The sequence below is a fragment of the Vitis vinifera genome, chromosome 13 (assembly GCF_030704535.1).
Source record: "Vitis vinifera cultivar Pinot Noir 40024 chromosome 13, ASM3070453v1".
Taxonomy (NCBI): Eukaryota; Viridiplantae; Streptophyta; class Magnoliopsida; order Vitales; family Vitaceae; genus Vitis; species Vitis vinifera.
This window is the reverse complement of record NC_081817.1, coordinates 18,001,758-18,061,542: the sequence shown is the minus strand read 5'-3', so window position 1 is coordinate 18,061,542 and position 59,785 is coordinate 18,001,758. Positions and strand designations below refer to the sequence as shown.

The 59,785-nt window shown below is 30.3% G+C and overlaps 2 protein-coding genes and 1 long non-coding RNA gene across 3 annotated transcripts; all 3 read left to right on the top strand.

The window, feature by feature from the left end:
• Positions 1 to 3,733: 3,733 nt before the first annotated feature.
• On the top strand, positions 3,734 to 5,751 carry LOC132254900 (putative disease resistance RPP13-like protein 1). The gene is made up of 2 exons (XM_059741919.1): positions 3,734 to 5,589; positions 5,748 to 5,751. The coding sequence occupies exons 1-2, from the start codon at positions 3,734 to 3,736 to the stop codon at positions 5,749 to 5,751; spliced, it is 1,860 nt and encodes a 619-aa protein (XP_059597902.1).
• A 112-nt stretch (positions 5,752 to 5,863) lies between these two features.
• On the top strand, positions 5,864 to 10,868 carry LOC109123756 (putative disease resistance protein At3g14460). The gene is made up of 6 exons (XM_059741918.1): positions 5,864 to 6,244; positions 6,346 to 7,879; positions 9,459 to 10,169; positions 10,256 to 10,345; positions 10,438 to 10,562; positions 10,758 to 10,868. Exons 1-3 carry the CDS (start codon positions 5,864 to 5,866, stop codon positions 9,542 to 9,544), a joined length of 2,001 nt encoding a protein of 666 aa, XP_059597901.1. The 3' UTR covers positions 9,545 to 10,169; positions 10,256 to 10,345; positions 10,438 to 10,562; positions 10,758 to 10,868.
• Positions 10,869 to 10,965: 97 nt separating this feature from the next.
• LOC132254990 (uncharacterized) lies at positions 10,966 to 15,221 on the top strand. Its single transcript, XR_009467477.1, has 4 exons — positions 10,966 to 11,521; positions 11,953 to 12,918; positions 13,062 to 13,152; positions 14,956 to 15,221. It is a non-coding gene; the product is annotated as an uncharacterized LOC132254990 (long non-coding RNA).
• The last annotated feature ends 44,564 nt before the right edge of the window (positions 15,222 to 59,785 follow it).

The window sequence follows — 59,785 nt, the reverse complement described above, 5'->3', positions numbered from 1 at the left end:
TTTTTATTTTAGCTAGCAAGATTTTTATTTAAAATTTTTTGAATTATTGTTTTATTTTTTAATTTTTTTTAGGATTGTAAATATTAACCAATTAATTAACATTTTTTTCTCTTTTCAATTGTGGCAAAATTCTAATTGAATCCAAGATTAATATAAATGATGTAGAAAGTTTTGAGCTTATTTGACAACATTTGTGAAAATAATTCTTCAAAACAATTCTTGAAAATAGCTATTACTCGTTTCGATTTATTCTTTACAAAGGAATTGTATACTTAAATACGATACAAAATTTCCCAAAATATATATTATCTATATCTTCAATTTTTATTTAAATTGTTGTGAAAAAATTAAAAACATTTCAAATTTGTTCTAAAAAATAACTTATTTTAAAAAGTTTTATATTAGAAGTTTGTCAAATGTATATTTCTAAGTGAAAAAACCCCATTTTCATGTTGTTTTCAATAATAGTTTTCGAACAAGACTTTTATTTTATGTCTTTGTATCTTCAAATAAAAATTAACTGATTATTTAATCTAAAATTATATAAAGTTTACTTCATATAAATCTTCATAGTTGCATTAAATTACTTCATATAAGCAAAACCATCTAAGTACAAATATGATGCGAAAACACATTAATTGTCATATTTATCTTTCTATTTGACGGCTAATATTATCTATATTCTATTTTTTATTAACTAACAAAATTATAATAAAAAAATTATAGAAAAATAATTATTTTCATTTGTCAAATCGTAGAACACAAGTTTCTAATGAAATTGGAGACGGGCATAATTAATTACATGACAGAACCCATCTTAGGACCAAAAGGAATACAAAAACCTCAATTTAAACATATTAAAGGAAGAACACATGAATAAAGCAAACCACATACAAAGGTTAGACGACTACCAAAACCCAAACATCCCACTTTTCCTGCTCTTTATATCTCTATCATAAACCATGAATCATTTTGCTCCACTATGTGTTTCTCATTCTTCTTCACATCTACACTCTTCCCTAGTGAACCCTCTTGTTCTATCAACATCTCTCACTCTTGATCGCATCTCTTTTTCATATCTTCCATAAATTTTTCTCTTCATGTCTTAAAATATTTATAAATATATCTGTACTAACTTGAATTTAATTACAATCACATATAAACTTTGGAAATATTCTATATAATATTCTTTTCACGAAAAAAAAGTATATTCTAATTTGGGATTTAAGACACCTCCTACCAAATTTTTATATCTTATAGTTAATAAAATTAACTAATTAAATATCAAATCGACTTATGTTTTAGCTCTTCTTATGATTATGGCTGTATGATTCTTATTGATCTCAAGATTAATTTAAAAAGGATAGGTAAGAGATCAACCTACTTTAAATTTATTAAACCTAAGTTGATAAAATTAGCCAATTAAATTAGCTTGTTGTCTTTCTCTTTTTATAATTACTGTTGGCAAAGTTATCAAGATTAATCTAAAGGTTAGGTAAGAGAAATTTTGATTTATTAAATTTTAGTTAATAAAAGTAATCATAGCTTGTCGTCTTCTTGTTTTTATAATTATGGCTGATTTGGTTCTTATCAATATGAAGATTAAATTAAAAGATTAGGTAAAGGGCACCCACTTGCAATTTATTAATCTCTATTGAGTAAAATCAATTTGACTTATATGTCTTTTTATAATTATGGTTGGCAAAGTGCTTGTGAACATCAAGATTAATTTAAAAGATTAGGTAAGGGCACCCGCTTGCAATTTAGTAAAATCAACTTGACTTATTTGTCTTTTTATAATTATGGTTGGTAAAGTGCTTGTCAACATCAAGATTAATTTAAAAGATTAGTAAGGGAACCATTTGCAACTTGTTAAATTCTACTAATTTATAAGGTTAGTCAAACAAGTCTACTTGTAAAATTTAAAATTGAAATCCACTTCAAAATAATAACCATAAGCTATTTTTTTCTTGTTGCATTGAACTTATTGTTAATTAGATTTAAACATAAATAAATCTAATTATTTAACTATTAATTAAATTCTTAAAAACTAATTAAAATTTAAATATCACTAATTAAATAATATAACATAAAATGTAATTAATTATTTTATGTGTAAAATGTAAAAGAAAATGTAATTATCTAATCAAAATTATTAAATACTTAAGTATTGCCATACCTAAGATTTAAAATAATTTTTTTACTTTTTAAAGGTAGAAACAAATAACAAAGGACATTTCAATTTAAATAAATAAATAAATAATTTCATGGGAAATATAGAAGTGAAAATAATATTTATACATTGTAATATTATATTGTAACCTTTTATAATTTATCAATCCAATTTAGATTGATTTTTGAGAAATCAAAAACTTAAAAGTTGAAGAAAAAAGTTCTGTGCTTATTTGAGTAGATATGGAAGCCAAAAATTTTTTGCATCTTATTAAAATTTATTTTTACTTGTACAAGTTCTTTCATTATTCACAAAACTTTGTTTTTTATTACATCTAGTTATACCCAATTTCCATATAATAAGGTGATTAAGGTTTGCTAGTGGTAAAAATGGGATGCATATAATTAACTTGAGATAGATATGAGATTCCTTCTCCATGAAAATTGAATATTTGAAGTTTATAAAATAACAAGTTCATCGTCCAACACACATTAGGACTATATTTGGTTTCTAGAAGATTTGAGGGAGTTAGAGAAAAAGAAAATTAGAAAGAAAAAAAAAATAAAGAAAAATAAAAAATAGATTTTGAGTTAATAAATTATTTTGTGTCACTCCTTGTATCCATACCTTAAACCACGAGCCCTCTCATTTTACTGAGTATCTTTGTTCTTCATCACATCTCTATCAACTTCGTATAGTCACTAAAAGCTCATGTTCACTTTTACCTATAATATTTATAGAGATATTTCTAATAATATTCCTTATTCTAGAAGGAAATTTAATATTATAATAATGTATCAACTAAGTAAATATTCTATATAACATTTTTTTACAAAAAAAGAAACCTTGATTAATTAGGAATTTGGTATGCATTCCAACATTTTGAAACTAAGTTGTAGAGGTGAATATAATTGAGTATCATAAGCTAGGATGCTTCTAAGTTCAAGCCATTATAAATAACAATCATTGTCATTGACAACTTTGCCTAATAGTGTAATATGCATATAAGATTGGAATAAATAAGAAAAAAAAAATGTTACAAATCAGAAATTAGAAAATATCACATTTTACTGGGCTTTCTTACAATGAAATGAAACATATTGATGCAACAAAAACAAGATATTTTATGAATTTTAAGAAAAATCTCTTTATAGTTTTGATTGGTATGAAAGAAATATCATGCAAATAAAAAAATAATAAAAGAGTTATATATATATATATATATATATATATATATATATATAGTTACATTAAAAAAAATAATAAAATTTTATAATAAAATTGAGACATATTTAAAGTACACAAACAAACCAACAGTGGCATGCAGGTGGGCAGTCGGGCCATCTCAAACTCCAATATGATCCAGCTGTTGCTACAAGGAGCTTCAAATAAATTAAAATGAAAATGGGTGCATATAATAAATTCATAAAACAAATGTTTTATGAGTTTCTAATATTTAAAGCCTTCACAGAGCAGACCCCCTTCTTTCTGCTTCACTTTTTTACCCACTGCTTGATTTGCTCTCTCTCTCTCTCTCTGCAAACAAAGTACAAACCAACCATGGAAGCTGTGGGAGACGCTCTTCTTTCTGCTGCCATCGGCCTCTTGTTTGACAAGTTGGCCTCCGCTGACTTGCTCGACTTTGCACGTCAACAATGGGTGTACTCTGATCTCAAGAAATGGGAGATAGAATTGTCGGATATTCGTGAAGAGCTTAATGACGCGGAGGACAAGCAGATCACGGATCGCTCTGTGAAAGAGTGGCTGGGCAATCTGAAAGATATGGCTTATGATATGGAGGACATCTTGGATGAGTTCGCCTACGAAGCTTTGCAACGGGAGCTCACGGCCAAAGAAGCTGATCATCAAGGCAGGCCGAGCAAGGTACGCAAGCTCATCTCAACTTGTCTTGGCATTTTCAATCCTACTGAGGTTATGCGTTATATTAAAATGAGCTCCAAGGTGTATGAAATCACTCGCCGCTTACGAGATATTTCGGCTCAAAAATCTGAGCTTCGTCTAGAAAAGGTGGCTGCGATAACCAACTCTGCTTGGGGAAGGCCAGTCACTGCATCTCTAGTCTATGAACCTCAGGTCTATGGCAGGGGGACAGAAAAAGATATTATAATTGGTATGCTGCTTACGAATGAACCCACTAAAACCAATTTTTCTGTAGTTTCCATCGTGGCCATGGGTGGGATGGGCAAGACCACACTGGCAAGACTGGTGTACGATGACGATGAGACCATAACCAAGCATTTTGATAAAAAAGACTGGGTTTGTGTCTCAGATCAGTTCGATGCATTGAGAATAACAAAGACAATTCTCAACTCGGCGACTAATTCTCAAAGCAGTGATTCACAAGACTTGCATCAAATCCAAGAAAATTTGAGGAAGGAATTGAAGGGAAAAAAATTTCTGATAGTTTTGGATGACTTGTGGAATGATGATTACTTTGAGTTGGACAGGCTATGCTCCCCTTTCTGGGTGGGAGCACAGGGAAGCAAAATTCTAGTCACAACTCGCAATAATGATGTTGCAAACAAGATGAGAGGGCACAAGAACTTACATGAGCTCAAACAGTTACCTTATGATGATTGTTTGAAGATATTTCAAACACATGCTTTTGAACATATGAATATCGATGAGCACCCAAATTTGGAATCAATTGGCAGGAGAATTGTAGAGAAGTGTGGAGGTTCGCCCTTAGCAGCAAGAGCCCTTGGTGGCCTTTTGCGCTCTGAATTACGTGAATGTGAATGGGAAAGAGTATTGTACAGCAAAGTATGGGATTTCACAGACAAGGAATGTGACATCATCCCTGCCTTGAGATTGAGCTACTATCATCTGTCATCACATTTAAAGAGGTGTTTTACTTATTGCACAATTTTTCCCCAGGATTATGAGTTTACAAAGCAAGGGTTAATCCTCATGTGGATGGCGGAGGGGTTAATTCAACAATCAAAAGATAATAGGAAAATGGAAGATCTTGGTGATAAGTATTTTGATGAGCTACTGTCAAGGTCATCTTTTCAATCGTCAAGTAGCAATAGATCACGATTCGTGATGCATGACCTTGTGCATGCTCTAGCTAAATATGTTGCTGGAGATACATGCTTGCATTTGGATGATGAGTTCAAAAATAATTTGCAACATCTCATTCCTAAAACTACTCGCCATTCATCGTTTGTTCGTGAGGATTATGATACATTTAAAAAGTTTGAAAGGTTTCATGAGAAGGAGCATTTGCGCACGTTCATAGCTATATCAACACCAAGATTTATCGATACTCAATTCATCAGTAATAAGGTGCTTCGAGAATTGATACCAAGATTAGGACACCTAAGGGTGCTCTCCTTGAGTGGTTACCGGATAAATGAGATACCAAATGAATTTGGTAATTTGAAACTTCTAAGGTATCTTAATTTGTCTAAAAGCAACATTAAATGTTTACTTGATTCAATAGGCAGTCTTTGCAATTTACAAACATTGATATTATCATGGTGTAATCAGCTTACCAAGTTGCCTATTAGCATTGGGAATCTAATTAACCTTCGACATCTTGATGTTGAAGGTAACAGTCAATTAAAAGAAATGCCTTCACAAATTGTCAAATTAAAAAAATTGCAAATATTATCTAATTTCATGGTGGACAAAAACAATGGTTTGAATATCAAGAAGTTGAGGGAAATGTCAAATCTTGGAGGTGAACTTCGTATTTCAAATTTGGAAAATGTGGTGAATGTTCAAGATGTAAAGGATGCAGGTCTAAAATTAAAGGATAAACTTGAAAGATTGACACTAATGTGGAGTTTTGGCTTGGATGGTCCAGGGAATGAAATGGATCAAATGAATGTCCTTGACTATCTAAAACCTCCATCGAATTTGAATGAACTCAGAATTTTTAGATATGGTGGTCTAGAATTCCCATATTGGATAAAGAATGGCTCATTCTCTAAAATGGTGAATCTACGTCTCTTAGATTGCAAAAAGTGCACATCTTTACCATGCTTGGGGCAGTTATCATCGCTCAAACAGTTGTTGATTTCTGGAAATGATGGAGTAACAAATGTGGGTACGGAGTTTTATGGAGAGACATGTTTTTCTGTAGATAAGTTTTTCCCATCACTAGAGTCTCTATCTTTTGATTTCTAAGGCTACCATCTCTCAAGAAATTAACAATCGATGAATGTAATGAGACGGTCTTGAGAAGTGGAATTGAACTCACCTCACTCACTGAGTTAAGAGTTTCTGGGATTTTAGAGCTAATCAAATTGCAACAAGGATTTGTGCGGTCATTGGGAGGGCTTCAGGCTTTGAAATTCTCAGAATGTGAAGAACTCAAGTGTTTGTGGGAGGATGGGTTTGAATCGGAAAGCCTTCATTGCCATCAACTTGTACCATCGGAATACAATCTTCGTTCTTTGAAAATAAGTAGCTGTGATAAACTGGAGAGGCTTCCAAATGGATGGCAGAGTCTAACATGCCTGGAAGAATTGAAAATCAAGTATTGTCCAAAACTGGTGTCATTTCCAGAGGTAGGTTTCCCACCAAAGCTGAGAAGTCTTATTCTTCGAAATTGTGAAAGTCTCAAGTGTCTACCTGATGGGATGATGCGAAATAGTAACGGCAGCAGCAACTCATGCGTCCTTGAATCCTTGGAAATAAAGCAGTGTTCATGTGTCATTTGCTTTCCAAAAGGGCAATTACCTACCACCCTTAAGAAATTAATCATAGGGGAGTGTGAAAATCTAAAGTCTCTTCCAGAAGGAATGATGCACTGCAATTCCAGCGCCACCCCCAGCACCATGGACATGTGTGCCCTTGAATACTTAAGTCTAAATATGTGTCCGTCTTTGATTGGTTTTCCGAGAGGTAGGTTACCCATCACTCTCAAGGAACTCTACATAAGTGATTGCGAAAAGCTGGAGTCTCTACCAGAGGGAATAATGCACTACGATTCCACAAATGCTGCTGCTCTTCAAAGCCTGGCTATCTCTCATTGTTCATCTCTCACATCCTTCCCAAGAGGCAAGTTTCCCTCCACCCTTGAGGGACTTGACATTTGGGATTGTGAACACCTCGAGTCAATTTCAGAGGAGATGTTTCACTCTAATAATAATTCATTTCAATCTTTAAGCATCGCGAGGTATCCTAATCTCAGAGCCCTACCAAATTGCCTTTACAACCTCACAGATCTATATATTGCAAATAATAAAAATTTGGAATTATTGCCTCCGATAAAAAACCTCACTTGTCTTACATCGTTTTTTATCTCCCACTGTGAGAATATCAAGACCCCCCTATCCCAATGGGGCCTTTCTAGACTCACTTCTCTTGAAAACCTCTCAATTGAAGGCATGTTTCCAGATGCAACTTCCTTTTCAGATGACCCCCACTTGATTCTTCTTCCTACAACTCTTACCTCCCTTCACATTTCTCGTTTCCAGAATCTGGAATCCTTAGCCTCCCTATCTCTCCAAATCCTCACCTCGCTTAGAAGCCTAGTGATCTTCAACTGCCCTAAACTCCAGTGGATTTTTCCAAGGGAAGGACTGGTGCCTGATTCCCTGTCAGAACTACGGATTTGGGGGTGTCCACATCTAAACAAATGTACTCAGAGGAGAAAGGACATGATTGGCCCAAGATTGCCGATATCCCCCGTGTGGAGATACATGACTAATCCATCTCTGAGCAATAAAACAGGTATTACATCTCATTCCCAACATCTTTCTTTCTCTTCTCTCCTCAACATCACTTTCAATTTCTTTTACCTACTATTGCAATTTTTTAATTGGACTTAATTTTTTGCTAAAATTTTCAACTAGAAAGCAGATCTTGACATGGCTTCTGGCTTGGTATTTTCCCAGTGTCTAATTTTCTCTATAATCTGTCATAATTCGAAATTAGCATTATTACTTCTATCTTGCCATGTGCAATAAATAAGATTTTAATCCAACAATTTCAATATCTAATGTATCAAGACCTTTCATGTTTGGTTCCCGGAAAATTTGAGGGAAAATGCGAGGGAAAGAAAATACAAAGGAAAAGTAGAAGGAAAGAAAAAGTGAAGGAAAATAAAAAAATAGATTAAAAGTTGATAAATTATTTTTTTTGTTACTTCAAACTCATTTTATTTATTTTAACTCATCAATATAAAGATTAAATAATTTAAAAATACATAAGTTTTTAATTAGTTTTAATTATATTTGATTTTCTTTGATATTTTTTATAGAACAACCAAACATGAGAAAATCATTTTCCTTAGCATTTTTTTTCTTTCCTTTGTACTTTCCGGGAACCAAACATAGCCTTAAATTTCTTTTACATAGAGGCTATACTAGAGGAAGTTCTAGTTTATTAACTTGGTTTGGTTTACTAATTAGATAACATTATCACTCCACTTATTCTAATTCTAATGAGGTCATCATAATGAAGCTGAATATGCTAGTATTGCAAAGTTTTATCAATTCATTCTCAATGATGGAAGTTAGTTACATCCTACATCTTATAATCTAAGACATAAAATGGTTTCTAAAGGAGTTATTAGGATTTTTTTTATTTTTTTTTGGTTGATAGAATGGAATTTGGGTTTTATGTTGAAGACTCAAAACATGCAGTGAATGGTGTTAGTGCTTGTTGATTGCAATCCAGATGAATTATAATAGGAAACAAGAAGAAGTTGTATTTGTCTTGATTCCCAAAAATCTTGAGATGTCCAAGTCTCATTTGTTTTTCCACTAGATGGACTACATACCATATTTAAGCATCTACGTGTTCATGATTGTACAATTATGTAGTCTATAGCAAGTTGAATTATGCACAATGACAACAATAGCCATAGGAATTATCTTCTTGAATTATTGGAAATCGAGGGATTTCCACCTTTCACATCCTTTCAAAGATATAAGTCATCCACTTCCTTTAAGGCAAGTTAATAATATTTTGGTACAAGCAAATGGGGTCAATTAAGAACAGAAATTACAAAGAAAATGTCATTTGAAGTCTTTCATAGTTGGTCAATTCCTTAATGATTGATGCTTATTTGGATTTAATCTTTCTTAGCTCAGTCGATTTTAACTCATTTATTAGAATTACTTTATTGTCTAACTATCTAATCCTTGTGAAGTTTTTAATGATGTAAATTAGCTACTTGTGGTAATGATATTCTTAAATTTTAGGGTCATTCTAAATCAAGCATGCTCATTCACTTTATATAAATCTTATCTTCTTAGACATTAACTTTAGATTTTTGTTTTAATGAAATTTTTTGTTGTACATGTAGTATGCTCAAATAGGTTGCACATCCTGTTGGAGCAGCAATGTCACAGAAGATGTACATTATGCGAGTATTTGAAGAGAAGCATCTGAATTTGGAAACTACTAGTGTGCCTCTACAACCTCAGAATTCTTCACATAAGAAAATGTGGATCTCAAGTCCCTACCTCATCAAATTGTCCCTACCTCATCAGATTCAAAGTCTCACATCTCTTCAACAACTTTGTGTTGCACATTGTTTATGTTCTGGAGTTCTTTGAGAAAGCAGTTTCATGAATACACTTGCAAGAGTATTAAGACCCCTTATCTTTGTGGACCCTCCAAAGATTCACCTCTCCAAAAACTTAGTTCATTCATTTTATATTGCACATTGTTTAATGCAATTTCCTTTTGACAGTATTTCTTGCTATAACTCTCATTGATATTTCAATGAAACTATTGTCAAATCTGGAATCCCTAGTTCCCTTCCTTAGTCTTCAAGACTTCATCTCTTTAACTTATAAAGACTGAGGGGTGCCCTGTTCTAGCCCTCTTTACCAAGTGAAAGGTTGTCTTTTGAGTTTTATTGAATCTCTAAATCAAAGATGTTTCAAGGAGATTGCCCGCTTCCCCTAAAGTGAGGATAGATCATAAACTCATTTTTGAACCGTAATAAATTCAAATTGCAAAAATAGGTGCAAAGCCAATTCAACCATATCCTATCCTTACATTCATTAAGGTAACTCTTATTCTCAACACACATTTATACTCTTTTATCTACACAGTACCTTGTCAATTTCTCATATTGATGTTGTTTTCTACTAGTGGCTTAACTATTTGTGAAAGTCTCCATGGAGTTGTGTTGAAAGTTTGACTAGGAAGCTGGTTTTGAGTACAACAATTACAAACTTATGGGTGAGTATTTTGTTTTTTGTTTGTCTCTCCCATGGTTCAATGTTAGCATCTTGAGTTCTGCATGTGATGAAATCTTGGTAATTTTCTTTTAGGTGCTCTTTGAGCAGTCTCAGTTGGAGATTTGACACGCAGGCATGGGATGTAAAATGTCAAGGCAGATTTGACAACAGTTACAAATTGGCATGGATGTCGTCATTTCAATTATTCATCTTTTGTGGTACCTTTCTAATTGGATTTAAATACAAATTTCTAATTTCAATGTATAATGCACAAAGTTTACCTTAATAAGTGCACTTTATGTCAAAATATCTATCTTCCGTAATCAAGGAAATAATAGATTTTTCTTTTAGAAAGAATAATGAAAGTTTTCTTTATTGTATAATTATTTATGATCCTGATTCATTTCTTTCAGGTTTTCACATTGTCAAAAGGAAGGATTCAATTTGTTGTATGTTTAATGCTCTTATTGTGTTGACAAAATGAGGTTTGGATTTCACATTGGAGACCACAAGTTTGGATTGAATGCAAGTAACACCTCTTTATTTATTTCATAGATGATTAAAAAAAATAGGTTGCAAACAATTGCATGTTGAGAACCTTGTTTGAAATATGGTATGCCTTCCATGTTGAGAAGTCTCGTACTCCGTGACTGTGGTGGCTCGAATAGCAACATGCATCTATTATGATACATGGAGAACTCAAGACAACATCTGGTTTTTAATGTCTTTCAAATTAGTGGATTTCATATTAATTTCTCAATCAATGTACAATGTGTTTTTCATGGAACATTGCCAAATAATTATGTAATTTCATTTTTTTTTTTGTTTATAAATCATTACTAAATTTTGATTGCAAACAATTGTCATGATTCATTAGCATGAATTTTATCCAACATACAAGTTTTTAAGTGAGTGATAAACATTGAAAATTTTTCTATTTTGTTTGGTTTGAAATGCTCTTCAATTTTAAACTAACATATTGTTATTTGTTTGCAACATGTTATATTTGTAGAAAATTTTCTTATCAGGATTTATATTGCAGATTTGAATAATGTTTAAGGTGAAGGAGACTTTTTAGCATGTCCTGCTATCTTGAGTTGTGCAAGTCAGAGGCTCAAAGAGCACAAACTCTTATGACTAGAAGAAAGACAATTGAGTTCTCATTCTATGATAAGTTGTGAGGATTGTATGGTATTCTTTGAATTGCACATAGCCTTATTTATCTTTCAAATACTTAATGCAATTGTGCACGAACATAAACTGAACTCATACTTGACACAATTGTGAGTTATATGGTATGCGTTCTTATTTTCTTTTTATTTTATGCATGGGTCAAAAAATGCACTCTTGGTAACTTTGAACTTTAACTTTAATACCTAAGGAACATTTGTTTATTGCAATACCTAATGCTTTTTGGAAGTTGGTTACGATATTCATGGGTGAAAAAATCTTTTATTTTTATTTTTATTATAAGTAGATTCATGGCCTTCATCAATTCCTTGCATATTCCTAATATTATAAATCTTACTTGTTTTCCCAAATTGCATATCCTATGATACAAGTGAAAGCATTAAAGATTGTTAATTGAAACAAATAATTTATTTGCAGTTGGAGATTGGAGATAAGAATACAACATGATCTCATGTCCTTAGTAATTTGTAGATTGAGGATTTTCACAAGGCTTTGCCCCCAATACCAGTAAAAGAAGAAGAGCTACCAGGTAATTTGTACTAACATTAGTACCTTGTATCTCCAGTTTCATAGAGAGTTGATAATTGAATTGGTGCTCAACATGTGGTCTTTGTCCCAAGATAGGTGTGTTATCCATGCCAAGTAGATGCCCTATTCAAATTATAAGGCTTTGATTCCTTAATGATTGGAATGATCTCTAGAATTCTTACCTATTTCTAAATGTCATGTCACATCTTTCCAACAGTCCAGCTTCCTTGTGCTCTAAATTGTGGAGATCACAAGTTACTAAAATTTGTGGTTTGCATTAGAGAAGGATTGTTTGATGCTCTCACTACTGGCTATATCTTTTGCCCTTGAAACTACATATCTTTCAATCTCCTCTGGTGAGAAAAGAATAAAGAACATAAACAAGTTGTCCCATGATGACTCACATTCCTAAAGTTCTAGTTGATGATGTACCTTCCTGAGATTGAAGAGTGAGAAATGTCAAAGACATCCCTTATCTGAGTGAGGCCTTCAAAGACTCCTCACTCTCAAACAACTCATGATTGATGGTATACTTTAAGATGTGTTTCTTCTCAGATGGCCTTCCTTTCTTCCAATGTATCTCCTGTATATTTTCATGTAAAGATTCTAGAATCCATGACTTCTCTACATCACCAAGACCTCACCTAAGCTCCAATGGTATTTGGCAACTGAAGGAGAACTCTGCCATGGTTTCAGAGCTATACATCAGTTCTAAATCCAATGATGAGACATCAATTCAAGATTGCCCATAGGTCCTATTTGTACATAGATGGAGAGATTCATCTTTGATCCATAATAGTTTGGATTCCAAAAATGGAAGTTGGTGGAGTTCACCCTATTCTATCCATATATTCAGTAAGTTTCATCTATTCCCAACACATAATTATTACATTGTAGCTTCTTTTTATGAGTATAAATTGTCATATTGTTGAAATTTTCTACAAGTTGAGCTACTAGAGAATCCCTACACTGAACATTTTTGTTGAAAACTTGACTAGGGGGCAGCTTCTGACAACAATTACAAGCTTTAAGGCTTCACATTTTCTATTCAAAGTTTGTTTCCCGTGTTGGTCCCTCCCACAATCCCATGTAAGCATCAATGTTTTTCTCTCTCCCAATTTAGATTTTCACACAATTATTTAACTGAATTAGCAAGATGTTCTATTTGGTGTATTATTGTAGGATTCTTTTTGTGACAGGTTGTCTAACTTCCTATTCACTATGTTTCCTACTATGTTCAATTATAGTGACATGCTAATTGGATATCTGGAATTTATGTTGTAATGAATGAGAAGCTACCAAGAGGATGCACAACTTCAAGCCTCTTAGAGAGCTAATAATTGATGGTTGCATGGCCCGAGTCACGTCTCTTTTCTAAGGATAGATTTTTCATCCAATGTAAGAAGGTTGATAATTCAAAATTGTGTATAGAGGCTTTGCAGTTGTTATTAATTGGAATGATTCAAAATTCAAGCAATAACAAGTCTCTAGAATTTTTTTAGATTTCTAAATGTCCTCTCATGTATTTCCAAGAGGCCAGCTTCCTACAATATTCCTAATGAAGGTGGAGATCCTAAGTTACCAAAATTGGGGTGTAAAGTGGATGAATGTTGTCAAATGCAAAAGAAGAATACTACTTCTCTTGAATAACAGTATGCTACTTGTCTCTATCTCTCATATTATTGTCAAGAGATGCCTTAACTGATGCTTAAACACCTTGGTATTTATGAATATGGAAAACATGTTTTGTTTTTGTGTCATGTTCCACTCCCAATGCTTCCATTTGTTTGTGAACTAGTTGCGGTGGCTGCCCACTTGGTCTTTCTCAATTCCTTGTTTATTGGCAATATTCCAAAGCTTAATTCTCCTCCCAAATCACATGCTAGAGTACAAGTGATAGAATTAGCCATTGTTTGTTACAAGGAAATCATCAGTTTGTGTCAAGGAGATTGGAGATCGAATGCTAACATAATCTAATTTCCCTTTGTGATTTGAAGATTAAGGGTTTTCAAAAGCATTTTCTCCAATATCGGTGGATGAAGACAAGCTGCCATAGAAACAACTAACAGATTTGATTGAGTTGTGTCCAAGTCTCCCAAAGAACTCGCAATTGAATTAGTGCTCAAGACAATTTACTTCCCCAAGATAGGTCTATTATTGCATAGTTTAAAATTATAGCACTTTAATTCCTTACTGATTGGAATGCATGATAGCACAACATGTATATGGAATTCTTGCATTTTTCTAATTGTGTTATGTTTGTTGAATAGGCTAGCTTCCTCCGGTGCTCTAAAATGTGGAGATTACAAGTTCCTAAAATTTGTTTGTCTATATATATTAGATGAAGATTGGGTGATTTGCAAGAACAACTGCACATCCCTTGAATCATGTATGTTGCTCGGTCTCCACATCATGGAGACATCTGCTAAGCTCCATTTGTAGTTGGCAAGTGAAACTATATATAAGAGACATAACTCCTAAATCCAATGATGAGAGATGACCCAAAGATAGGCCACATCTCCTATGTGAAAACAGATGGCGAGATTCATCTTTGATCTATAATGGCTCACAACAATAGCATAAGCAAGGAGAGTTCACCATATTCTAGTTTCATACCATTGAAATTTCCTTCAAGTGAAGTTATTTGGTGAATTTTGAAATTACCTTTATTGTTAAAAAAACTTCACTACAAAGTAGCATTTGACAGCTATTACAAGCTTTATGACTTTACATTTACTATTCAGTGTTTGTTCTTCTTGTTGATCCTTTCCACAGTCCCACGTAAGCATCAGTATTTGTATCTCTCCCAATTCAATTTTTCATGCAACTTTATCCTTAACTAGATGAGTTCATTTATGTTAATAAGATTTTCTTTTTGGTGTATTCCTACAGGATTCTTTCTACGATGGGTTGTTTAACTTCACTTTCAGCATAGCTTCTAGTTCATCAAGTGTAGTGAAATTGGCAATTGGATATCTACAAATCATATGGTGCAATATATAAGAAACCACCAGGAGGGTGTGGAACCCTGAGTCTGTTAAGAGAGATGGTTGCATGCCCAATAAACATCGATCTCCTTCCTAGGGACAAATTTGTATATATATCTTTGGAGTTGTTACTGATTGGAATGCTTCAAAAGTAGCAACAGGACACTGTGATTCTTTCAAATTTCTAAATGCCCTATTCCACATTTTTCCAAGAAGCCAACTTTCTACAATCCTAATGAAGGTGGTGATTTTGAGTTGCCCAAATTTGGAGTTCAGACTAAACGCATGTTGTCAAATGCAAATGTAGAACATCACTTCTGATTCGTGCCCAGTTGGTGTACCTTGATTTTGGTCCTCAGATGGGAGTAATCAACAAAATTTATAACCTATTACACCATGTACTAGGATAGCCTCAGCTAGCATAGCATAGTAGCTCTAGGATCGTTCACTGGGAAGGGTTTTCAATTTACAACTGATACCAATTCAAAGTTGAATTGGTGTCTTTTCATTTCAAGGATAGCTTCAAAAGAAAACATAAAATTTGATTGAAAAAGGTTTGGTTTCAAGCTAACTAAAAAGAAAGTAATGAGAATTACTTATAAAGAAAAAGCGTCTCTTGGAGTTTTAGGATCACTGGGGTCAGGCTCCTTATGCAAAAACAGAGTTCCGGTCACTTTGGTTCTTTTTCTCGCATTGGAGAATTAACATATAGTTCATTCTCCAACCGGTGTTGTACAAATGTTTTCCTTTTATGAATTTTAGCACTAATTCCCTCTCACTGATGCATCTTGCAATGGATCGTGCCTCTCACCTAGCATTTGCCATTCAAGGTGATCATTAACCTTGGACTTCTCTTCTCAAGCTCGCAAGAGATAACTAATGGATGTCTCCTTAGAGTCCAAAAGCTTACCAAGTGTTGTCAATTCCTGAAAATCCTACCTTCAAGTCACCTCTCAAAGGCTCGCAAGAGGTAAACTAGTGCATCTCAGTGGACGGAGATCATTTGCATTACCAAGTGTTGGCCCAGGTGAATTGAAGGCGTTTGAAGTTAACTAAAAACATAGAAACCATAAACAGGTTACACTTTATCTTCATTAATAGCTGAAACAACAAAACTCTCAATTCTTGCATTCGGCACCTTACCCGGCTACCTTAGCTCCAAGAAACAAAAAACCTAGCCACCCATTCTCTGAGGAAACATCCTCATAGCTTGTTTGGCTAGTAATGAAAAATACAATCAAATTGAGTAGGTAAGGCAGAGCAAAGCTCTGTATTTTACTTCCTTTCAAACTATACAAAAAGTTGATTCTCTGAGAACAAGCTCCCGAGATGTGTCTGTAATGAAAATTACAAAACAATATATATGAGGTTATTCACCCTTTTGTTCTTGCTTAACAACTAAGGAATCCTATAATTGGTGGATTACAAGGAGAAAATTGGGATTTAGACATCAAATATCTTAAGCAAAATATAAAAAAATGTCGGTCACAAATATCTGGAAGCACTCAGGAGAATTTCGCAGGCGCATAAAATGGCTGCAAAATTTCGCAGACGTACAAGATGGCTGCAAAATTATTTCGCAGCCTGCGAAATTGGCCTTCAGCTTGGTGTGATCTGCTTCCAATGGCTCTAACTTCTTCATTTCAACTCCGATTTGTGAACCGTTTGAAGCGTTCGATTGATGACTTCCCAAGCTTCGAAACGACATATGGTATGCATGAAATGGACTTTAGGAAGTGCTCCAAAAGTGTCAAACAGTTGATGTCCTCTTGGATTCTTCATGTTAGATTTCTCTCTTTGCTTTCATCCTTACATTCATGATTTGCTTATGGCAAAGGACTATAAAGCTCCAAAGCTTAGGTTCTTCATGTAAATGAGCTTCCAATTGCTTTGCCATGGATTCCATAGAGCTCTCCTTAATCTTGGATTGCTTTGGTGATCAAATTACTATCAAAAGCACCAAAACTTACACAATTTGATTAGAAATGATTGCAAAGGTACTTAATATGCTAATTGAGTTAAAAGGTAATAACTACTACTCAAAAGTGTTTAAAAGAGTTAATTACAAGCTATCAAATAACCCTTTTTGAGTAGTAATCAACTTCTCTTGAATACCAATATGTTGCTTGTCTCTTATTTCTCTCATAATTGTCAAGAGATGCCTTACTCGATGCTTAAACATCTTGGTATTAATGATCATGGAAAATAGATTTCGGGTGGTAGAGAAGGGGATAATGCACCACAACATACTTCTTGTACATCTTGCAATGATGCTCTACCATAATGATCAAAAGAAACAAAGTAGCCAAAACTAAGTAATGAGACGTGGAGGAAGGAGAGGGGAAGGAGAGGAAGCAACCCAATGCAAAGATGCATCAAATTGTTGTGTCATGACAAGGGGATGAAGAGATGGAGAACACAAGATGTTGTTTTTTGGTAATAGGAGGAAGTCATGAAGATAAATTGTTTGGCTTGACCAAGAGAGGAAGAAACAGAGAAAAAAGAATCCAAGGTTCATTAGAGGATACTGGTGTGACATTACACCCATGTAAATATAAATTAACTGTCAATGCCACATTGAATAAGGTTCACATGATATGCCCATGAGTGCTACACTTCTGTAATTTCATCAAATTGTCATGCCACAAACCGTGTGCATCAATATACCATGCTATTACAGTAACCCATAACTGCTTCCCAAACTTTACATGATCAAAGAGGAAAATAATCATATTGTGATCTGCAAACCTAATGAATACAATTAAATCCAAATAATACAATCATTACAACTCAATAAAGAAAATTATTTTAGAAGAGCTTAGTGCACAAACCACTCTCGATCCTTCATAACATCAGAACTTAGTGCACAACTTTAAGTTACACATGGTAGACTATCAACTATAGGCAAAAGCTAAGTGTCTATCAAGTCCATCATGTTGTGGAAGAATCATGTCAATCTTCATTTCATACATCTCTTCCTCCTTTAGCCATCAACCCATCCATAAACTGAGTACTCTGTCCCTACCACCGGTGGCTACCTTCTCACCATCTAGACTCCAATCAACAATAAAAACCTTTCCAGAATACAAAAAGAAGGAAAACATTAATTAAACCAAGTACAATGTCAAAAGAAGAATATTAACTAGTACTTAAGAGGAGGAAAATACCTCATCTTCATAGCCTGGAAGATCTTGTTTTAACTTTTGTGTTCGGATATCTCAAGCCTATATGATAAACAATATTAAATCAAGTTCATTGCTATGTTGTTGATGTTAGCATGAATAAGGAAAGCCACCTTGGCAAAACAGAAGCACTCATATTCCCTACTGCAACCATAATTTCCCACCTACTCTAAAAATTCTAGCCCGAAATTAGTAGACATGACCGTCCTTAATATTAGTAATTGGTTTCTAACATATTTGCAACAATTTAGGACAGCTACAAGGCTTGGTGTGATGGGAGTGTCTGTGGTGGTGGTCAGGAGTGCAGGGGAAGATTCATAAGAAATATCCAAAGTAGAATGCAATCATAGGATTTTTTATTTCAGTATATTTTCATAATACACTCTCCCGAATTACTGTTTAAACTTGGAAGAAAAAAATGTTGCCATGTGATTATATCTAACTGTAATTTACCAAAATAAGACTTCATAAGGAAAAAGTATACCTGAAATCAGGACGAAATATTTTTCCTAGTTCTACCTTTGTTTTTTTCTTTTTTAGTGCCTTGAAAAGCTATGAGGAAGCAATAGAATCATTCAACTATATGATAACCCCATCTATACCACAAAAGACATAGTTCCCACAATTTACCTTCAATATAGAGTCATTGCTTCCACTCAAAAGAAGCCTACCATCAGCAGACCAACTATAGGGCAAACATGAAACAAGATGATTGACTATGTAAAGAAAAAAAAATGGAAAAAAAAAGAAGGGATTGTCTTAAACAAGAATAATAGAAGCGATTCAAACCTTATCTGATGGACAGGCTCGACATGGCTACAAAAAGCAGCAACAAATTAATGGCATTAGCAATGAGAAGTAGCATCAATTCATTTTTCTTTCAATCCTCAAAGCCAGCTGCCATTCTGTCTTCTCATTTGTATGAACATAAAATGCTTTGGACTTTAATTGATCAAAATCTTGCATATCTGAAATTATACTTCTTTCTTTTGAGTTTTTAGGTTGCTAAAGGATGGAGTTTATTTCTGATCAATATGTGTACATATAAATGCCCTTATCTGCATTACTGACTTTTAATGTTTTGAAGTTTGTGTCCTGTTCCAATTCCATTGCTCCAATTGATTTGTCAACTAACATTCTGAAGCTTCCTCATCTTCTCTGACAACATGCATAGAAGAAGACAGCTGTACATGGAGAATGGAGATTTAGGATTATAGCCTTTTCCTCGGTACTAGAAGAAGAAGAGCTTCCACAAAAGCAATTATCATTGCCACCTTATGCACTAATTGGGAAGCTACTAAAAAAAGCCTTAATGTTTCCCAGAGATTTGGTAATTGAATTGGTCCTCAAGACTTGGTTTCTTTCCACAAAATAAGTTTTTGATCCATGCTAAGTAGGCATTTCGTTCAAAATTAATGGGCTTTAAATTTTCTAGTGGATTCTGAATAATTCATAACAACAACTCATCTATGGAATTCTTGCATGTTTTTAATTGTCTCCTCCTGTCTTTCCAACAGGTCTGCTTCCTCCCATGCTTTAAATTGTGGATCACGAGTTGCCAAAATTTGTGGTTTATACTAAATGAGGGTTGTTTGATGCACAAGACTAAGTGTAAATCCCTTATATACATCTATGTCGTTGTTAGTCTCCACCTTCCACATCAATTTCTGGGTGGTATATTACCTGCCATAATTAAATAACTCCATATTTATGATTGTGAAAAACAAGTTCATTTGTGGGAAGTCAAGAAGATGTGCAATAATGCATTTTGAATATCTAAATAAACAGTAATGCCCAAGACTCCAAAGTTCTCTAAGACTACTCTGCATGACTAGAGGGAATTCAAATTTGCCTACCTCACTGACCAATAGTTACATCACCTAAGTTCTGTACAAACCTCTTGCATCTCAAAGAAACAAAGAAAAGCAATATTCTATCCTTTGACTCAAAGAAACAGAGAAGCACTGGAGATATTTCAAGCTTCCTTTTAACTAGGAGGAATCCAAGACAACAATGCATTAAATTCTGTGTCTTGACAAGGGGATAAAGAGATGGGATAACCTAACAAGCTGCTTTTTTATGTGGGGTGAAAAAGAAATGGACAAACCAAAGATTGTTTGGCTAGACCAAGAGAAGGAGAAGAGTAAACAGAGCACAATGAAAGGAAATGATCTTAGCTCTCAATTTCTTGTATTCTTTTATTGAGAAGGGTTGTTTCATTTGAAGATGAAGAAAAGAGAAAACCCACTTATACTTTGTTGCAATGCAAAGTAGTGGAATTGGACCAACATAATACTTTTGCAGCATATGTTGATCAGAATCTTGTAACATAAAGCTACCAGGATCCCAAAACGTTGTTTCTTTCCTTTGTGGTGGGTGGAGGGGAGAGGTTTGGGGGTTAATTAGTGATTTTGTTAAACTTATCTAATGCTAAATGTGTAAATACATTTCAATTGTTCCACTAGTCAAATAGAAATCAAGTACCTGGCTTCCGTGTTTAGAATTAGTTTTCTCCTCAATTGATTGGAAATGAACTAGTGTTCTACTGAAAAAGAGCAAGGAGAGCACTTGTTCCCTTGTTCAGATTATTACTTTCTATCATTGGATGCTAACAGGGAGTCAATTTTTTGTAGGTACCTCAATGTAGAAACATGAAAGTTCTGTTGTTGACATTAAAAGTTTCAAAATGACATTTCCTTCGGGAAAGGACACACAACTGTGACTGTGGCCATAGTCAACACAAGGAAATTGAACAACTTGACAACATGGCTGGTGGTAGATTAGCAACATCCCCTTCTATATTCATCTTAATCTTGTGAATGAGCCCCAACATGAACCTGACGCCTTATGTGAGATTTTGGCCATAGCATCTAGTTATTCGAAAGAAATGGAGATGGATTAGGTAGAGATAATTCTGAATCTCTTACACTAGATCTACCTTGTATGAAGCCCCTAAGGTCCTTGGAAGGTTAGCCATAAATCAGCTTGACAATTCCAGATGCTCGAGGAGAGGCTGGGCAGTCTTGAAAATCAAGAGGTGCAATAATTGTATAGTCTTTGCATACACCAAAACCTGTTTCTCCACAAGAATAAATAGGAGGCGATTAATCATGGCAGGTAATGCAACTCCAGGGAATAGAGTAAGAGTTGAAGAAATAACATACATGTTTCTAAAAGAAGTGTTGTAGTTCTTGTCCACCTGAATGCCAGCTATTCAAGTGCTGTAGTTTTTAACCTTTATCCCTAAATTATAAAAGGAAATGACCAGCTATTCAAGTTGCTCTTCTTCTACTACCAATGGACCTAGTTGTTTGAGAGACATGAAGATGGATTAGGTATGGGTGACTCTGAAACACTCTGCTACAATAATAAAAAGGTGCTTAATTATGGCAGGTAATGCAAATCCAGGCAACAGAGATGTTTCTAATACAAGTGTTGTAGTTCTTGTCCATCTAGTACATATGGACTGTAATTTTTAGCAACACGGTATCACCCCCTCTTTCAACACTGAAGAAAGTTGGCCAGGATGATGACATTTACGAAAGAATTCTAGGAATGTGTTGATGACTTGAACCATTCCATTTAGAAACCTGAAAGAATTCCAGAAATTTGTTGATGCCAAAGTCCCACAAAAATGAATTGCAAGCCTTCTTGACATGGATGACAAACCTGTCTCTTGAAAGTAGAATCTTGGCCTGTTGATTAGTAGTTTGTTAAGTGCATTCTTGTGTATTTTTGCCACCTGGATACCAACTATTCAAGTCCACAAGGTTCCAATACATTTTGTTCCTATTCTTTGGCTACTCTTCTTCTTATATTACCAGGAACAGGTTTTTGATCTTTACAATGTCTAAATCATGAAGGGAAATGAGACTATGTTGCAGTCTGTTCTCCTGCCACCATAACAAGATTTCTTGTAAGACTATGAAACTGCAATGACTAATTAATTGGTTTCCAATATTCTTCAAGCATATGCAAGAGAACCAGCCTGAGGGTAGGAGGGCTAACAAACCTCTGTTTTTGGTTGGCAAAATCTCATTAACTGTCTTCCTAAAAAACAGATTAAAAACAAGTAAACGCTTATCAGAGGTTAAATTCCAAATCCAAATGAGGAAAATGTAGGCCTATAAGAGTGCTTACAGATCACCCTTTAATGATATGTAAATTGTCTTTCTTTCAATTTTCAAGGGTTTATACTCTATGAATCAGGATATGCTACCAATAAAAAAAAAATATCACCTGAAAAAATCTGCAGGTTTAGTAAAGGTCATTTTTATTGAATACTAACGACTGTTAGAAAGACATCCAAATAGAAGTGCTCATAAAAATCTTTTTGCGAAATAATGCTTAAGATAAGAGAATACAAGTTGTTGTTTATATGGATTATAGTCATCAGATAGAAATTTCAAACCATCACAACAACCGAGCAAAAGACTTGATGACAAACCAGTCCTAAAAAAAACGAAAAAGTTGTGTGATTCTCAACTCTCTGAGTGATATGTGACTATTCAGTCTTATTGGCAGCTTCTTCAAGTTAAGCACAAAATATAGGTTCATGTCTAAAGAAGACCTGACCAACGAAACATCAATCAAGTTTCAAAACAATTGAGCTCATATAGATCTTGCATAACTTGAAATCAAAGTGAATCTCATATTGTTTTTGATAGGTTTAAAATAAAATCAATGACATCACTATGGCCTTTGTCAATGACTTGGTTTTAAACTCTGGTGCAAAACATCTGCTGCAATGGGATAATGGCCATAACCTCCAGTGATGACTTCGTTTTAGACTCTGCTTCAAAACATCCACTACCATGAGATAATGGCCATAACATCTGGTGGACCTCGTTTTCCCAGACACATCGAGATGGATTAGGTAGGGGTAACTCTGACTAATAATTGAAGGTTGCATGCCCAAGGCACATCTCATTCCTAGGGACAAGTTTATCATTCATGCTATGAAGGCTGACAGTTCAAAATTGTATATAGGGCTCCTTGTTGTTACTGATTGGAATGATTCACCAGTTGCAGCAGCTCTCTAGAATCCTTTCAGATTTCTAATGTTACTCTCATCTCTTTCCAAGTGGTTAGCTTCCTGTAATCCTAATGATGGTGGAGATCTGGAGTTGCTAAAAATTTGGGACCTAGACTAGATGCATGTTGTCAATGCAAAAGAAGAATACCATTTATCTTTACAATGTCTCCACGTCACACATCATTGTCAATAGATGCATTACCTTGTGCTTAAACACCTCGGTATTTCTGATTGTGAAAAACAGGTTTGTCTTTTGAAGTTTTTGTGTCATGTTCCACTTCCAATGTTGCCATTGGTTTGTAAACTGTGGCAGCTGCCCACCTGGCCTTTATCAATTCCTTGCATATTGGCAATATTTGAAAGCTTAATTCTCTTCCCAAAACACATGCTAGAACTGAAGTGAAAGCATTAGACATTGTCGGTTGCAAGGAAATCATCTATCTATGTCAAGGAGAATGGAGACAGGATCACAACATGACTTCATTTCCCTTTGTTTTGCATTTTCCCCAGTATCAGTGGAGGAAGATGAGCTGCCATAGAAACAAGTAGCAGCTTTGATCAAGTTGGTGCCTCAAGTTTCCCAGAGAGCTCAGGATTGAGTTGGTGCTTGGGACTTGAGTTACTTCCCCAAGATAGGTCTGTTATCCATGCTAAGTAGTTACACAAATCAAAATCATAGCACTTTGATTCCTTACTGATTGGAATAATTCATGACAGCAACACATGTCTGGAATTCTTGCTTTTTTCTAGATGTCCTGTCTTGTTTGTTGAATAGGCCAACTTCCTCCAATGTGTTAAAATGTGGAGATCACAAGTTGCTAAAAATCTGGGTTCTGTATCAGATGAAGATTGTTTGATGCACAAGAACAGTTGCACATCCCTTGAATCATGTATGTTGCTCAATCTCCACTTCTCATGACAATTCAAGAGATGCATGCATGACCTGCCATACATTTTAACTACATATTTGTGACTGAAAAACAGATTATGCTAGCAGAATTAGGGTTGATGCATGATCACACATCTCTTGAATAACTTAAGATACAGCATTGCCCAAGCCCCAACACATCACTTAAGCCCCCCATTACTAGTGGAATTTCTTATGTGATGTCCTTTTCCAAGGGTAGAAAGAACAATACTGCCCAACTCTGTTACCAATAGGTACATTGGATAACTTGTGTTTGGATTTTCAAATCTTTATTGGATTTCTAAACCTCATATCTCCATGAAGATCTGTTTGTCTTGAATTTCCATAAGCTTTCATTAATGGCTGCCTCTATTCGTCTTGCAACTACATATCATTTAGTGCCTTATGGTGAAACAATGGTGTGAAGGAAAATGAAAACAATCTGCCCCAAAATGACTCATTCCTGGAGGTACAATTGCTCAAGTGGCTACTTCAGATTGAAGATTGAAAGAATGTGAGAAACACCCCGGGTCCCAGTGGGAACCTCACAGACTCACCACTCGCAGACAATTCATCGTTGGCGGTATATTTCAAGATGTGGCTTTCTTCTCAAATGACCAAGGCCTGCATTTTCTCCCTATGGATCTCATGTATATTTTCATGTAATGATTCCAGAATCTGGTATCCTTAGCATCCCCACATTGAGACATCACCTAAGCTCCAGTAGTATTTGGCAAGTGAAGGGTTTCCTGTCATGCTTTTAGAACCATAAATCAGAGACAACTCCTAAATCCAATGATGAGAGATTGGCCCAAGATTGCCCACATCTCCCATGTAAAAATAGATGTAGATGACGAGATTCATCTTTGATCCATATTAGTTCACTGATGGCAGAAGCAGGGAGAGTTCACCATATCCTGTTTTCATACTATTGAAATGTCCTACAAGTGGAGCAATTAGGCGAATTTTGCACTGAAATTTATTGTTAAAAGACTTCACTAGGGAGCAGCTTTTGACAGCAGTTGCAAGCTCTATGGCTTTGCATTTGCTATTCAATGTTTGTTTCTCTTGTTGATCCTTCCCACAGTCCCATGTAAGCATCACTATATCCATCTCTCTCAATTTAATTTTTCAGGCAACCTTATCCTTTAATTGGATGAATTCATTTATATTAATAAGATTTCCTTTTTGGTGTATTCCTGCAGGATTAACTCTATGATGAGCTGTCTAACTTTGCTTTCAGCATGTCTCCTAGTTCATTTAGGGGTGGTGAAATTGGCAGTTGGAAAATGCAATTCATATGGTGCAATAAATGAGAAGCTACCAAGAGGGACTCACAACCGATTGCAAGTCACCCGCTCAGTGCATTTTTTATGACCACAACCTTGAGCCTATTAGGGAGCTAATCTTCCATGGTTGCATGCCCAGGACACCTCTATTTCCCTGGGGCATATATGTATATATCTCTGGAGTTGTTACTGATTTGAGCAATTCAAAAGTTGCAGCAGGACTCTGAAATTCTTTTAGATTTTGAAATGCCCCCATTTCATGTATTTCCAAGAAGCCAGCTTCCTACAATCCTAATGAAGGTGGAGATACTGAGTTGCCCAGATATTGACTTCAGACTAAATGAATGTTGTCAAATTTCAAAAGAAGAACAGAATTTCTCTTGAATACAGGTATGTTGCTTGTTTCTACCTCTCACCTCATTATCAAGAGATTCCTTACCTGCTGCTTAAACACCTTGGTATTTATGATTGTGAAAATAATGTTTTGGATAATTCAGCACAAACACATTTATTGTATCTCTTCTCATGATGCTTTTCACAATGATTAAAAGAAATAGAGAAGTCCAAACTAAGCAAGATACCGTTTTTCCTTAGGGTGGAAGGAGATGGAGGAACCCAATACAAAGATGCATGAGATGTTGTTCTCTTGATGGGATGAAGAAGAAATGAAGAATCACCAAACTGTTTGGCTTGACCGAGGAAGGGAGAAACAAAGAAAACAGAGCTGAAGAAAAGAAAATGATGACATATGTGCAAGGATATTCCAACCATCAAAGGTCCACAACTGTTGCAAGCACACTATGTGAAGTCTATTTAAATATTTTCATATAATATAACCTTGACTGCTACATTTCAGTCATTTCATTCAACTGTCATGCTACCAACTCTGTGGACCAATGCACTGTGATATTATAAAAGAGACAAACATTCAAAGCCATGACACTTTCTCCTGATCTGCAAACCCAATGAATATGATTCAATCTAAATAATTAAATTATTACAGCTGAATGAAGCTTTCCACTGTTCTGAACGATTGGGTGCAGAGCAAATTAGAAGAAGCCTACTCCAGAATTGCAGGATTATTTAAATACTTGCAATACTCTGAAGAGGGGACTGCTCCACAAACCACCCTTGATCCCTTATAACATCAGCACTTCATGCACAATCTTAAAGCATGAAAAATCCATGCACAGAATCATAGCCCCTTGGGTGCTATATCTTTAACTTTTGAATCAACATATTTTCTTTCTGAATCCTATCCAAAATATCTTTTCTGATTACCATTTTTTCAATACAAACTGACAGTAAGAAAATCATCTTCCCATTTAACATCTTTCTTGATCTTACTCAACATTTTTATCAATCCATGAACAGAAAACATGACTAATATTCCAGTTTCATTCTGTAGCTGAGCTTTAAGGTTCATCCAAACCCAGTGCACTGGAGAGATGAAACATGTCTGGAAAGAAAAGATATAATCAGACATGTTCACATTCAAGTGTCCAGTATAACTTTAATATGGAATTTAAGAAAAAAACATCAAAATGTGTTGATTGACATGCAGACACCATGTATGTAACAACCAGAGAATGCTTCCGTGCAGGCTGGAAAAAATGGGCATGTTTTTAGGTGCTAAAACTTGGGCTTGAAATTAACCAACCACAACTATTCCAAACATGCTAACTGTGTAGTCCTTTGTGATCTCCTTATTTTCTATGTTACTGGTAGATCACCTTATTCCAAAACGCCATACTTAAATACCTTCATATTTATGATTGTGAAAAGCCTGTATATCACATAAATCCTGAACAAATCTCTCCCAACATCTCTTTGGATTGAATAATGGCACACAAAGATTCCAGATGCCTCTGCTCAGATGACACAGGCTTGCCTCTTCCTTCCTACATCTCTCATGTATATCTGCACACAAAGATTCCAGTATCTGGAAGCCTTAAGCTTCCAGGGTCACCAAGACCTCACTTCCCTCTAAAAGCTATTATCTATACTCCAATGCTGTTTGGTCAGAGACTGTTTAGAACCTTACATTCAATAAGCTTCACCCATTCCCAGCGCAGATTTCTTACTTTTCCATTTATTGCAATTTTCTATATGTGGCTCTACCAGTGAATTTCATAGTGGACTTTTTGTTGACAATTGACAAGGAAGCTGCTTTGGACAGCAGCTACAGGCTTATGGATTTGCATTTTCTCTTCCATTTTTGTTGCTCTTGTTTGTCTTTTCCTCAGTTCCATGTAAGCATCGGTAGTTCTACCTCTCCCAATTTAATTTTCAGACAATCTGATGCCTTGAAATGTTCATTTGTGTTCCTACTTCATTCAGGTGTAGTGGAAGTGGCAGTTGACATGGGATATGTAGTGCATAAGATGAAAATGGTAAGAGAAGATGTGTTGTTCCCTCAACAACTAGGTAACTTTTGCAGAAGTTACAGATTTTGGATTGCTAAAATTTGGAATTTAGGCTAGAACAATGTCATCAAATGCACTGGTACTTCCTTGGAATACAGGTATGTATGTTCCTTGTGTACCACACCTCTCACATCATTGTAAAGAGGACGTGTTACCTGCATGTGTATAAATCTTGGTATTTATGATTTTGATCCTTTGAGAAACAGGTTTAGGATTAGTAGATCTCACAATGATGCATTTTGAAAATGATGAGAAGAAATAGAGAGCAGAGAAGCAATGAAGATACTTCAACTGTTCCTTTTGACCAGGAAGAATCCAAGACAGAGATGCATCAAAGTCTGTGTCTTGATTGTTTGAGGATAAAGAGATGGGAGAGAACCCAAAATATTGTGGGGTGAAGAAGAATCGGAGAAACGAGACTGATTTGGTTTGACCAAGAGAGGAAGGAGTAGAGGAAACAGAGGTACAATGAGAGAAAATGGCCTTACTCTTGGTCCTTTCTCCACTCATCCTAAGTTTGAGGTTTTCATCATTTGTACAAACATAAGTGTGCAAGAGTAAGCCTAGGGAAGATACAAGGTGCCATACCAACACGAAGTGACGGGGTGCTACCAAAGTAATGCAATATTACAAACCATTTATATAAGGTGATCTTTATTATAATGTTATAAGTTCGAGTTTTGTAGATGTATTTTTGGTTCATTAAACTAGAATTATAAAATCCTATTTACATCAAGTAAGGAGAGGTTTGGAATTAATTGTTTTTATTTGTTTTTGGAAGAAGAAAACAAATAAGGAGGGGTAGGGATGGCAATGGGGCGGGTCATTTCGGGTACCCGCCCCGCCCCGCCCCTAATGGGGTGGGATATTATTTTCTTAAACGGGTATGGGACGGGTTTGGGATTTTTTTTGAAACCCGGGGTGGGTTTGGGTATTGCCCCGCCCCGCCCCGCCCCGATTATATATAAAATTAAAATTAAAATTAAATTTAATTTAAAATTTAAAATTAATTTAATTTAATTTTTATTTTATTATTTTTAATATATAGATAATAAAAAATTATTTTTAATAAAATAAGTTATAAAAAATATAATAATTTAATTATTTATAAAATATATTTATTTTAATATAATTAAAAAAATTTAAAAGTAATTTTTAAAAAAAATTAAAATTAAAATTAAATAAAAAGTTAAACGGGGCGGGTATGGGAATGTAACATACCCGCCCGCCCCGCCCTGCCCCGTTTAATTTTTTAAATGGGACGGGGATGGGAATTGGTTTAAATAAATGGGGCGGGATTGGGAGGGGGGCGCCCCGCCCCATTGCCATCCCTAAGGAGGGGTTTGTTGAGAGAGAGAGTACAAACATAAGTGTGCAAGAGTAAGGCTAAGGAAGATACGAGGTGCCAATATCAACACGAAGTGACAGGGTGCTACCAAAGTAATGCAATATTACAAACAATTTATATAAGGTGATCTTTATTATAATGTTATAAGTTCGAGTTTTGTAGATCTATTTTTGGTTCATTAAATTAGAATTATAAAATCCTATTTATATCAAGTAAGGAGAGGTTTGGAATTAATTGTTTTTATTTGTTTTTGGAAGAAAGAAAACAAGTAAGGAGGGGTTTGGAGAGAGAGAGAGAGAGAGAGAGAGAGAGAGAGGGAGTAAAATGCATTTCACATCAAAGCGTCCATTGAACAAGTTGATAGGATTGGTTGTCTAGAGAAGCTTCATTTTCAATAACCCCACCTTCTACTATCATCTCTTATCCTTCTCTTTGTAAACTCACCTTTTATGACTTATCTTATCTCTCTTTATGCAAAGAAAGTTGAATAAAACTAAATCAATTAATTACTAATTACATAAATAATATTCCTTGGATAGTCAAGAAATTAAGGGTAGATATCTTAAATTCTTAAACATAAATATATCAAAATTAGATTTGATTATTTTATAATTACCATATAATAATTATGAAAATAAAAGCATATAATGATGATGGAAGGTAGAAATGTAAATTATTGGATTACATGTAATATATTTGTTAATTTGCTTTAAAAATATGAATTACATAATTATGAAAGATTATAATATAAAAAGTCAAGAAAACCTTGATAAATGACACAACTTATAAAACCCATTGGGATTGATTCTCATAAATGCTTTATATGCTTTTTTTTTTTAGCCTATATCATTTACATCAATAACTCTTTTAAGTAGAAAAAAGCGCTTTTGTGAAGAATTAATTGGTGCCTAGATACAACCCAAAAAAGTGGTTTGAAAACGTTTTTGATGATAAGATACATAATAGAAAAGAAAAAAAAATTGATATTCAAGTAAGTGTCTATTAAGTGCTATTTCAAAGTGATACTCTAGATTATTTAAAAAAAAATTCAAATATATACAGCTCATTTGGTCATGTTTTTTGAAACTTGTTTTTAAAAACTGTTTTTTATTTTTTAACTTAAAAACAAGTTTTAGAAAATATGATCAAATGGGGGCAATTTTTCCTTTTGTTTTTTTTTAAATAATAATAATTTTTATTAAAATAAATGTAATTTATGAGTAAATAAATTATTTTTCATAAATTTTATATTCTATCTTGATAAAAAGTAAATTTGTAACTTTATTTTAAATATGATTAAAAAGGGGAAATGGAAAAGGAAATTAAATTATTTTTACTTGATTTTATATATAAATGAGGTGAAGTGAGATAATACTTAAAATCATTTTGGTAGTGATTCTAAAAAATGATTTTAATCTAAAAAGTGTTTTTTTTAAAAAAGTTTTTAAAAACAAGTTTAAGAAAATATGGTCAAATTGGCTCATATTTTCCTTTTGTTTTTAAAAATTGATAAAAACAATTTATATTTATTCTCTAAAAATTGTTCTTTATTTCACCTTATTTTTTAAAATTGCTTCCAGATAACAATGGTCAAACATTGTTAGAAATTTTTAAAAACAATTTTTTATTTAAAAAAAAAAAAGAAAAAAATTGTTTTTAAATCACATGACCAAACAAGTTCTATTTGTAAGAAAAATACCTCTAAGCATTATAAATTTTTTCAACCTCTCTTTATATTTGATATTCCTCAACCTTCTTATTTTGGTTTAATTTTTATATGGTCAAAATTAGAGATGACAACTATAGAAGGATTTAGGACAAATTTAAACAAATTAGGGATATATTTGAGAATTTTTTTATAAAATTAAAATTAAATCATTTTTATTTTAAAAATTCAATAAAAATAATTTAGTTTCTTTTTTCGTTTCCCCCATTTTGAACATGTTTAAAATAAAATTGAAAATATAATTTTTATCAATGCTAATATAAAATTCATAAAAATTAATTTATTTACTCTTAAATTACATTTATTTTAATAAGATTTATATTTAAAAATAATAAAAAATGGTATAAAAGTTTAAATAAGACATGGTGACTATAACTTATAACTTAAATAATCAACATGAGTTGAGACAAGGATGACATGACCCGTTAACATAATTATCCAAAATATAATAAGTACTACAATTTAAAGTTAGTGATTGAGATGAGGATAACATCTTCCCATTAACATAATTGTCCAAATTAAAGTTGATGCACATAATTTTGTCACACATAAGTTGATAACATCTTCCCATTAACATCTTCTCACACATAATTTTGTCAAAAGTCTTTCCACCTTTAGTACTTTTATCTGTTTCATAATTATTGAAAAATTTCATAATATTCTTATCTAAGGGGCAAGGCGAACCACTAAAAAAAATAAGAAGCTAAAATGTCCATTTAATACATCTGTTATTTTTTGTTTTTAAAATTAGAAATTTCTATATGAAAGTAGAACATGTTATACAAAAAAATATAAATTTATATCATATCTTTAAAAATCACTTTAAAATTTTTTAAAATTTGGTTTAGTAAAATTTTTTTAATACCTTAAATTTTTAAATGATTTTTAAAACTATTATTATTATTTTTAATATAAGTATATAAGTATCCTTATATCTTATATAAAAGTTATTATTATTTTTTGATTTTAAAAACAAAAAACAACAAGTTTATCTAAATAGATACTAATTTTATTATTATTTTTCTTATTATATATTTATGACTTGGATATAGGGATGACAATGAGACAGGTTTTCACCACATCCCTAATGGGATGGATTTGAAATTTAAATGAACAAGTTAAAAGCATCTTTGAGAATTTTTTTAAAACTCGAAACGGGTTTAGGGTAGGTTTAGGTATTACCTTGTTCTGCCTCAATTAGATATAAATTGTTATTTTCCTATTTTTAATAATGATAATAATAATAATAAATAAATTATAAAAAATTTTAATTTTAAATTATTTATAAAATATATTTATTTTAATGTATTTAAACAAATTTAAAAATAATTTTTAAAAAAATTAAAATTTTTCAAAGAGGTAGGCCGGGTGGGTACATGAAATTCTCATACCTACCCCATTCCCTTTAATTTCTTCAATGAGACGAGAATGAGAATTATTTTGAATAAATGGGGTGAGGTTGGGATATGAATGACTTGTGCATATTTCACCCCATTGTCATCCCTATTTGTGTAATGCTTGGATAGATATTTTTATCAAATTAAAATAAGATTCATAATAATTATCATATGAATGGTTGGTCTTATATGTAGCTCTATCAACAACTAAAGTAATAGATATTATATGTTAAAGATAATGCAAATATTATGGTTGGTTTGGAAATTATTTTGATAAAAACACTTCTAATTTGTAGCATTTTTATTGTAAGTGTTTTGATAAAAAAAAAAAGTAGCTAGTATGATGTATATGTATATATAATACTAAGGTTTTGTAGTGGTACATATTGAAGTCTAGATCTGAACCATTAAATATATGTAGTGTGATCTAGATCGTTAAACAAAGGTAACAAATGTGGCCAAGGTACAATGACATAAACTATGAGACTTAAAAATATATGTGTGACATTTAATTGATGAAACTTTTTCAATTCATGTAATATAAAAATGTATATGTGACACCATTTAATTGGTGAAACCTTTTCGATGCCTAATATATATAATGAAAAAAAATATATAAGAAGCACTATCAATTACTTAGATGTGAACTTCAATTTTTATCAAATGTTTAATTTTCATTATAAAAACATTTTCAAGCATTTGGAAACATTTCTAACTTCCCAAAATCATTGTGAAATGGTTCTAGGTTTTTTAAACTCAAAAACATTCATCAAATTATTTTGTTATGAGGTTTTTTAGTTAGAAATTTAAGATATGTGATATGTCCTTCACTTGCATGTTCCAAAACAAATTTCTTTCAAATTAATTATTGAATTTTAAAATCTTATAGGAGTTTGAATTAGAAATTTTGAGATAATACATTTTGACTTGTTTATTTTTAAATACGTATCAAATAAATATTAAAAATGGAGAAGACCCTAGAGAATGTTGATAAGACTAAATTTAAGTTCTTAAGTATATTAAGTATGATCGATAAAATAACTTAATACTATAATATAAAATAAAAAATGATTTTGATAAATTAAGTTAATGATTTGATATGACTTAACCATTTAAATATAATTTAATTTAAAATCATCTTAAATTATTAAATTATTAAATATTAACTTTTACCAAAATTACTCTCCCAATATCTTGTAATTTTTTATTAATATGTTGGTGGATTGTGTTTGTGTTGTATCAAAGGTTAGATACTCCATGAAACAACTCAACCCAAACATGACATGAATAATAATCAAAATTAAAAACATAAACTCAAACACTATATAATTATTAACAAGGTGGTACATCATAACTTGTTTAACCAATTTAATAATATGATATTATTTAATAATCAAATCAAGTTAAATGTTGAATGAAATAATATGCTTAATGTTCTAATATTATATGATGACCCAATTATGGCATACTTATTGAAAAACAAATCTTAAATGAGTTAAATATGAGTTCAATAAATTAAAGTTATTATTAGGTTAATCAATACCATTATTAAATAAGTTAATTCAAGTCAAATGTGGGTTATTTGAGTTAATTTAAAAATAATTTATTTATCAAATGAATTATATATATTCACATAAATTTAAATTAAATACAAATCTATTTAATTCAAATCCCTAAAAAATATATTGGGTTTTAATTATATTTACGAATGACATCGAACTGTACCCACCTTAACTAGAAAGAAAACACTCACCATAAAGTTTCCCTTGGTATCTTGCTAGAAAATTCTAAAAATATATCTAGGATATGACTCACGTGAAATGCATTCATCCCACTCTAAAAATTTTATTCACTTAGGGTCATAAACTTTATGAAAAAGCAAGATATATTTATTACTTGTCTTTTAAGTAAACCGATTCTTATAGTTACTTGATGAGATTTAATATCAATTTTCAATGCAATGACATCTCACATTCTTAGACAGTTATTTGGAAGGTGCAGTGACATCCCTCAAACCTCAAAAAATTGGTTGTTCCACTTTAATTTCCACATCTTTCCTTCTTTTTTTTCTTCTTTTTTTTTTTTTTTTTTTTTTTTGTTATACCCACTAGGCATTGAATTGGGTCCAACTTTGGAAAATCTCTATCATAAAAATATTCAAGTAGGGTCTTGTATAGAGTTTGATCACGTGATGCCATTAGCCTTTGTTTTTACTTTTTGGAAGAAAGCAAAAGCTTTTGTCACTTTGTCACCTACTCTTCCTTTCTTTTTATTTTTTTATTTATTTTTTATTTATTACGAACCCACCTCAATCTTATCTCTATCTTCTTCTTTTTTTCCTTTTTTCTTTTTCGTTCTTTTATTTCATTTTTTTGACCCACCTCAACCTTGTCTCTATCTTTCTCACTTAAAAGCAAAGTTAATTAGCCCTCCACCAATATAATTATAATTTTATTTAATAAAAATTATTTAAAGCATCAAACAAAAAATAAAATGTAATAATAAATTACAATAAATTAAAAGATTTAAAAAAAAATTATCTTGACATTTTTTTTAAATGTAGGTTAGCATTTAGATACAAATCAAAAGAAGTGTCTTAAAAATGTTTTTGATCATAAGATATATAATTTAAAAAATGGTTTTAGATAAAGTGTGCATCGAATGTAAGTTCAAAGTGATTCTCTTAATTTCTAAAAATTTTCAAAATGTATCATTATTTGAAAAACACTTCCAACCATTAAAAAACATTTTTAACCCTCTTTTTATATTTGACATTCCTCCTACTCTTTATATTATGTTTTTATTTTTATTTTTGTTTTTCCAAAACCAGATATTACAAATGGGAATGGGTTAAGGAGAGTTTAAACCGATTGAGGTTGGATTTGATAAATCATTTTTTAACTCCAAGGTTGGATTAAATAATATTAATAATGTGTTTGACAGTATATTTACTTGAAGTGTTTTTAAGAAAATTACCTATTAAGTAATTTTTTAAAAAACATTATATGTGATTTTCTAAAAAAAAAATAGTATAAATGATTTTTTAGATTTTTAGAAGTTTTTTTAAAATTTTGTCTAACACCTAATGCTTGTTTAGCAACTATTTTTTAGAATAGTTTTTTGTTCTTCAGAACAAAAAATCAAGAAAACACATTTGATAATAAAAAATTGTTTTCGTTTTCTATTATTAAAAAAAAACGTAATTTTAAATGACATCTTTTAGTTATTTTTTATTTTTTTAATTTATTTTCTAAAAATTGTTTTTAAAAATAATTATATAAACATGTAGAATGGTTAAAAATAAAATATTAGATATAAAAATTATTTTTAAAATATATTTAAAAATATAATAAATTGATCAAAAATATTTTAGGTTTTCAAATATACTTTTATTCTACAAAATATTTAGAAAATAACTATTCTCAAAAACTATTTTCGAAAGTAATTACCAAACATACCCTTAATTTATTCTTTTTAAAAATATTTTTCAAACTAAAAACATTTTTTAAAATAATTATCAAACAAACTTTAAGTATTATCTCAATTCATCTTATTTATAAATAAAATTAAGTAAAAATAATTTAATTTCTTTTTTCATTTCTCCTCTTTAAACGTATTTAAATTGAAACTGCAAATTTACTTTTTATAAAGATAGGATGTAAAATTTATGAAAAATAATTTATTTACTCATAAATTATATTTATTTTAATAAAAATAAAATTAAAAATAAGAAAAATAACAGAAAATATTAAATAAGATAGGATGACTGTAACTTCTAAAAAAATTCCGACCCCGTTCTACTCTACTACAGGTTTGAAACGGAATAAAAATTTGTTGAAGTAACCAAGATGGGTTGGGAACTTTGGATGAGGATATGGTTGGTCAAAATTCAATAACTGCTAACTTTAAAGTTGTTGCATGCCAGCTCACAGCAACAATTCTCTCTCTCTCTCCCTCACTGTCAAAATTGAATAATTGCTACACTGTTAACTGCTACACATTTTAAAGTGTTGCATGCCATACCACGACAATAACTCTCTCTTTCTCTTGGTCAAATTTCAATAATTGCCACACTTTAAAGTTGTTGCATGTCATCTCAAAGCAATATCTCTCTCTCTCTCTCTCTCTCTCTCTCTCTCTCTCTCACTGTCAAAATTGAATAATTGCTACACTACTACACTTTAAAGTGTTGCATGCCATCCCACAACCATAATTTTCTCTCTCTTGGTCACCGCTCATTTTTGTTTTTAATGGTATTATAATTTTAATATTATTTTTAGAGAACCTGTGTTTTAGGGTCTTATTTATAAAATATATGGTATTCAAACCCAAATTTATGAAAACAAAATAATATTAGAATTGTGTACTCTGTGCTGAGTTAATTTTATCTGCTTAAATTACCCTTGATATCTTCTACATCAGCAACCAAATAGCCTCCACATCATACTTAAATAAATAAAAAATTGTGAAACTTGACAATTGCTGAAACAACCACCCGACCCGTCTTTGGTTGTCCCATTCTCTTTCTCTCATTTAGCAAAAAGAAACTTAACTTTCTTCCCAGAAACTTCCATAGCCCTAAATTTTCATTTTAGTTTGTCAACAACCAAATATGATATTTTTCTTAAGCCGAAATCTCAAAAACTTGTCATTTCAAAAGGTCATTTGAAATCTGAATCAGTCAAAACCTTCATGTCCAACAAGTCGAACTGATACCCAGATTGGAATTTCTCTTTTCTTCATCCTCTTAAAGTTTGGGAACATTTCTCTCATTCGTCTTCATGTCCGCAACCAGCCGGAGCGGAGACCGTGTTCAAATTTGCAAAATTTCACACATTTCAAAGAAGAAACCGTGAATTGAAAACCTCAATCTACATTTTTTTTGTTGTGCAGTTTCTGAAGAAGCAAATAAAGCACTTCATGGTAACAACGTCTAGTTAAAAAGAGGGTTTGAAGAGGCAACAATGTGATTCAAATTCTGGTTCAACTGAGTGAACCTGAATGAATACGGAAAGTGTGAAATATTGGCTTCGTGAAGAAGAAATCTCCTCTTCATCTGATTGGGTTGTATTTTGGCCTAACCCCCACTAAAAAATCTTACGGTAATTAATTTTTATTTAGTGTTGTTTTGTTTGTTTGTTTTTAATGGAGCATATCGACGATTGTAGAGTGGTTGTTGGACTCTGAAATATGTGTTCAGTGGTGAGGCGATAGCTTTATGTGCAGGTGGATTTTAGACCGCATGCTTGCAGGTTTAATCCCCTGTCTTGTTGAGTATTTGGACATTGGTGTATTTGGAAATGTGAATGTTGCACCAAAGGTAACTTCCATGATGTGTTACAATGGTTATTGTTAGATAGAATGAAAAAAATATGATACTCTTTTGTTTTTGTTGTGGTATGAATGTCGTGAAATATGAATTCGATAATGCTTGAGTAACACTATAAGGTAATGTTTGTAAAGGTAGAATGGAGAATGAGAAATGGGAAGTAATGACATTTTCCATGCATTAATTTGTTTAGATTGTTTTATAATATGAGAATATGAATGATGTATTCATTTTGACGGGAACCTACTCTTACCCCTACTAGAATTTTGATTCATCTCTTCCATATAATATTATGATTCAGTTCCATTTCCAATCCAATTCCCATATGTCAAACACATCTTACATGCTCTACATGAAGTCATGAGGCTATTTATGGTCTTATACGTTAGCACACCTTGGCTTGTAACCTTTATGAACCTTTGCAACGTGTGTGGGCATCATGTTTTGCAATTTTTGTGAGTTTGTTCACCTTAGATGTAAGCACTGTTTGACTGAACCTTAGGTACTACCTTAGTAACCCTTAGGTACTATCGTCATAAACTTTAGATACTACCTTAATGTACGCTAGGTACTACCTTAATGTCCTATACATATGACCATTGTGAAATTTATAGCCCTACCCTAGCACACGTTGGGTACTTAATTTTTGAACTAACTGTAGTTTACTTTGTCAATACTATGTATTACCCATGTTCAATCATAGGATGTATCTTTTGCATTCAATTCCATCCAAGTTTTAAGATGAATCAAGAAATGAGTAGATAATACACAGTTTCCTTAATTGAGCATGCCATTGTTATGTTGTAATGGCATAGGTGAACATTTGACCTAAGGCAAAGGGCAGATTGCCCATGTGGCTACCTTAATGTACCTAAGATAGTACGTAAATGTACCTACAGTACTATCCTATTGCAGCATGAGGACTCTTTATGTGAACCTTAGCTATTACCTTAATGGAGCTTGGGTAGTTGGTTTATGATTGTTGGGTACTTACTTTATCAATCCTACGTAGGAGCTTCCTCGAGCATAGAACGTCTTTTTGGCATTGAATTCCATCGTAATTTGATAATTATTTGTTATATGTTGAACTTCTGAACTCAGTACACAATTTCCTGAATTGTAGATGGGATTATTATGTTCTAAAATGATTTTTAGAATGTTCTCCTTAGGTACTACCCTAATCCACTTTAGGTACTATCGTCATGTACTTTACCTATGTAACATAATGTATCGTAGTTACAATCTTACTACTCATTAGGTAGTAAGGTCTATTTGGTTGCTCCCCTTAATGTACATTGGATAAATGTTCCACTTTTTTACTAAAGACACATTTTATAAAAAATTGCATGCTAGATTGGATCATTGCTTTATTATGTTATAAGTGGTTAGTCAATCGGTACCTTATGTAATCATAATAGTGTGAAGGTACTACCTGAATGTACATTAGGTACTACCTTAACGTACCCTAGGTACAACTTTAATGTCCCTTAGGTACTACCTTAACGTACCTACTGTATTGCCTTAATGTGCTTTAGGTACTACCTTAATGGCCCTTAGGTACTACCTTAATGTCCCTTAGGTACTACCTGACTATACCACATTGTCTCCATATTTAGGAATTTTAATGATGCACCCGAGCACAACTTGGCTACTAGCTTCATAAACACTTTGTGGTTACTTTGTGAATCCTAGGTACTACCATGGTTAATCATAGAATGTATCTTTGTCATTCAATTTCATCATATTTTGATACATAACCAAGTCATTTGGTTGAAAATGACAATTTCTTTAATTGAGCATGACATTATTATGTTGTAATAGGTAAGGCATCCCGTTGACCTTAGGTCATACCTTATTGCACTTGATTAACTACCTTAATATGGCTAAGGTACTACCTTAATGTGCCTAAGGTACTACTTTAATGTGTCTAAGGTACTACCTTAGTGAACCTTAGGAGTACTTTCTTACTACAGCTTAAGGACTACCCTAATGAGCCTTAGGAGTACTATCTTACTGCAACTTAAGGACTACCATTGTGAACCTTAGTTATTAACTTAATGGAGCTTAGGTAGTGAGTTCGTGAACCTTGGGTTGTTCATCAATCGTAGGTAGCACTTTCCTCAACCATAGGACCTACGTTTGACATTCAATTCCATCCTAATTTGACGTTGAATGGATATATGTCCAACATCTTCCCTTAGTACACAGTGTCCTGAATTGTCTATGGCATTATTTAAAAATAATTTATTTTTTAGAATGTTCTCCTTAGGTACTACCCTAATGCACTTCACTTACTATCATTATGCACTTTAGGTTCAACCTTAATGCATCGTAGGTGCTATCTCACTACTCCTTATGTAGTAAGGTCCAATTGGTTATTGTCCTTAATGCATGTTGGAGAAATTTTGCACTTTTGAACTAATTTTGACACATTTATTTCATTCCATTACAGATTCGATTTTGGCATTACTCTATCTTAATTGGTTAGTCAGTTTGTACCGTATCTAATCATACTAGTGTGAAGGTACTACCTTAATGGACCATAGGTACTATATTAACGTACCCTAGGTACTACTGTAATGTCCCTTATGTACTACCTTAATGCACCCTATATACTATGGCATTTCATTATGATTTTGTTCATTTTTCAATATTCAATTGTTGTCATACATGTGTCAATGATAAGGATTTCCATTATTGTGCACATTACTTTTTGTTTTCCATGTTATGAGAAATTAAGGCAACAATTTTTTTATATAACCTATAGAACATGAGAACAGCAAAATGAACTCTTGATCTATGTCACCTGTCATACTCATTTCACATTTTCCTTTCATGAAGTACCTGCCTTCAATGCACTGTATATGGCTAAGCATTTTAGACTAACCAATTTTTATGATCGGTAGTCCCTGTATACCGATTTTCATCCACATCTCTCTATTACTATAAAGATATGTATACAATTATTTGGTACTATAATGATGGCATAATTTTATACAATAATATGATGATGTGGTATACAACACTTTGAACATTTGTTCCATATATGCAAATTTTGGTTTGAACTCCACATTTGTTGGGTTTACTTTCTTCATTTTTTGTCCCCTTGTTGTATTTGCAACTTTCCTTAACCAATGGTAATTGTTTTTTTATTAGGTATGCACCAGCCAAGTGATCTCTAAATCGTCATTACAAGCCAAAATGAAAAGACATCTTCTCCATGAACCTTGACAATAGCTTTCAATTTTTATTGTCGCTCTATCATTTTCTGCTCCTGATATGCTTGCATTTCTGCCTGATTGACCCAATGTTAAAGCTCTATCACTGGATACTCTAAACCAGTTTTTGATATTATAGTGTTATAATAAAAAGTTTTTTGTCTATCATACTATTTTCATTTTCATAATTACAATTGTATGTCATTTGTTGTAATTTATTAATATTAAAAGTGTTTTTATATTTATACAACATATTTTATAAAACACCATTAGAATCATTTTCCTGATTCTCATAAAAGTGTTATTCACCTCAACACTGTCAATAAAAACCCTTCCATTAGAATCACAGCCAAACGGGCTCAAGTCTAATTTTAATACTAAGCGGTAAGCATTGTTCTACTGATTTACCAAACTGATGCTACGTTCGCACATTCAGTTCCACATTTCAGTTTCATTTTTCAATTGTTCGTCTATATTTAATTCATTTTTGGTTTTCAACCCAGTTAATTATCATCTAAATAAAATGCTTTGGTAAGTAAGTCGTCAATTAGTCGATAAATAATAATAAGAAGATAGGAAGTAATGGAAGCTTTTTATAACTCAAACATGTTAGATGTGAAAAAAAAAAAAGCAATTTATCTTAGTTTTGTTACTCCTGTTCTCTATGAACATCGTCCATCCTCAAGAACATGTTTGTGTTTTATGTATAATTTACATAGGTAAATATACATGCACAGGAATATTTCCAATGCTCCAATTGAACAACTATATAAAGATATTTATCACCATTAACAACTACTTGTCCTACCCTACTATTACTTGGATGTACATCATAATTGCATTACACATAATTTGTTATCCCTATAACATTCATAATGGTTCATAACTATCCGAATGAAACACGCATATATAAATTTTCAAAGAAGTTAAGATAATACAATGCACGGAAGCACAAGCGTGTGCCCTTTCTACTATTGCTTCACAAAGCTTGTATTAGGTTTGTGCCCTTTGGTAAGCTTCAGATTAGTTGGAAAATTTCCAAAAGCATTTTAAACTGCTACCATGGAAACATTACTCTAATTATCCTTCTTGTTCTCCTAAGAGCTACATGTAATTATGTTAGGCTGAACACAAGCAAAAAAAAAATTGTCATCCTTTCAATTTAACTTTTGTTTCTATGTTCTGTATAACATAGTCATCTCATTCCAATATAAATCAAAGTACTTGGGCAAGAAGCAACGATATCCTACTCAAGTGAGCATAAATTAAATTTCAGTAAATCTTATGAAAAAAAAGTTACTTCTCTGACACACTGTTAGCATCTATGGACAGTAATTCATCAAACATGTCCTAATATCTTCAAACAAATGGCATAGGCAACGCCCCACATACTATTCATCAAACATAGAGGAAATGAAAATGAAACATATTCATTTACTACATATGGCATATACATGCTCACATGCCAAAATTCATACTTTCCAATTCTATATTAATCGAATTTGTTCTAATATTTTTCTCGTCATCATTTGAGTCTAATTTATTTTCATATGTCCTCTTCTCAAATACTACCTGCTTTACCTCATTTTTTCAGCACTTTCAGGTTCTGTTTCTCTAGTTTCTGAATTCAATTCTCCATCTCTAGCATTTTTTGTCCCATCTCCAAAATTTTCTTCGTTCTCTACCTGGAAAAGGTAACATAAACCAACCCATAATCAACAAACCAAAAGTTGAATTGCCTATGATTAGTTTTACTTGAGCAATCAAAAAGTATAAAAGGACCACCGAGTAAAAGCTAAAATAAATTTGAAGTGGATACCAAGTAAAAGCAGACTAAACTATAGGTCACAAAGCAAGGGCAGTTATGAGCATTGTCTTAAAATCCACAGTTCTCATATGAAACAAAAGTACAATTTCATGAAAAATTCAGTTTATTGTGTCCAAAATTGAAGGTATTTGAAACTTTTATTTTTGAATCAAACACTACATTGCCAAGGTTATAAAATCACGCTTGAAATGCAAGTCAATGTGGAATACAAATTTGTTCATCTTCTAAAGTGGAATCCATTGTAACCTAATCTTTTTCAATTCATTTTTCACCGTTCAATTCCTAATAAAAGAAAATATAAGTTCATAAATGAGCTAAAAAAAAATTAACTAACAACCAAAAAACTCAAAATTTTAACTACAAGGGTCCTAACCTATACTATCTTACATGCAAAAAATGCTTAGAAATAGTGTCAAAGTCTAACTCATTCAATAGATAATTTAACTGTTTCATTTTCAATGAAAATAAAGGCACAACTCATTTAGAGGGAACTCATACTACAAAAAACTAAGTGGAGAGTTGTGCAATTGGTAAGTCCTCCAATAAAGGACCAATAGGGTAATAATATGACTCATTTACCAGCCAAATAATAACAGACATGACACAACAGTTTTGCAATTAAATAGTGTTGTCAATCAGTACCTTCAATTTTGCCCAATTTGTAAATATGCAAAGTATTGTCCATTCTTGTCCGAAAACAAAACTGACCAATATTAACTTAGAGTCATAAATAGATAGTTTGACATGACCCAAATTCATCAAAAGGATCAGAAGAGGAAATTAAAGGGATAACACAACTAACTTCACTACTTACAAACAAAAAACTACATGTCTTTCTCTCTTTTCACCAAAAAAAAAAAATTGACTTACAAAACAGTCAACCCATTTCATTTATCATTTTTTCGAATATATGTTGCAGTACCACAAATTCCAAAACAGCTATCAAAAGAGCATTAATGCATTGACTATAGTTGGGTATCATGTTCTTCATGCATTTCTACCATATGGGGTGTTGTCTACTTTATTCATTCTCTCCTTCAAATTTCAACACTTAATTTTGTGTTACACGAACTTTTCACAACACTATCACCACAATTCTTCACATACAATACGATTTTCCACTCATAAAAAGACAAATACAAAACTATACTCATCTCAAATTTAAAGACTTAGGAATGTAATATGGTCTCGAAAACATAACTGAGAAAAAATGCATACCAATTCTTACCTCAACAACATATTAAACATTTAAAATATAAATAAGAAGAATTCAAAAATAAATCAAATATGCAAATAAATTAAGGCATGACCAACACTTCACAAAGCCGTCACTTCTTTTTCATCCCAAATTTGTAGTGAACATTCATCTTTTAGATGCTTATTGCTATCATTTTATCATGTCTCAAATCAAATTCATAAAACAATAACAACAACAACATACATTCAATTCTATCATGCAAAGACAAATGACAAAATAATAAAAGCATACACACAATGAAATCGATATTCAAAATTAGTAAAGCAATAACAATGACAAATGACCAAGCAAATAATCTGTTTAGCTGCTAGTAGTAACTCTCATATATACCATTAAAATTGAAAGAAAATTTCCAAGTAATACAGATGAACCAATTTCCCCAAAAATCTTATGACAATAGAATTCCTGGAAAGCATATGTGATAATAATAAATATATATATATATATATATATTTATATATAATAATAATAATAATAATTTTTTTCTCTAAATACGAACATATCTTTAACCTAAAAAAATTTATACTATATTTCATTCTACCGAAAATGAAGCTAAATACAAGAAACCCCAAAATAAAACACCTGAAACCCTAAGATGTTCGCACCATCCAAACAAACCCGTAAATGAAAACTCACCTGTGATTGATTAATCGGAAAACACGCGCAAATGGGAAAACTCCAATTCCGTTTCGAGAAACCTTAACAAAATTCCAACTTTGATGATACAAAAACAAGATATGTCTCCCGTTCAGTTTACTTCAAGGTATTGGGAAGATGGGCATCAACTTCGGCTACTCAGGACGTTAAGAGATAGATAGGTTCGACTAATTGAGATGTTAAGAGACAAACAGAGAAATCTGAGAAACTGGGAAGATGGGTAACGGTTCGATTTGTTGGACTGAAGGTTTTGGCTGATTCAGATTTCAAATGACCTTCTGAAATGGCAAGTTTTTTAGATTTCGGCTTAGGAAAAATCTCAGATTTGGTTGCTAACAAACTAAAATATGGATTTAGGGCTACAGAAGTTTATGAGAAGAAAGTTAGGGTTTTTTTTTGCTAAAATGAGAAAGAGAGAATGGGACAACTAAAGTCGGGTCGGGTAGTTTTTTCAGCAATTGTCAAGTTTCACAATTTTTTTTTATTTAAGTATGATGTGGAAGCTATTTGGTTGCTGATGCAAAAGACATCAGGGGCAATTTGGGCAGATAAAATTGACTCAGCACAGAGTGCATAATTCTAATATTATTTTGTCCATTAATGATTACTTTCCATATTTCATAAACTTAGGGTCTGAATGCCATATATTTTATATATAAGTGCCCTAAAACACAAGTTTCCCTTATTTTTAAAACATTTTTTATCATAATAATCATAAAATCATAATTAATAAACGTGATTGTAAAAATATCTTGAAAGCCACAGTCTATAATTATGATTTTATCATTTTTTTTAAACATAATTACTAATTATGATTTGATAAATATCTTTACAAGGAAATTGTGTAATCATATATCAATTAAAAAAATGAGATTTTAGAATTTTTTTTTTTAAATTTTAGTCTAAAATGAGAAAAAATATTATTTATTCATGTATTCCAATAGTGTTTTCAAATCGTTTCACAATTACCCTCAAAAGTGATATGAGCTTTTAGAATTTTGTTTTTTGCTTTTTAATTTTAGTGTAAAATGGAGAAAAAAATATTACATATTCATGCATTCCAATAGTGCTTTCAAATTGATTGCGAATCTAACTTTTTGTTTGGTTAAAATCTTTAATTTTTAATTAAAACAAAATATATTTTTCATTAAAAAAATTATATTTAATCTTTTATATTCATTTCATAAAAAAATAGGTACATCCTTAAAAAAAATAGGTAAATTCTTGCCTAAGGGAATCGGAACCACTATCATACTTATCATGGTGTATATATTCATTTGAGACCCTTGATAAGTAATTAGAGGGTCTTGCCCACCCCAAAACAAACTTTGAAATCCTAAGTATATTCATTCTTAGAAAAACTAAAACCCCTATCTCCACTCTCATGGTTCATATATTCCTTTGAGGACCCTTAAGAAAGAATTAGATGTTGTTTCCCACCATGAAACAGACACTGGAACCCAAGGTATATCCTAAGATAATTTGGTACATATTTCAAAAAATTTGGCACATCCTTAAAACAATTTGGTACATCTAATCTATGAGCTACCGAGACTTCTATATTATTACCCATGGTTCGTTTATTTCTTTATGGATATTTAGGAAGAAATTAGAGGTCGTTTCCTACTCTAAAATGAACTTTGGAACCATAGGTACATCGTTAAGAAAATTTGATACATCTAATTCTTAAACTAATGAGACTTCTATCTTCCTTCCTATGGTCTATTTATTCCTTTGGACAACCTTAGGAAGTGATTGGAGGTCGTTCCCCATTTCGGAACGGAATTAGGCTCCCTTAGTACATTATTTACAAAATTTGATACATCATTTATAAAATTTGATTCATCTTTCATAAAATTTGGTACATACTTAAAAAATTTTGATACATCCAATTCGTGAACTACTAAGACTCTTATCTTATTATCCATGACCTGTTTATTCCTTTAAGAATCTTTGGAAAGTGATTGGAGGTTGTTTCCTACTTCGAAATAGACTTTGAAACCCTAGGTACATCATTGAGAAAATTTGATGCATCCAATCTTTGAACTAACATGACACCTATCTCACTTCCCATGGTCCATTTCTTTCTTTGAAAACTTTCGGGAAGTGATTAGAGGTCGTTCTCCATCTCGAAACCAACTTTGATAACCTTAGTACATCATTTACAAAATTGGGTACATCCTTAAAAAAATTTGGTACATCCAATTTTTAAGCTATTAGGATCCCTATCTTATTACCTATACTCTGTTTATTTCTTTAGGGATATTTGGAAAGTGATTGAAGGTCATTCCCTATTCCAAAACGGACTTTGGAACCCTATGTATATCTTTGAAAAAATTTGATACATCCTTAAAAAAAATTAGTACATTTAATCCTTAAGCTATCAAGACCCCTATTTTATTACCCATAATCTGTTTATTCCTATAAGGATCTTTGGAAAGTGATTGGATATACCAAAATTTTTTAACGATGTACCAGATTTCCTTAAGAATGTACGTAGAGTTCCAAAGTTCGTTTCGGAGTAGGGAAATTTTTTTACAATTTTCTATTGTCAACTTAAAATTATTTTTTTAACAAATTTTTTCTTTACAACTATTTTAAAATTATATTTTTTTATTTTATTTTATTTCTTCATATTTTCCTTGAAATTTTGAGAAAATAATTTCACCTACATGTATTCCCATACAATTTTATATATTTATGATAAATAAAATATTTATTTATTTTATGTATTTTATCACATATGAATTAATAAGATTTATCTTTAAAAATAATAAAAAATAGTATAAAAGTTTAAATAAGACATGGTGACTATAACTTATAACTTAAATAATCAAGATGAGTTGAGACGAGGATGACATGATCCATTAACATAATTATCCAAAATACAATAAGTACTACAATTTAAAGTTAGTGATTGAGACGAGGATAACATCTTCCCATTAACATAATTGTCCAAATTAAAGTTGATGCACACCATCTCACACATAATTTTGTCCAAAGTCTTTCCACCTTTAGTACTTTTATCTTTTTCATAATTATTGAAAATTTTCATAATCTTCTTATCTAAGGGGCAAGGTGAACCACTAAAAAAATAAGAAGCTAAGTGTTCATTTAATACATTTGTTATTTTTTGTTTTTAAAATTAGAAATTTCTATATGAAAGTAGAACATGTTATACAAAATATATATATATATATAAATTTATGTCATATCTTTAAAAAAAAATTAAATTTGGTTTAGTAAAATTTTTTTAATACCTTAAAATTTTAAATGATTTTTAAAACTATTATTATTATTTTTAATATAAGTATCTAAATATCCTTATATCTTATATAAAAGTTATTATTATTTTCTTATTTTAAAAACAAAAAACAACAAGTTTATCTAAATAGATACTAATTTTATTATTATTTTTCTTATTATATATTTATGACTTGCATACATGGATGACAATGAGACAAGTTTCACCCCATCCCTAATAGGATGGATTTGAAATTTAAATAAATGAGTTAAAAGCATCTTTGAAATTTTTTTTAAAACTCAAGACGAGTTTGGGGCAGGTTTAGGTATTACCTTGTCCTGCTTCAATTAGACGTAAATTGTTATTTTTCCTATTTTTAATAATGATAATAATAATAATAATAATAATAAATAAGTTATAAAAAATTAAAATTAAAATTATTTATAAAATATATTTATTTTAATGTATTTAAACAAATTTAAAAATAATTTTTAAAAAAATTAAAAATTTTCAAAAAGAAATTAAAAGGGGTAGGCATCATACCTATCCCATTCCATTTAATTTCTTCAATGAGACGGGAATGAGAATTATTTTAAATAAATGAGGTAAGTTGGGATAGGAACGACTCGTCCATATTTCACCCCATTGTCGTCCCTATTTGCATAATGCTTCGGTAGATATTTTTATCAAATTAAAATAAGATCCATAATAATTATCATATGAATGGTTGGTCTTATATGTAGCTATATCAACAACTAAAATAAAAGATATTATATGTTAAAGCTAATGCAAATATTATGGTTGGTTTGGAAATTATTTTGATCAAAACTAATTTGTAGCATTTCTATTGTAAGTGTTTTGATATAAAAAAAAGTAGTTAGTATGATGTATATGTATATATAATACTAAGGTTTTGTAGTGGTACCTATCGAAGTCTAGATCTAAACCATTAAATATATGTAGTGAGATCTAAATCGTTAAACAAATGTATAAACAAATGTGGCCAAGGTACAATGATATAAACTATGAGACTTAAAAATATATGTGTGACACCACCTAATTGATGAAACCTTTACAATTCATGTTATATAAAAATGTATATGTGACACCATTTAATTGGTGAAACCTTTTAGATGTCTAATATATATATATATAATGAAAAGAAAAAAAAATTATAAGAAGCACTATCAATTACTTAGAATGTGAACTTTAATTTTTATCAAATGTTTAATTTTCGTTATTAAAACATTTTCAAGCATTCGAAAACATTTCTAACTTCCCAAAATCATTGTGAAATGGTTCTGAGTTTTTTAAACTGAAAAACATTCATCAAATTATTTTGTTACGAGGTTTTTTAGTTAGAAATTTAAGATATGTGATATGTCCATCACTTGCATGTTCCAAAACAAATTTCTTTCAAATTAATTAATGAATTTTAAAATCTTGTAGGAGTATGAATTAGAAATTTTGAGATAATATATTTTGACTTGTTTATTTTTAAATATGTATCAAATAAATATTAAAAATTGAGAAGACCTTAGAGAATGTTGATAAGACTAAATTTAAGTTCTTAAGTATATTAAGTATGATCGATAAAATAACTTAATACTATAATATAAAATAAAAAATGATTTTGATAAATTAAGTTAATGATTTGATATGACTTAATCATTTAAATATAATTTAATTTAAAATCATCTTAAATCATTAAATATTAACTTTTACCAAAATTACTCTCCTAATATCTCGTAATTTTTTATTAATATGTTGGTAGATTATGTTTGTGTTGTATCAACGAAACAACTCAACCCAAACATGACATGAATAATAATCAAAATTAAAAACATAAACATAAACTCAAACACTATATAATTATTAACTAGCTGATACATCATTTCCTGTTTAACCAATTTAATAATAAGATATTGTTTAATAATCAAATCAAGTTAAATGTTGAATGAAATAATATGCTTAATGTTCTAATATTATATGATGACCCAATTATGGCATACTTATTGAAAAACAAATTTTAAATGAGTTAAATGAGTTCAATAAATTAAAGTTATTATTATATTAATCAATACCATTATTAAATAAGTTAATTGGAGTCAAATGTGGGTTATCTGAGTTAATTTAAAAATAATTTATTTATTAAATGAATTATATATATTCACATGAATTTAAAATAAATACAAATCTATTTAATTCAAATCCCTAAAAAAGTATATTGGGTTTGAAATATGTTTATGAATGACATCGAACTGTACTCACCTTCACTAGAAAGAAAACACTTACCATAAAGTTTCCCTTGATATCTTGCTAGAAAATTCTAAAAATATATCTAGGACATGACTCACGTGAAATGAATTCATCCCACTCTAAAAATTTTATTCACTTAGGGTCATAAATTTTATGAAAAAGCAAGATATATTTATTACTTGTCTTTAAGTAAAGCAATTCTTATAGTTACTTGATGAGATTTAATTTTAATTTTCAATGCAATGACACCTCACATTCTTAGACAGTTACTTGGAAGGTGCAGTGACATCCCCTCAAACCTCAAAATTTTGGTTGTTCCACTTTAATTTCCACATCTTTCTTTTCTTTTCTTTTCTTTTAATACCCACTAGGCATTGAATTGGCTCCAACTTCAGAAATCTCTATCATATGATCAAATTTTCTTTCACTTTATAACTTTTCTCATTCCATGCCAATAAAGTATATAAATAAATGAGTTGGATTTGGATTTGGATTTGGATTTTTGGGCTCAAATAAATGATTTCATATTAATGAAATTGAACTAAAATCAAGTAAAAAAGATGTAGCAATTATGTAGATTAGAAAATAATTTCTTAAATAATATTTTTTTTAAAATTATTTTTAACTTAGTCCTTGTATAAGACTAGTTTAATTAACAAATCATAAAAATATTCAAGTAGTGTCTTGTATAGAGTTTGATGACATGATGCCATTAGCCTTTGTTTTTAACTTTTTGAAGAAAGCAAAAGCTTTTGTCACTTTGTCTCCTACTCTGCATTTCTTTTTCTTTTTCTCTTTTTTTTTTTTAATTACAGACTCACCTCAATCTTATCTCTATCTTCTTCTTCTTTTCTTTTTCTTTTTTTCATTCTTTTATTTCATTTTTTTAGACCCACCTCAACCTTATCACTGTCTTTCTCACTTAAAAACAAAGTTAATTAGCCTTCCACCAATATAATTTTAATTTTATTTAATAAAAACTATTTAAAGCATCAAACAAAAAATAAAATGTAATAATAAAGTATAATAAATTAAAAGTTATTTTAGAAAAAAAAATTATCTTGACATTTTTTTAAATGTAGGTTAGCATTTAGAAGTGTCTTAAAAATGTTTTTGATCATAAGAAATATAATTTAAAAAATGGTTTTAAATAAAGTGTGTATCGAATGTAAGTTCAAAGTGATTCTCTTAATTTCTAAAAATTTTCAAAATGCATCATTATTTGTAGGAAAAACACTTCCAACCATTACAAAACATTTTTAACCCTCTTTTTATATTTGATATTCCTCCTACTCTTTATATTATGTTTTTATTTTTATTTTTATTTTTTCAAAACCAGATATTACAAATGGGAATGGGTTTGGGAGAGTTTAAACCGATTGAGGTTGAATTTGATAAATCATTTTTTAACTCCAAGGTTAGGTTAAATGATATTAATAATGTGTTTAACAGTATTTTTACTTGAAATATTTTTAGCAAATTATCTGTCAAGTAATTTTTTTAAAAACACTATAAGTGATTTTCTAAAAAAAATAGTATAAGTGATTTTTTTAGATTTTTAGAAGTCTTTTTAAAATTTTATCTAACATCTAATGTTTGTTTAACAACTATTTTCTAAAATAGTTTTTTGTTCTCCAAAATATCAAGAAAATACATTTGACAATAAAAAATTGTTTTCTATTTTTTATTATTAAGAACAAAAAATATGGTATTTTTAAATAACATTTTTTAGTTATTTTTTATATTTTTTAATTTATTTTCTAATGATTTTTTTTAAAAATAATTATATAAACATGTAGAATGATTAAAAATATAATATTATATATAAAAATTATTTTAAATATATATTTAAAAATATTAAAAATTAGTCCAAATATTTTAGGTTTTCAAACAAATTTTTATTCTACAAAATATTATAAAACAACTATTCTCAAAAATTATTTTCAAAAGTAATTACCAAATATACTCTTAATTTATTTTTTAAAAGAAATATTTTTTAACTAAAAACATTTTTTAAAATAATTATCAACCGTACTCTAAGTATTATCTCATTCCATTTTATTTATAAATAAAATTAAGTAAAAATAATTTAATTTCTTTTTCCATTTCTTCTCTTTAAACTTATTTAAATTGAAGCTGCAAATTTACTTTTTATAAAGATAGGATGTAAAATTTATGAAAAATAATTTAGTTACTCATAAATTACATTTATTTTAATAAAAATAAAATTTAAAAATAATAAAAATAACAGAAAATATTAAATAAGATAGGATGACCATAACTTCTAAAAAAATTCCGACCCCGTTCTACTCTAGAACGGGATAAAAATTTGTTGAAGTAACCAAGATGGGTTGGGAACTTTGGATGAGGATATGGTTGGTCAAAATTCAATAACTGCTAACTTTAAAGTTGTTGCATGCCAGCTCACAGCAATAATTCCCTCTCACTGTCAAAATTGAATAATTGCTACACTGTAAACTGCTACACTTTAAAGATGTTGCATGCCATCCCACGACAATGATTTTCTCTCTCTCGGTCAAAATTCAATAATTGCTACACTTTAAAGTTGTTGCATGCCATCTCACAGCAATAATTCACTCTCTCAGCCACCGCTCATTTTTTTTTTTAATGGTATTGTGATTTTAACATTATTTTTAAAACATTTTTTATCACAATAATCATAAAATCATAATTAGTAAACGTAATTGTAAAAATATCTTGAAAGCCACGGTATATTATTATGGTTTTATATTTTTTAAAAACATAATTACTAATTATGGTTTCATAAATACAAAGAACTCGAATAATTATACATCAATTTAAAAAAATATGAGATTTTAATTTTTTTTTTTTTAATTTTAGTCTAAAATGAGAAAAAATTATTATTTATTCATGTATTTCAATAGTATTTTCAAATGGTTTCACAATTACCCTCATGATATGAGATTTTAGAATTTTGTTTTTTACTTTTTAATTTTAATGTAAAATGGGGAAAAAATATTACATATTGATACATTCTAATAGTGCTTTCAAATTGATTATGGATCTAACTTTTTGTTTGGTTAAAATTTTTAATTTTTAATTAAAATAAAATATATTTTTCATTAAAAAAATTGTATTTAATTTTTTATATAAATTTCATTAAAAAAAAAGTACATCCTTAAAGAAAAAAAAGGGTAAATTCATGCTTAAGGGAATCAGAACCACTTTCATACTTATCATGGTGTATATATTCCTTTGGAACCCTCAATAAGTAATTAGAGGTTCTTGCCCACCTGAAAACAAACTTTGAAATCCTAGGTAAATTAATTCTTAGAAGAACTAAGACCCCTATCTCCACTCTCATAGTTTATATATTCATTTGGGGACCCTCAAGAAGAAATTAGATGTTGTTTTCCACCCTAAAACAGACATTGGAACCCAAGGTACATCTTAAAGATAATTTGATACATCTTTCACAAAATTTGACACATCCTTAAAACAATTTGATACATCAAATTCATGAGCTACCAAGACTTCTATATTATTACCCATGGTTCGTTTATTTCTTTATGGATCTTTATGAAGTAATTAGAGGTCGTTTCCTACTCTGAAATGAACTTTAGAACCATTGGTACATCGTTAAGAAAATTTGATATATTTAATCCTTAAATTAACGGGACACCTATTTTCCTTCATATGGTATATTTATTCATTTGGACAACCTTAGGAAGTGATTAGAGGCCGTTTCCCACTTCGAAACGAAATTTAGCCCCCTTGGTACATCCTTTACAAAATTTAATACATCATTTATAAAATTTGATTCATTTTTCATAAAATTTAGTATATCCTTAAAAAATTTTGATACATCAAATCAGTGAACTACTAAAACTCTTATCTTATTATCCATGGTTTGTTTATTCCTTTAAGGATCTTTGAAAAGTGATTGGAGGTCGTTTCTTACTCCAAAATGGATTTTGAAACCCTAGATACATTATTGAGAAAATTTGATACATCCAATTTTTGAGCTAACGGGACACCTATCTCTCTTCCCATGGTCCATTTATTTCTTTGAAAACTTTTGGGAAGTGATTAGAGGTCGTTCTCCACCTCAAAACCAACTCTGGCAACCTTGGTACATCCTTTATAAAATTTGGTACATCATTTACAAAATTGGGTACATCCTTAAAAAAATTTGGTACATGATCCTTATCTTATTACCCAGATCTATTTATTTCTTTAAGGATCTTTGGAAAGTAATCGGAGGTCATTCCCTATTCCACAACGGACTTTAGAACCTTAGATATATCTTTGAAAAAATTTGATACATTTTAAAAAAAAAAGATTAGTACATTTAATCCTTAAGCTATCAAGACTGCTATTTTATTATCCATAGTCTATTTATACCTATAAGGATCTTTGGGAAGTGATTGATGTACCAAAATTTTTTAACGATGTACCAGATTTTCTTAAGAATGTACGTAGGGTTCCAAAGTTCGTTTTGGAGTAGGGAAAATTTCTTACGATTTTCCATTGTCAACATAAAATTATTTTTTTAACAAGTTATCTTTAACAAATTTTTTCTTTACGACTATTTTAAAATTATATTTTTATTTGTTTTATTTTTTTCTTTGTATTTTCCTTGAAATTTCGAGAAAATAATTTCACCTATATGCATTCCCATATAATTTTATATATTTATGATAAATAAAATATTTATTTATTTTATGTATTTTATCACATATGAATTAAAAAAAATTATTTTTTTTATATCATTTTTAAACTTTAAAGAATATTTTTGATAAAGAATATTTTAAAAATAATATTATAATAAAAATATTTTAAAAATAATATTAAAATCATAATACAAAATGGAATGGTTTAAAATATTTTTGAAATTATAGTTATCGATAAAAAAATTGTAAAATATGATTTTTAGGATATTTTTGAAACTTTTAAAACACTGAAATGTGAATAATTAGATTGATAAAAAAATTGCGAATATTTGGAAGTACCTATTTTTCTAATTATTTCTTTCTAAGAACGCAAATCCATGCGGGTGTTATTCTTACCATTTCTTTCAACGAACGGACCGAAATATTTTGTACTTAAACGTCTCTCTCCCTCTCTCACTCTCTCAAAATTGAATAATTGCTACATCCCACAGCAATAACTCTCGCTCCCTCTCTCTCATAATTCCTACACTGTAAAGTCGTTCTCTCTCCCTCTCTCATAATTACTCCACTGTAAAGTTGTTCTCTCTCTCATGGAAGCTATCGGAGAGGCCCTTCTTTCCGCTTTCTTTCAACTCTTGCTTGTATTGAAATTTTGAGCTAACACATTTTGACTTGTTTCTTATTAAACGTGTATCAAATAAATATTAAAAATTGAGAAGACCTTAGAGGATGTTGATAAGTCAAATTTAATGACTAAATTTAATTTCTTAAGAATATTCAATATCTTTGATAAAATAACTTAATATTATAATATAAAATCAACAATAATTTTAATAAATCAAGTTAATATACGATATAATTTAATTTAAATTAACTTAAGTGCTTAAATATTAACTTTTATCAAAATTACTCTTCTAATGTCTCAATATATTGGTCGATTGTGTTTGTGTCATATCAAAGTTCAAATTCTCAACTATATATCTCAATTCAAACATGACGTGAATAATAATTAAGGTTAAAAACATAAACTCAAACACAATGTAATTATCAACTAGGTAATATATTATAACCTATTTAATAATTAGATATTGTTAAATAATCAAATCAGATTAAATGTTGAATGACATAATATGTAGTTACTCTTCTGAATATGTTGTTTGTGACTCAATTATGATATATTTATTGAAAAAAAATTAAAGATGTAAAATATGAGTTAAATAAGTTAAAGTTATCATTAGGTTTATCGGTACCATTATTAAATAAGTCAATTCAAATTAAATATGTATTATGTACATTGACTTTAAACTAGATATGTAATAGATTGATGCAACTTTGATTTAAAACTGATTATAATTAATTCAAATCCCTAAAAAGAAAAAAGTTGAATTCGAGACATATTGAAAAATCATATCAAGTTGTATTTGCCTAAATCAAATAAAAAAAAAAACTTATCATAAGTGTCCTTAGCATTGTGTTAGAAAATTTTAATAATATATGTACAATATCACTCAATTGAAAATGCATTCATCCCACATTCACAAAGGGCCATAAACTTTTTGAAAAAGTAAGATATATTTAATACTTATATTTATGTAAAGGAATTCCTATAATCACCTAATGAGATTTAATATCAATTTTCAATGCAATGTCATCTCGTATCCAATGTAACTGCTTCGAACCTCAAAATTTTGGAAGATCTCTATTTATCATATGATCAAATTTTCTTTTATCTTTGATAATACTTTTTTAACTCTTCTCCTTCCATGCCAATAAAGTACATAGATAAGTGGGTTGGATTTGGATTTTTAGTCTAAAATCAAAGCTTCAATATATGATTTCATTTTTGTAAAAGATATAATAATTATGTAGATTTGAAAATAATTTTTTAAATTATATTTTTTTGAAAATTAATTTTAACTTAAAAGTCCTCACATTAGAAATAAATAAATAAAAATTCATAGAAATATCAAATATGCAAGTAGGGCCTTGAATAGGACTAATTTCATCACACTTTATGCTAATAGGCTTTGCTTTTACTTTTTGGGAAGAGTGCAAAAGCTTTTGTAAGTTCATATCCTACTTTTTATTTGGTCCACCCACCTCAATCTTATCTCCCTCTTTACTTTTGATTTCATTCTTGCTTTACATGTGAGCCCATTTCAATCTTATCTCTACTTTCTCACCTAAAGCAAAGCTAATTGGCCCTCCATCAATATAATTATAATTTTATTTATCAAAAACTATGTAAAGCATCTAATGAAAGGATGTAATAATAAAGTACAATAAGTTCATTTTTTATCCTTGTATTTGTTTTATTCATTTAAATCTCTCTTCATTCCATGTAAATGAGAAGAAATTAATAAGATTACATATTAAGAATGGGCTTTACAATCATTTTAAAAAATGTTTTTAATTTTTTTAATATATAAAATTTTTATTTTTTAAATATTAAAAAAATAAAAATATTTTTTAAAATCACTATAAAAAACACTTTAAGTACTTCTTATTTTTTTGTTTTTAAAAACAAAAATTGGTAAAAAACTTCCAAATAAAAAAATAGAAATTCTTAACAAAAAATATAGATTTAGTTCATGCCCTTAAAAATTATTTTTAAAAAATTTAAAATTTAAGATAGCATATCTCAATTTAAATTTAGGATTCTATGGAATATAAAAATAGTTGGTGGTCCACTAAAAACAACCACATAATATTAACCTAAATTTAATTTTTATTTATTTATACTTAAATGTCATTTATTTATAGAATAATTAAAAATAAAATATTAGATATAAAAATTATTTTAAAAATATATTTAAAATATTTAAAATTAATTAAAAATATTTTAAATTTTCAAACAGACTTTTGTTTAACAAAATGTTAAAAAACAACTATTTTCAAAAACTATTTTAAAAAATAATTATCAAATATATCCTTAATTTATTTATTTTTAAAATATTTTTTAAACTAAAAATATTTTTTAAAATTATTGTTAAACAAACTCTAAAGTATTATCTTAATCAATCTCATTTATAAATAAAATTAAATAAAAATAATTTAATTTCTTTTTTCATTTCCCCTCTTTAAACATATTTAAATTGAAGTTGATAGGATGTAAAATTTATGAAAAATAATTTATTTACTCATAAATTACATTTATTTTAATAAAAACAAAATTTTAAAAATAATAAAAATAACAGAAAATATTAAATAAGATAGGATGACTAGAACTTCAAACAAAATTCCGACCCGTTCTACTCTAATACAGGTTTGAAACGGAATAAAAATTTTTGAAGTCCAAAAAAAATCATCGTTGATTATTGTATGTCTCTCTCTCAATGGAAAGAATAGGACTCATCTCAAAATATTATTCTCTCTCACGGGAAGAATATGACTCATCTCAAAATATTTTTCAAAATATTCTTTTCTATCAACATAATCATTCAAAGGGGTTTTTTTAGTCCAAAACATATTGTTGGTCATTCTCTCATTTTATCTCTCTCTCTCTCAACGGACGGAAAGAGTAGGACTCATCTCACAATATTTTTTAAAAATATTCTTTTCTCTCTCTCTCTCAACGGGTAGATTAAAATAAATAAGAAAAAAAATGTTACAAATTAAAAATCAGAAAAAATCATTTTTTATTTAACTTTCCTACAGTGAAATGAAACATATCCATGCAACAAAAACAAGATATTTTATGAATTTTAATAAAAAAAATTTCTTCTCATTGGTATGAAAGAAATATCATGCAAATAAAAAAATAATAATAAAAGAGAGATATATATATATATTTATATTAAAAAAATTAGAAAAATTTATAATAAAATTGAGACATATTTAAAGTACACAAATAAATATAATCCAACAGTGGCATGCAGGTGGGCAGTCGGGCCATCTCAAACTCCAAAAATATGATCCAGCTGTCTCTACAAGGACCTTCAAATAAATTTAAATGAAAATGGGTTTCTAATATTTAAAGCCTTCACACAACAGACCCCTTCTTTGAGCTTTGACCCAAAATAGTAAGTTTTTAAAAAAAAATTCTAAAAAATAAAGTTGTTTTCAAAATAATGTCTAATCTAATGCGTTTGTGCCACATAAGCTGTCACGTCATAAAACCGTAGTTGGTGACTACGGTTTTATTTTTCTAAAGTGATTAGAAACCGTAGTTACCAACCACAGTTTTAACTTTAAGTTTAAAGCCGTAGTTGGTGACTACGGCTTTGATTTTTTTTTAAAATGGTCAAAGCCGTAGTCACCAACTGCGGTTTTAACTTTATTTATTTATATATAACTTTAATTTTGATATAAATATATTTTAAAATTTTATTAAAATGATATACTCTATATTTAATATAAATATATTTAGTTAATTATATTTAAATATAAATAAAATATAATAAATTATGAAAGCCTATTAAAAAACAAATAATATAAATTATTATATTAATTAATAATTTTTTATATACTATATGTAAGTGGTATATAATAGTTCAATTAAGTTTAAAATTTATCATATTTTAATTTAAGTTCATAATTTATATATTTATATATATATATATATATATATGTATGTGTGTGTGATATTATATACTACTTACATATAATATATAAAAAAATTATTAATTAATATAATAATTTATATTATTTTTTTCTCCAAATAGGCATTTATAATTTATTTATTTTAAATAAACATAATTTATTATATTTTATTTATATTTAATTTTAATTAAATAATTATATTTATATTAAATATAGTGTCAATTGTTTTAATAAAATTTATTTATATATTTAAATAAAAATGTGATAAATTTTAAACTCAAATTAAACTTATATATATATATATATATATATATATATATATATATATGTGTGTGTGTGAGAGGTATTATATACCACTTATATATAATATATAAAAAATTATTAATTAATATAATAATTTATATTATTTTTTATTTTTCTAAATAGGTATTTATA

What these genes read in the sequence shown, in the direction of transcription:
- LOC109123756 (XM_059741918.1), top strand. Translation starts at nt 5,864, where the DNA reads ATGTCAAATCTTGGAGGTGAACTTCGTATTTCAAATTTGGAAAATGTG. An exon ending in GAAATGATGGAGTAACAAAT is followed by an intron (nt 6,245 to 6,345) that starts GTGGGTACGGAG and finishes CCATCTCTCAAG; the next exon opens with AAATTAACAATCGATGAATG. An exon ending in ATCTCTGAGCAATAAAACAG is followed by an intron (nt 7,880 to 9,458) that starts GTATTACATCTC and finishes TTGTACATGTAG; the next exon opens with TATGCTCAAATAGGTTGCAC.
- LOC132254900 (XM_059741919.1), top strand. Translation starts at nt 3,734, where the DNA reads ATGGAAGCTGTGGGAGACGCTCTTCTTTCTGCTGCCATCGGCCTCTTG.